Raw genomic sequence first — 72,089 nt, 5'->3', positions numbered from 1 at the left:
AAGTATAGTTATACAGGAAAAAGTATTATAATAATTTCAAGTCTAAATCGAAACACAAAATTATACATAGTGATTTCAATGACAAGCTATACATGCTATGAACAAGAACTTGAAAGAGACAACTCATACTATATTCAAAATTATGGAATATTTTTCAAATGACATTTTTAGAAGAATTATCCTGGGAAGTCAGGGTAAAAAGGAATGTATATAAGAAAAAAACATATTTAGATTATAGGCATTTTTAGGAATTTTAAACCACATTGAATTCATATGCACATACACTCAATATTCTAATGAGTTCAGTTTAAGACTCTAGTAAAGATAGCAAACAGTAGATTTCCTGAGTTATTTCAACCTCAGCGTTCCCCAGACATTTGTTATATAATGACCATCAGTGAAACTGACATTGAGCACAACAGATATAAGTAAAAGACTGTCAAAATAGATTCTTGTAAAGCATATTTAAACCAAGATACCGATGGGGTCAGAGATGAAGGGATCAGGGACCCAAAAATTAATGAACTGAACTAAGAATATTATCTTCAGGAAGGATTCTCCAATAATATGAGTGCTTAATTATAATAGGATAGTGTTTTTTAGACTTCAAAGCACATAGATAAAATGTACAAAACATGAAGTATATGTGTGTGTATGTGAGCATAAAAAAATCTTTTTTTTTTTTTAATTCTTAGGGAAACTCAGGGTAAGGTAGGGCAAGTATTTGAATCCATTTTTCATATGAAGGCTAAATTTCAAGGCAGTTAAGTCACTTGCCCAAGGAAAGTACAAATTCTGCCATGCTTAATCTTGATAGGAATCAAAATTTTTAAAAGACATTTAATTTTTATTCCTCAAATACAAAGGCTTTTATGAAATGCAGTTAATTTCTGAATCGACAGATGGATCTGGGAGAGGCTTGAACTTCTGCAGATTCACAAAATTAATAGAGGATAAAAAACAGCTGGAGGTAAGATAACATGGAACAAAAAGAAGGAATTCAGAGATCAGTCCACTGGCCTTCCCCTGATACCACTTCTTTTCTTCTCTTTGCAGATTAAACATTTTACCTGCAGTCACTAGCATGGCATTGAATAGCAGTGTGACTGAATTCATTCTGTTTGGGTTGACACAGGATGCAGGAAAGCAGAAAGCAATATTTGGGGTTTTCCTGATGTTTTACCTTGCCACACTGTTGGGGAACTTTCTCATTGTAGCGACTATTAAAACAAGCAGGACCCTTGGGAGTCCCATGTACTTCTTCCTATTGCATCTGTCCTTTGCTGATGCCTGCTTCTCTACAACTATAGCCCCCAGATTGACTGTGGATGCCCTTTCTCAGAAGAGGACCATTTCCTACAATGAATGCATGACTCAAGTGTTTGCAGCCCACTTCTTTGGGTGCATGGGAATCTTTGTGCTCATCCTCATGGATTTTGATCGCTATGTAGCCATTTGTAAGCCCTTGCGATACACAACCATCATGAGCTGCCATGTCCGCCATATGCTGGTGATTCTGGGCTGGGTGGGATCCTGTATCCACTCTTCAGCACAACTTTTCCTGGCTTTGAGATTGCCTTTCTGTGGCCCCAATGTGATTGACCACTATTTCTGTGACTTGCAGCCCTTATTGAAACTTGCCTGCATGGACACTTATGTGATAAATTTGCTAGTTGTTTCCAACAGTGGAGTCATATGCATGGTGAGTTTCATAATTCTACTTATCTCCTATGTTGTCATCTTGTACTCTCTGAGAAACCACAGTGTAGAAGGAAGGCGAAAAGCTCTTTCCACCTGCACTTCCCATTTTATTGTGGTTGTCCTATTTTTTGGTCCATGTATATTCATGTACACACGCCCAGCAACCACATTTCCAATAGATAAAATGGTAGCTGTGTTTTACACAATTGGGACACCCTTGCTTAACCCTCTGATCTATACACTGAGGAATGCGGAAGTGAAAAATGCCATGAAAAAGTTATGGTGTAGCCAGGTATGATTCTGTTGATACACAGTGTTCAGGGATTCTATTGTATATTTCCTTAACAGTTTGGTTTTGCTTCGTGGACAGGAAATATAAAATACTCTCTTTGGGGGGTGGAATTAATAAATTTTAATTAAACTAATATTTTGTATATTTGTTTTAATATCAATAAATAATTAGAAATATATGTTCCTTATTCTGAGAGGATTGCAATAGAATAGGATTACCTACAATCCATAACCATCTTGAACAATGTACAATGGCCCTTAGTTGAATGCTATTGATATCTGATCATGATTACATGATAATTTATCTTACTGTACAAATTTGTCTTCAGAAGGAAATGTACTGACTCATGACAGAATGACCGTGTGTGTGTGTGTGTGTGTGTGTGCACACCAATTCCTTTTCTAGACTTTATTCTAGTCTTTATGAATGTGGTCATAAAAGCTAACCCATATGGGTCTGGAACTTAGAGAGTGGAGGTTGCCATCTTGAGAACATGGGACTTGGAGAAGGTGCTTTGAGAAAATTCTGCTCTGGAATTTGTACATGAGCCTGCTTCACTATGGAATCTACATGGATAAACCCTCAAACTCCAATCATAGCTAGAAATCTCAGTGAAAACCTGGACTGTCATTGGAGAACCTTGAAGCATTCTGTGAATCGTGAGAGAAAGAGAGTCTCATACTTGGCAGTGATGGGTGGTATCAGCCATCAGCTGCCTTTTGGTGAGGTCCTTCCCATAGCTCTTCACAAGGGAGAGGGGAGAGACAGTGAGGGTGTTTGGCAGCAGGAATATGCAGAAGGGAGGATAAAGGGTACAAAGGAGACTAGAGAACCATGTACAGCGAAGACCAAGAAAAGGTAAAAGTGAAGTGGGAACTTTGTGCAGGTTGGGAAAAGAAGCTTTGCCTTTCTTACATTTTGAGAATCATTTCTAGGTATATCAACATTTGCAGGAAAAGAAAAAAGTTTCAGAGTATCTCTAGATTATTGACCTAGTATAGCTTAGCTTCCTTGGCTGCTATATTTGTTCAGATATCAGGAGAAAGCTTTTGTTGTTGTTGTCGTTGTTGTTCCTAATAGTTTCACAAAATCAAAATTCAGATTCCTTGGGAGAACCCAGGATTGGAAAGTCTACTTTAGAGCTTTCCAGTTTTGGTCTTTTGGTTTTATATGAGAATGTTTGAAACTATGTCTTTTCATTTTTTAATATAACCCACTTGATATGTGTAATACTTACCTACCACTACCAGGACCACATTGTAATCTCATAATCAAGCACTGTCATATGATGCTCTTTCAGTTCCTGGGTTTATAGTTCCCATCAAATTGGCACCATGAAGTTTTAGTTTAGGTGATAGAGGCTAATGAGAAAAGAATACAATGAACTTCATTAATATGTGAAAAATTTCTGCCAATGGAAGACACAGTGTTATCATGTCCCAACAAAGATTCCCAGAATTCTTAGGTAAGAAGTGGTGGTGAAATACATATTTAAGTCCCCAGGAGGACGTTTGTCAGAGAATAAATGAGAATGTTTGAGAAGCACTTGTTTACACTCACGTAAAGGATACATTTTTATGGACCAAAATTTGTCTAAGTAAACCTTATCTGTGAATGGGGACTATTTTAAAGTAAATTGGGTGGAGATTGACACTAGGAGGTAGTCATGAGAAAAGGGGAAAAGGAATCACTCTAAGCACTGGAAAAGGAGAAAGGAAAAGAAGTCTGAAAATCAATCTTTGACTAGTCAGGGGAAAATAAAAAGAAATAGGTAAAATAACCCCATAAGAGATCCAACAGAGTTCTTATAAAACCCTTTCATGATTTCAGTGGTGAGGGGAGCCACATCCAGGTCCCCTCATTTCTACATTCAGGTGGAGTCTTCTTGTGCAGCTGTGGCTGTCCTAGTGCTCACCTGATCTCTTTCCTTTCTCTAAGGGCTCCAAGTACTACATTGACAGTCATTCAATATTGAAAACAATGTTTCATGTATTTTGTGCAGCTTTTAGTTACTTACAGCAATAGGGAACTCCAGTGACTGCATTACGTCCAGAAATTTAAGACACTACATTTTCTTTAAATGAATCAGTTTTGTTTTTATTTTTTAAAATAATTATTAGTTATGGAAAATGGAAACAAGTGCATTTCCTTGCTTAAAAAAATAGGATAATATTACAAGGAAGTATTTAATTCACTTTAAATATCACTTTTCCTTACATCTTATCTGCCATGTCCCCATTCCTAGTTTAACCAGATTTAAAATGTATTTTTAGCTTATTCTGCATCCTTTTCCTCTTTGTTTTTAATGTCTCCCATACACATAAAATTCTTTTGGAATTTTTTTTTATTCACTTTGTTAGACAGGTTCTAATTATTTTTTCCAAATTGATAGTCATTTATCTTAATATAATTTATTTGCATGTAACTAACACTTTCAAACTCATCATATGTTAAATTACCAAATATATACAATTGAATATCTTTGCTTGATACTGTGTTCTATTAACATATTTGTTTATTCTATGGGAATACACTATTTAAAAATATTGCTAAAGGTTTATGATATATTTGCTGTTTTTTCTTCTCCCCTGTTCCCCTCACCCCCACACACAAAAAACCTTTGACAATTGTCAACTATATACTTAACAATGTGGAGTTTAGAATCATTTTCGGTTTCCATAAAAATCTCCTCCAGAGATTTTGATTAGGAATTCACTCTATGTGTCAATTACTTGGGAAAAATTAACAACTTTAAAATGGGAGTTCTTCTCATTATGAATTGTATAACCTACTTGATTCAGTTGCACATCTTTTGTGAAAATGTTTGGTGTTTTTCATGAAGATTGTTCATGTTTTTGTTATGTCTCTTAGTCTTATTGTTTTTGTGAAGGAGATTTATTTCTTTTTATAATTGTTTTATTCTTACATTTGGAAGTATGTGGATTTTTGATTATGCTGATTTTTGACTAAACTCTTTTAATAAACACTATAATCTGTCAGCTGGTTGTTTTGGTTTGGTGAACTAGATGAACACACCAGCCAGTAATGAGTTGTGTTGTTTGATGTTTGGTTCTGGTTGTTTTATTTCCTTCTACTCTTATCTCATTAGTTGACACAGAATGTCCAAAGTGACAGGCTGTTGGACTGAATTTACCTGAAAATTTGTAAATTTGTTTAATCCAATAATCGTTGAACATAAAGTTTTATAAACATAATCAGTTATCATTATATTGAAGTCATTAAGACTTACATAAAATATGAATGCCTGATTTCTCTTGAAAATCTGAGTATGGGACAGATTTGGATATATGCTCCTCATAAGGCAACAACACACCAGAGATGAGTCTTCACAGACTCTTAAAACGGACAAGATTTACTCCCTTTCTACAGGGAACAAATGTCTTAAAATTTTTCTTAAATGTCTTTGCGTAGTTTTGGCTCTATTCAATTTTTAAAATCTCCTTGAACTCTGTAAGCATGTGAGTTTGAGAACTTGGCCTTAAAGCTCTTAGTAAAATATATAATGATAGCAGCTATAAAAGGTGGCCTCTCTTATTCCTGAATTTAATGGATCTCTCTTAGAATTGAGTGTGACATTCCTTTAGGTTTCTGGAATATACCTCTGATCAAATTAAAGAAACTCATTTTACTTTTAGTTTAGTCTGTTTTATTGTAATTGGATGAAATTTTATCAAATCCCATTTTGGCATCTCAGAAATAGCCCTTCTATTTAACAATGTAATTTGTTTATCAGAAAATCTTGGTAACAGGAATCAACAAACTAAGGTTTGTGTTGGAAAGCGGAATATGTAAAAAATTTCCAAGCCTTATCTGCTAAAATGTATTTAATGGGAAATAGAGGTAAGCTATTACCTGAGATCTAATGTAATCCTCTATGAAAAGATTTGAACAAACTGGCAGTTGACCTTATATTCTAGGATGGCACAGTCACAAAAAGCTCTCAATAATAGAATGAGAAATATGAAGCTAAAGCTAGCATCACACTATTCCTTTGAAGGACTTTTATCAAGTTCTAAAATCTTACATATTACACAGATATAAAGACATGGACCTCATTTTGAGGTCCTTCCCAGTTCAGGAATCCAGTGTTTATATTATGTGATAAAATAAAGATTGTCCCAAGGGTTGTCAAAAAACCCAAGTCATCATACTGTTATTAATTTTTTCTTCTGTATTGATACATGGAAAAAAAAATTTAAAATATAAAAAGAAGTATTTTACTGTGAAATATTTTCCAATGCTGTTGTAAATTTCCTTCTACAATCAAAAATTAAAGGACAAATAGAAGCTAGCTGCAAACGCTTTTCCCCTATTCCCCCAACTCCCTTATACACAAAAGTTAGTGTCAGTCAGCATTTATGAAGACTCCTTGAGGCTTGGTCATTTTTAAGAGACAATAACAACATTCACGCTCTTTGTGGTTTCAGGGAGTGTTGGTGGTCTTGGCACTACATAAGCCGACACTGTGTGCATTTCTGATCTTGCTTCTTGCCACTCTCTTCTTGGACCATTATGTTCCCGGTCTTCCACAGTTCCTTGAAAATACCACAGTAGTCCTGCTTTAGAGTGTCCCTTTCCAGAATATAGACTCCACTAATCCTCATACGGCTGTTTCCTCCTGATCACATTTGGTTTTTTATTGGTGCTCATCATCATTAAATATATTGATTACTATGTTTCAGCACTTTTCCTCAGGTAATCTCAACAGAATTCAAAATCAGCTGAAGTGGTACCTGATAATAGAATCTTCTTCTGCCTATCCAACATGAAGTACCCTCCATAAAATAATCAGAGCCCTCCACTTCCACCGATGCTGTTCTAATGATTGCTCTCTGCCTTTTGTTTATTTAGTTTTTATTTAAATTCAATTAGCCCACATATATTACATCACTTGTTTCAGATGTAGAGTTCAGTAATTCATCATTTGTCTGTAACTCCCAGTGCTCATCACATCACATGCCCTCCTTAATGCCATCATCCATTTATCCCATTCCTACCCCCACCTCACCTCCAGCAACCCTCAGTTTCTTCCCCGTAGTTAAGAGTCTTTCAGGATTTGTCTCCCTCTCTGATTTCTTCCCATTCCATTTTCTCTCTCTTCCCCTATGGTCCTCTGTGATGGTTTTTACATTCGTCTTATGAATGAAACCATATGATAATTGTTTTTCTCTGACTGACTTGTTTCACTCAGCCTAATACCCTCCAATTCCATCTAAGTTGATATAAATGGTAAGATTCTATCTTTTTGATGGCTTAGTAATATTCCATTATTTATATATACCACACCTTCTTTATCCATTCATCTGTTGATTGATGCCTCAGGTCTTTTCATAGTTTGGCTATTGTGGACATTGCAGCTATAAATATTGGGGTCAGGTGCTGCTTTGGATCACTACGTTTGTAACTTTGGTGAAAATACCTAGTAACACAATATTTGGGTCATAGGGTAGCTCTATTTTTAACTTCTTGAGGAACCTCCAAACTATTTTCCAGAGTGGCTGCATCAGCTTCCATCCCACCAACAGTGTAAGAGGGTTGCCCTATCTCTGCATCCTTACCAACATTTGTTGTTTCTTGAATTGTTATTTTAAGCCATTATGAGTGGTGTGAGGTGGTATCTCATTGTGTTTTTGAGTTGCATTTCCCTGATGCTAAGTGATGGAGCATTTTTTATGTGTCTGTTGGCCATTTGTATGTCTTCTCTGTAGAAATGTCGGTTCATATCTCTGCCCATCTCTTGACTGGATTGCTTGTTTTTGGGTGTTGAGTTTGAGAAGTTCTTTATAGATTTTGGCTACTAGCCTTTTATCTGATAAGACATTTACAAATATCTTCTCCCATTCTGTAGGTTGCTTTTTAGTTTTGTTGATTCCTTTGCTGTGGAGAAGCTTTTATCTTGATGAAGTCAGAATAGTTCATTTTCCCCTTTATTTCCCTTGCCTTCAGAGAATGGATGCTGAAATTCTCCACAGGATACTAGCCAATAGGATTGAATGGTATGTTAAAAGGATTATTCACCAGGACCAAGTAGGGTTTACTCTTGTGCTGCAGGGTGACTCAACATCCATGACTCAATCAATGTGATACATCACATTAATAAAAGAATGGACAATAATGATATGATCCTCTCAATTGATGCAGAGAAAGCATTTAACAAAATTCAGCATCTTTTCATGGTAGTTGGTTTTTTAATATTTATTACTGTCTCCTTTTTTCATCCAACCATCTAAATTAGGCTATCTCCAGGGACAAGTTTCTTGCATTCTATAATCATTTAACAGAACTTTATGGAAACTTAATAGATGCCAATCATAAATAGACAAAAGTCTTTCTGTCAAGATGTTTGGTATATTAGAGAGATGGCAAGTAGCAAAAGTCAAATGATAAAGATGTAAAAGTAATTATACATTTGATCATTTTTACAATGAAAATAATGAGGTCACTTGCTTACAAAAGTCCTTCATTTCCCCAGTTTCCTCATGGCATTTTTCACCTCAGCATTCCTCAGGGTATAGATCAAGGGATTCAACATGGGTGTGATGATGGAATCAGACACAGCCATTGCTTTGTCTATGGGGTAAGTGGCCACAGGCCACACATACAGGAAAATGCATGGTACAAAGAACAAGATGACCACAGTGAGATGGGAACCACAGGTGGAGAGGGCTTTGCGCCGCCCTTCAGAGTTGCAAGACCTCAGGGAGCAGAGGATGACCACGTAGGAGGCGATGAGGATAAGGAAGATGGTCACACACATCACCCCACTGTTGAAGATGACTAAGAGACCCAGGGTGTGGGTGTCCATGCAGGCCAGTTTCAACAAGGGAAACAAATCACATATAAAGTGGTCAGTGACATTAGGGCCACAGAAGGGTATTTGATACATGAAGAGAAGCTGTATTATCGCATGGATAAACCCTCCCACCCAGGTCCCTCCCAGCAACAGGCAGCATACCTGAGGGCTCATAATAATTGTGTAGTGCAGGGGCTTACAGATGGCCACGTAGCAGTCATAGGCCATAACAATGAGAAGGATGATCCCCACAACACCAAAGAAATGTTCCTTTTTTTATTTTTTTTTTAAGATTTTATTTATTGGGGCGCCTGGGTGGCTCAGTGGGTTAAGCCACTGCATTCGGCTCAGGTCATGATCTCAGGGTACTGGGATTAAGTCCCGCATGGGGCTCTCTGCTCAGCAGGGAGCCTGCTCCCCCCCCCCCCGCCTGCCTCTCCATCTACTTGTGATCTCTCTCTGTCAAAATAAATAAATAAAATCTTAAAAAAAAGATTTTATTTATTTATTTGACACAGGGAGAGAGAGATCCCAAGTAGTCAGAGAGGCAGGCGGCGGGGGGGAAGTAGGCTCCCTGCTGAGCAGAGAGCCTAATGTGGGGCTCAATCCCAGGACCCCAAGATCATGACCTGAGCTGAAGGCAGAAGTTTAATCCACTGAGGCACCCAGGTGCCCTGAGCCACATGCGTCTTAACAGGCATTTTTCCTCCCTTCAACAAATCACTTTTTAAGACTCAAGAAATTATTCAGTGCCTATTGGTATCCCTGAGTAGCTCCACCACAGAAATGGAAAGCAACAATTGGTTCTTTAAAATAATTCCTAAACTGACAAGATTCTCTACCCTGCCATAGTCAAACTGACTTACAACAGTTCCTAGAGTTTCCTATTAGTTTCTTATTTGCTGTTGCCAATTTTTAATTTTTGTGTCTCATTCATAATCATTTTAGCACCTCCCTCACTGAGCTCTTGGTGTCCTTCAGACAGCCTCTCATTCCTTTATTTTGGTATTACCTCACTACTATGCCCTGGGTGAAATTCTAATTTTTTAGTACTTTTCCAGTGCTGAGCCTCAACTTATCCTTTTTTGTATTCCAGCCTCCCAGGCAGGACATGACTATCAGATGACAGAAGGAAACCAGCAGTCTTTTATTCTTACTTGAATTTCCACTACTTCTAATTTTTAGAAACCTTGACAACTTCTGTCGTTTTTAGTAGTTAAATATTGTGTGTAATATTCCCCAGGAATTAGACTTTATGGAAGCAAGTGTAGTAGTTCAAAAATCAAAGTAGCAAAGGGATTCTTAGAAGTGCAGTTTTCCAGCATTGGGAAGGTCAAATTTTAGAGTTAACAGATTTTCAACAGATTCAAAGAAGGTGTGTGGTTGAGAGATACACAACTGTTTTACAAACAGAAAAGTATTGTGAACCTTTAACACAAATTATCATATTCAGAGAATCTTTACACGTTTCTCTGTCAAGTATGTATTTTGCGTTTTCTTGGAGGATTTTTTTTAAAGATTTTATTTATTTATTTGACAGAGATCACAAGTAGGCAGAGAAGCAGGCAGAGAGAGGAGAAAGCAGGTTCCTGCTGAGCAGAGAACCTGATGTGTAGCTCGATCCCAGGACCCTGGGATCATGACCTGAGCTGAAGGCAGAGGCTTTAGCCCACTGAGCCACCCAGGAGCCCCATTGGAGGATCTTTATTACTAAAAGTTACAGGTGATGAAGTATGGTGACAACTTTGTCATAATTTTCCCAATAGTCAAATCAATCTTTCTTTCTTTCTTTTCATTCTTTCTTTCTTTTTTTTTTTCATGCACATGTTTGTGTTAGAAAGAGAGAGAAAGAAAATGTGTGATAGAGTGAGAATGAGTGGGGATTAGGGAGAACGCTGGGTGAATGAGAGACAGAGAATCTTAAACAGGCTCCAACACTAGTGGGGAGTATGTGGGGCTTAATCTTATGACCTGAGATCACGACCTGACCTGTAATCAAGAGTTGGATTCTTATCCAAATGGGTCACTTAGGTGTCCTATGAGTCAATTTATTTTTCAATGACTGAAGGTGGAATTGAAATTTAATTAACAAAAATTAAATTTAAAAAATAAACAAAAATTAAATTCATCTATAGGAATTTACACACCAAATAAAGCTATATTTTAGTACATAGAACTTTGAACTAGCAAAATTCTGTGTCAGGTTGGATAGTTAGGCAGTTAGGTAACATATAAAGCTATGGGATTGGATGTATTTACTGTAGCAGTGTGTATTAACAGAGGAAAAGAGGACCTACGGCATACGACCTTAGTAGTCAAAGAGAAAAAGTAGAATAGACAGGAGAATAAAGAGTGACCTGCAAAGCAAAAGGAAAACCAAGAACCAAGGTAAATAGGGATCTGAGTGGACAAAGTACAGAATCCTCTAGGACTAGGTGAAACTTGGATCCAGGATTTAGCCTACTTCTTGACTTGATTGCCACCTGTGGAAAGATCTCTTAAGGGTCAAGTTAACCAAAGGGTTGTAGAAGCCACAGAAATTACCATTAAGCAACCAGGTCACCCTCACCTGAGCAGGATGTGAGGTGTGGCTTTTTCCTTTATCTGTTTAAGAAATTGTCTTTCGAATTGGTCTTTATCCAAGCTCTGGATTATATTATTTTAGTTTATCTGTCCACATGTGTGACAAATCTCTCCTTAAAAAATATATTGTCAATTCTTTTTAAAGAAGCCTTTCCCTTTTCCTCTTGGTTTAGAATGTTGTCTCTATTTTTTTCTCCGAAAGATCTCAACAATGCTGTACTTTAATTAAGAGTCCTATAAATGGTCTATCTGGCACCTTCTCCAAATAGATTTCAAAACACCTCAAATCTGGCAGCAAGCCCAACGTGAACCCTGCTATTGATACCCACCAGTAATCTGGAGAGTGTTGTCTACTGCTCATTTTATCTCAAATACATGTTCCTACCTCTTCCAGGAATTAACGAGATTCTTCCATTTCATTATACTTATTATTGTAAATGTTCAAATCAGTTTTCATGAGTTAGATTATTAAAGTCACTTTACTTTCACAATTTCATTTACTACTAGAGCATGTAATTCCAGGACACAATGGCTGGTTCATTTAGCTTCTGTTCATTGGATGACTATTTCCAATCTCAGAGGGTAGGAGGTTATCTAAGTTGATAGATACCTGACAAAGAAGTATAGATCCATTCTTTTCTTTTCTTTTTTTTAAATTTTATTAATTTATTTGACAGACAGAGAGAGAGGGAACACAAGAAAGGGTAGTGGGAGAGTGAGAAGCAGGCTACCCGCTGAGGAGGGAGCCCAATGTGGGCCTCAATCCCAGGACCCTGGGATCATGACCTGAGCTAAAGGCAGGCACTTAACAACTGAGCCATCCAGGTACCCTGAGCCATTCTTTAAAATCTCCTGGTTCAGGGGAGGAGTCAAGATGGTGGAGAAGTAGCAGGCTGAGATGACATCAGGTAGCAGGGGATCAGCTAGATAGCTTATCAAACCATTCTGAACACTTACAAATCCAAAGGAGACTGAAGAGAAGAAGAGCAACAATTCTAGAAACAGAAAATCAACCACTTTCTGAAAGGTAGAACCTGTGGAGAAGTGAATCCAAAGCGATGGGAAGATAGCCCATGGAGGGAGTGGCTGGTCCCAGTAAGTGGCGGAGCAATGGAGCACAAAATCAGAACTTTTAAAAGTCTGCACCCCTGAGGGACATTGCTCCAGAGGCTAAATGGGGGTGAAGCCCATGTGGGGACAGTGTGACCTCAGGTCCCGCAGGGTCACAGGATTGGGGGTGTCAGAGGGCTGCAGAGCTCGCAGGTATTAGAGCAGAGAAGCCGGCTACAGAGACAGAGCCGAGGAGTGAGCTCTCAACTCGGGGTTACCTTGAACCATAATCCATGGCACAGGCCACAGCTCTGTGAGTGGGGACCCACAAGATCCGGGGAGAACCCCCTGGAACAGCTCTGGGATCTGCAGGGTTCTGAGACTCCAGGCGGAGCTGTGTGCCAGAGACAGAGACGCTTGGTCACAGCCTGGGTGAGTTCGGAATGCAACTGGAGGCCAGGGAGATGGGAGTGACTGAGTGCTTTTTTCTGAGGGCGCACTGAGGAGTGGGGCCCTGAGCTCTAGGCTCCTCTGGGCTGGAGATTGGGAGGCCGCCATTTTCATTCCCATCCTCTAGGACCCTACAGAAAGCGTTCAGGGAACAAAAGCTCCAGAAAATGTACCCAAGCAGATTATTAGCCTGGCCCCTGGTAAGGGTGATGCAATTCTGCCTCAGGCAAAGAAACTTGAGAGTCACTATGAGAGGCCCCTCCCCAAGATCAACAAGAAATCCAGCCAAGACCAAGTTCACTTACCAAGAAAAACAACAGAATTCCAGAGGAGAAGAAAGCAAAGGATGGAATGCATGGCTTACTCCCCGTGATGCTTTAGGCTTACAAAATTAATTCATTTGTTAATTTTATTTTTTTCCTTCTGCTAAAGTTTTAACCTTTAAACTTTCCTTTTTTTTTTATCATTTTTAAAATTTATTTTCAGCATAACAGTATTCATTGTTTTTGTACCACACCCAGTGCTCCATGCAATCCGTGCCCTCTCTAATACCCACCACCTGGTTCCCCCAACCTCCCACCCCCCACCTCTTCAAACCCTTCAGATTGTTTTTCAGAGTCCATAGTCTCTCATTGTTCACCTCCCCTTCCAATTTCCCCCAACTCCCTTCCCCTAACTCCCCATGTCTTCCATGCTATTTGTTATGCTCCACAAATAAGTGAAACCATATGATAATTGACTCTCTCTGCTTACTTATTTCACTCAGCATAATCTCTTCCAGTCCCGTCCATGTTGCTACAAAAGTTGGGTATTCATCCTTTCTGATGGAGGCATAATACTCCATAGTGTATATGGACCACATCTTCCTTATCCATTTGTACATTGAAGGGCATCTTGGTTCTTTCCACAGTTTGGCAACCATGGCCATTGCTGTTATAAACATTGGGGTACAGATGGCCCTTCTTTTCACTACATCTGTATCTTGGAAAAAAGACAGTCTCTTCAATAAATGGTGCTGGGAAAACTGGGCAGCTATATGTAGAAGAATGAAACTCGACCATTCTCTTACACCGTACACAAAGATAAACTCAAAATGGGTAAAAGACCTCAACGTGAGACAGGAATCCATCAGAAGCCTAGAGGAGAACATAGGCAGTAACTTCTTCAATATCAGCCACAGCAACTTCTTTCAAGATATGTCTCCAAAGGCAAAGGAAACAAAAACGAAAATAAACTTTTGGGACTTCATCAAAATCAAAAGCAAAGGAAAATCAAAATCTGCACAGCAAAGGAAACAGTCAAGAAAACAAAGAGGCAACCCACGGAATGGGAGAAGATATTTGCAAATTACGGTACAGACAAAAGGTTGATATCCAGGATCTATAAAGAACTCCTCAAACTCAACACACACAAAACAGATAATCATATCAAAAAATGGGCAGAAGATATGAACAGACACTTCTCCAATGAAGACATACAAATGGCTATCAGATACATGAAAAAATGTTCATCATCACTAGCCATCAGGGAGATTCAAATTAAAACCACATTGAGATATCACCTTACACCAGTTAGAATGGCCAAAATTAGCAAGACAGGAAACAACATGTGTTGGAGGGGATGTGGAGAAAGGGGAACCCTCTTACACTGTTGGTGGGAATGCAAGTTGGTGCAGCCACTTTGGAGAAGAGTGTGGAGATTCCTCAAGAAATTAAAAATAGAACTTCCCTATGACCCTGCAATTGCACTACTGGGTATTTACCCTTTCCTTTTTTAACGTTTTTTTAAACTATTTTATCATAACAATACTTTTCATTAAAAAAAAATCTTTTTTGAACCTTCATTCTTATAGTCATATTTTATCCTTCATTGTATCTAACTTTATTTTTTATATAATCATAGGGTTTTTTCTGCTAAAAAATTTGGGGTACAACTTCTTCTAATCAATCAAAATACACCCTAATCTAGCACCAGGTTTTTTCCAGTCTCCAGCCCGTGCAAATTATCTCCACTTTCTTTTTCTTTATTCTCCCAACCAACTTATCTTATCAAATCCTTTTTTAGAAAAAAAAAAGTCGTCTTTATAGTCATATTCCACCCTTTCATTGTGTTTACCCTTATATATGTTTTTCATTCTTTAAAACTTTGGGAGGTAGTTTCTTTGAAGAGACCAAAATACTCCTAAGATTAAGTGGGTGACCTGTTCTAGTCACCAGTCATATATATATATATATATATATATATATATATATGTTCTTTTTTATATTTTTATATTTATATTTTTTATATTTTTATATTTATATTTTTTCTTTATTTGTTTTCTTTTTCTATTTATTTATTTTCTTTTCTGAACTTCTTTTTACCCCCTATCTCACCCCCAAGATTTGGGGTTTCTTCTGATTTGGTTAAAGCACATTTTCCTGGGATCTTTGCCACCCTTCTAGCATTTTATTCACTCCTTCATATATTCTTATCTGGAAAAAAATGACAAGGCAGAAAAACTCACCACATAAAAAAGAACAAGAGGCAGTACTGAAGGCTAGGGACCTAAGCAATATGGATATTGGTCATATGTCAGATCTAGAGTTCAGGATGATGATTCTCAAGGTGCTAACCTGGCTCAAAAAATGCATGGAAGATATTAGAGAAACACTGTCTAGAGAAATAAAAGCCCTTCTGGAAAAATAAAAGAACTAAAATCTAACCAAGTTGAAATTAAAAAAGCTATTAATGAGGTGCAATAAAAAATGGAGGCTCTTCCTGTTAGGATAAATGAGGCAGAAGAAAGAATTAGTGATATAGAAGACCAAATGACAGAGAATAAAGAAGTTGAGGAAAAGAGAGACAAACAACCACTGGACCATGAGGGGAGAATTCGAGAAATAAGTGACAGCATAAGATGAAACAACATTAGAATAATTGAGATTCCAGAAGAGGAAGAAAGAGAGAAGGGAGCAGAAGGTATATTGGAGAGAATTATTGTAGAGAATTTCCCCAATATGGCAAAGGGAACAAGCATCAAAATCCAGGAGGTGCAGAGAAACCCCCTCAAAATCAGTAAGAATACGTCCACACCCCATCACCTAACAGTAAAATCTAAAAGTCTTAGCGACAAAGAGAAAATCCTGAAGGCAGCCCAAGACAAGAAGTCTGTAACATACAATGGTAAAAATACTAGACTGGCAGTGGACTTACCCACAGAGAATTGGCAGGCCAGAAAGAACTGGCATGATATATTCAGAGCACTAAACAAGAAAATCATGCAGCCAGGAACACTATATCCAGCTAGGCTATCATTGAAAATAGAAGGAGAGATAAAAAGCTTCCAGGACAAACAAAAACTGAAAGAATTTGCAAACACCAAACCAGCTCTACAGGAAATATTGAAAGGGGTCCTCTAAGCAAAGAGAGAGCCTAAAAGTAGTAGACCAGGAAGGAACAGAGACAATATACAGTAATAGCCACCTTACAGGCAATATAATGATACTAAATTCATATCTCTCAATAGTTATGCTGAATGTAAATGGGCTAAATGCCCCAATCAAAAGACACAGGGTATCAGAATGGATAAAAAACAAAACCCATCAATATGCTGTCTACAAGAAACTCATTTTAGACCCAAAGACACCTCCAGATTTAAAGTGAGGGGGGTGGAAAAAATTTACCATGCTAATGGACATCAGAAGAAAGCTGGGGTGGCAATCCTTATATCAGATCAATTGAATTTTAAGAGAAAGACTATAATAAGAGATGAGGAAGGACACTATATCATACTCAAAGGGTCTGTCCAATAAGGAGATCTAACAATTTTAAATATCTATACCCCTAAAATAGGAGCAACCAACTACATAAACCAATTAATAACAAAATCAAAGAAACACATCAACAATAATACAATAATAGTAGGGGACTTTAACACTCCCCTCACTGAAATGGACAGATCATCCAAGCAAAAGATCAACAAGGAAATCAAGGCCTTAAATGACACACTGGACCAGATGGACATCACAGATATATTCAGAACATTCCATCCCAAAGCAACAGAATACACATTCTTCTCTAGTGCACACAGAACATTCTCCAGAATAGATCACATCCTGGGTCAGAAGTCAGGTCTCAAACGGTATCAAAAGATTGGGATCATTCCCTGCATATTTTCAGATAACAATGCTCTGAAGCTAGAACTCAAGCACAAGAGAAAATTTGGAAAGAACCCAAATACATGGAGACTAAACAGCATCCTTCTAAAGAATGAATGGGTCAACCAGGAAATTAAAGAAGAATTGAAAAAATTCATGGAAACAAATGATAATGAAAACACAATGGTTCAAAATCTGTGGGACACAACAAAGGCAGTCCTGAGAGGAAAATATATAGCACTACAAGCCTTTCTCAAGAAACAAGGAAGGTTTCAAATATACAACCTAACCCTACAGCTAAAGGAGCTGGAGAAAGAACAACAAAGAAAGCCTAAACCCAGCAGGTGAAGAGAAATCATAAAGATCAGAGCAGAAATCAATGAAATAGAAACCAAAAAACAAAAAACAAAAACAAAACAAACAAAAAAAAACAATAGAATAAATCAACAAAACTAGGAGCTGGTTCTTTGAAAGAATTAATAAGATTGATAAACTCCTGGCCAGACTTACCAAAAAGAAAAGAGAAAGGACCCAAATAAATAAAATCAGGAATGAAAGAGGAGAGATTACAACCAAAACCAAAGAAATACAAACAATTATAAGAACATATTATGAACAACTACACAACAGCAAATTTGACAATCTGGAAGAAATGGATGCATTCCTAGAGACATATAAAATACCACAACAGAACCAGAAAGAAATAGAATACCTGAACAGACCCATAACCAGTAAGGAGATTGAAATAGTCATCAAAAATCTCCAAACAAACAAAAGCCCAGGGCCGGATGCCTTCCCAGGGAAATTCTACAAAACATTTAAAGAAGAATTAATTCCTATTCTCCTGAAACTGTTCCAAAAAATAGAAATGGAAGGAAAACTTCCAAACTCATTTTATGAGGCCAGCATCACTTTGAACCCAAAACCAGACAAGGATCCCATCAAAAAAGAGAATTACAGATCAATATCCTTGATGAACACAGATGCCAAAATTCTCACCAAAATACTAGCCAGTAGAATCCAGCAGTACATTAAAAGGATTATTCTCCACGGCCAAGTGGGATTTATTCCAGGGCTGCAAGTTTGGTTCAACATCCGCAAATCAATCAATGTGATAAAATACATTAATAAAAGAAATAACAAGAACCATATGATACTCTCAATAGATGCTGAAAAGCATTTGACAAAGTACAGCATCCCTTCCTGATCAAAACTCTTCAAAGTATAGGGATGGAGGGGACATACCTCAATATTATCAAAGCCATCTATGAAAAACCCACTGCAAATATCATTCTCAATGGAGAAAAACTGACAGCTTTTCTGCTAAGGTCAGGAACATGGGATGTCCATTATCACCACTGCTATTCAATATAGTACTAGAAGTCCTAGCCTCAGCAATCAGACAACAAAAAGAAATTAAAGAAGAAGTCAAACTATCTCTCTTTTCAGATGATATGATACTATATGTGGAAAACCCAAAAGACTCCACTCCAAATCTTCTAGACCTTTTAGAGGAATTTAGTAAAGTGTTGGGATATAAAGTCAATGCACAGAAATCAGTTGCATTTCTTTACACCAACAACAAGAGAGAAGAAAGAGAAATTAAGGAGTCAGTTCCATTTATAATTGCACCCAAAACCGTAAGATACCTAGGAATAAATCTAACCCAAGAGGCAAAGAATATATACTCAGAAAACTATAATGTATCCATTAAAGAAATTGAGAAAACACAAAGAATTGGAAAATAGTCCCATGCTCATGGATTAGAAGAACAAATATTGTGAAAATGTCTATGCTACCTAAAGCAATCTACACATTTAATGCAATCCCTATCAAAATCGCATCCATTTTTTTCAAAGAAATGGAACAAGTAATCCTAAAATTTTTATGAAAACAGAAAAGACCTCGAATAGCCAGAGGAATACTGAAAAAGAAAGCCAAAGTTGGCCGCATAACAATTCCAGACTTCAAGCTCTATTACAAAGTTGTCATCATCAAGACAGTATGGTACTGGCACAAAAACAGACACATAGATCAGTCGAACAGAATAGAGAGCCCAGACATAGACCCTCAAATCTATGGTCAACTAATCTTCGACAAAGCAGGAAAGAATGTCCAATGGGAAAAAGACAGCCTCTTCAACAAATGATGTTGGGAAAATTGGACAGTCACATGCAGAAAAATGAAATTGGACCATTTCCTTACACCACACATGAAAACAGACTCAAAATGGATGAAGGACCTCAATGTGAGAAAGGAATCCATCAAAATCCTTGAGGAGAATACAGGCAGCGACCTCTTTGACCTCAGCCACAGCAACTTCTTCCTAGGAACATCGCCAAAGGCAAGGGAAGCAAGGGCAAAAATGATCTATTGGGACTTCATCCAGATCAGAAGCTTTTGCACAGCAAAGGAAATAGTCAACAGAACCAAAAGACAACTGACAGAATGGGAGAAGATATTTGCAAACGATATATCAGAGAAAGGGCTAGTATCCAAAATCTATAAAGAGCTTAGCAAACTGAATACCCAAAGAACAAATAATCCAATCAAGAAATGGGCAGAGTACATGAACAGACATTTCTGCAAGAAGGACATCCAGATGGCCAACAGGCACAGGAAAAAGTGCTCCACATCACTTGGCATCAAGGAAATACAAATCAAAACCACAGTGAGATGCCACCTCACACCAATCAGAATGGCTAATATTAACAAGTCAGGAAATGATAATGCTGGTGAGGATGCAGAGAAAGGGGAACCCTTCTACACTGTTGGTGGGAATGCAAGCTGGTGCAACCACTCTGGAAAACAGGATGGAGGTTCCTCAAAAAGTTGAAAATAGAGCTACCCTACAACCCAGCAATTGCACTACTGGGTATTTACCCTAAAGATACAAACGTAGTGATCTGAAGGGGCACTTGGACCTGAATGTTTATAGCAGCAATGTCCACAATAGCCAAACTATGGAAAGAACCTAGATGTCCATCAACAGATGAATGGATAAGGAAGAAGTGGTATATATACACAATGGAATACTATGCAGTCATCAAAAGAAATGAAATCTTGCCATTTGCAATGACATGGATGGAAATAGAGGGTATTATGTTTAGCAAAATAAGTCAATCAATGAAAGACAATCATAATATGATCTACCTGATATGAGGAAGTGGAGATGCAATGTGCGGGGTTTGGGGGTAGGAAAAGAATAAATGAAACAAGATGGGATTGGGAGGGAGACAAACTATAAGAGACTCTTAAAATCACAAAACAAACTGAGGGTTGCCGAGGGGAGGGGGGTGGATAGAGGGTGCTGGGTTATGGACATATGTGTAAGTGCTGTGAAGTGTGTAAACCTGGTGATTCACAGACCCTTACCCCTGGGGCTAATAATACATTATATGTTTATAAAAAATAAAAAAATAATAATAATAATAAAAAAATAATGAAAAAAATTTTAAAAATCTCCTGGTTCTCTCCTGAAGATGAGAACATTTTTTGATACATTTATGGTATTTCTTAGTCTACAAGTCTTTAAAAATTGTACCACATTCATCTTTTAGCCTGGCTTACAGCTGTTTTAGGGGATGCTAGCATAGTTTCAGGGATTTAGGAGGAAGGTGGTGACTATATCAAGAGGACATTTTAATTAGGTTTTTAATATTTGGTACCTGGATGGGAAAGTATTAAAATGGAAATTCTCTTATTTGTGACAATATACACATTCTAGAGTAAGAAAATGAGTTAATGTGGGCTTTTGCTGATATAGCGATCATATGAGTTATATTTGCACATATATTTGCCACTTCTGTTGGTCTTGATTTCTTTCAGATCTGGATTCCCAGTTGGTAGGATTTACCTGCTCTAAAGGATTTCCTTAACACTCCTTGTAGTGATTGATGACTGGTACTGATGAATTCCTTGAATTTTGTATGTCTGAAATTCTTTACTTCAGCTTTGTTTTTAAAGATATTTTTGGTGAGTATTGAATTTGAGGTAAACTTTTTTTTTTTTCAGATTTTAAAGATGTTGCTCCATTTTTTTTCTTCTCCACTGGTTTGCAATGTTTCTGATAGAAAGTTTGCCATGATTTTTATCTTTATTCTGGTGTATATAGAGTGTCTTTTCCCTTGGAGGGTTTTCAGCATTTTCATTTATCACTGTTTTTGATCCAGTGTATTATGATGTATCTCTTAGTGTGTGTACATCATGATTTTGTGCCTTCTTTGAGTCTTGGCTTTGTGGATTTACAGTTTTCATTAAATTTGGAAATAATTTGGCCATTGTTTCCATTTTCTGTCCTTTCTCATATCCTATTTTTTGAAGATTCCAATTGTTCATCCATAAGGCTGTTTGAAGTGTTTTCTTAGCTCATGGATGCTCTGTACATTTGTTTTTAAGTCCTTTTATTTATTTATTTTTTCTTTGCTTTCATTTTGATGGGTTCAATTGTAGTATCTTCAAGTTTACTAATCTTTGCTGCTACAGTGGATAATCTGTTCATCTGCTATTCTCATCTAAGTTATCATATTTTTAATAACTAGAATTTTAACTTTGGCTCTTTTTCTGTGTGTTTTCCATGTCTCTACTTACCACATTCAATCCTTTCTCTACTTTTTAAAAGATATTTAATGCAATGATAATAAAAATTTTAATGTATTCATTTACTAATTATATTATCATTTTCATTTTGTATGCATGGGAGCTGGGAGCTGGGTGGATTGTTTTTTCCCCTATACATTGGATATATATTCCTGCTTCTTTACATGCTTGTTAATTTTTGATTGGCTGTTAGACATTACAACTTTTATCTTGGTTGCTGGATATTTTGCATTTCTATTATTCTTCTTGAACTTTGTTGAATGGGACTAGAACAGTGTTCAGATTATGTTTAATGTTTCCTCCCTATTGAAGCAATGCACTTTTGAATATTTTACCTGGTGCTCTGTGAATTATGGGGTTCTCTATTCTGATTGGTTGGAAACCCAAACTTTTCCAGGTCCTGTGTGAGTGCCAGGGATTGCTTCCTCTAATTCTTCCTGATATATGAGATATACACAATATCCAAAGATCTCAACTCTCCACAAGTTGACCTACACATTAAAGAGTTCCCCAGTAAAATCGTTAATAATATATATTTTAAGAAGAAAAATTGTTTCCTCCTGAAAAATAAATATGCAAAACACGGTCAGGTAATTTGGACAAAAAGTGAGGGGAAGGTCTATCAGATAAAATAAAGCAGTTGGCTACAAATGATTACAAACGTGTGGTATTAACAATGGGATAGACATATCACTGTAGCTGAACACAAATTTATGAAATAGAACATAATAGGTATAAGATTTTGGAATAAGATTAATGTGATATTTAAATTATTAGGAAGTAATGATTAGAAAAAGTTTCTAAGACAGTGTGTATGTGGCTATCTGGAAAAATATTCTTTACACCATGGGAAATAAAAATAGTTAAAAATTTAAATAGAAAATACTTATCAGTGTAATAAAGAAAACTATGGCAAAAGGGTATGTCAGCTTTGTGGTGGAGAAGGGTTTTCTAATAACGATGCAAGGGCAGCTGGAAGTGAGAAGCTTCCCTAACAAGATTAAACAGGGGGGAAAGTTAAGGATTGAGGAGAAGCAAAAAGGAAAACAAGGAGAATAAAAGTGGTAATTTTCTTAAAATTAAAGGGAAGAGAAGGAGCTGTGCATTATATGCTGGGAACCTCTTCTAGTTTTAGGAGTATTTGTGGAAAGACATTAATGATTGAGAAAGTCTGACCTCATGTCAGAAGACTCAGCTTCCCATGGTCCAATGTGTTTGAGAATTTAATTGTTCATTATACTTTTCATGTTCCAAGTTTATCAAAACACAGCAAGAATAGAAATTTTAGCATTTGTTAATTCTTCAGTCTTCTTTCAGTATTTGGGATCTACAGGTCAATTCTGTGGTGGCATGCTCTATGGGGAAGCAAGGCAGAGAGATCATTTTGGAGGTCTTTGTGGGTATCAGAGGTGGTACCTTGACCATTTACCATTCCCAGATGGTTTCCCAAAAAGCTGATTTTCTTTCCTTTCAAAGACTGTGTTTCTAACTTAACCCAGTATCCTGCATCTTAATATTTCTTTCTTTTCTTCGTCCTTTCTGCCCTATGCTGAAAACTTCCCTCAATGTCTCATTGCAGGAATTCAACAAGATCCTTTTCAGTGGTCATCATTCTGTACAAATATCCAAACCAAACAAAAAGAAAAAATATTTTTAAAAGATAAATTTCATTCCTCAAGAGATTTAAACATTTCAGAATTAAATATTATAATTTAAATATAGTACTATGCTAGTCCTAGTAGATAATTTGGTGATTAATTTGAAACAAGAATAAAAAATAGGATTCCTTTCTTTATCAATAAGTTGTTAGAGTAAAAAAAAAAAAAATGGAAAAAGAACTTATGCAATTTCATTTGCTTTGTGATCCAATTTGTGCCTGTTCCTGAAGTGATTTGCTGTCGGTTGCAACTGTGGCTATCATGTGTGTGTTCACATTTTGGGAAAGAGGCTAGTATTCTAATTATTGGTATTAAGAGAATGATGATCCAAATCCTACCCAAAGTATTTTAAATCCACGAGAAAATCAAAATGAAAAAAAAAAAGAACAAAACTAAATAAGGAGGTATTTTCTCCAGGTCACACTTAGAATGTTCATTAGTACTTGAAAGTAAATATTCATACATCAGCAGTGAATCTGAATGCCATGACTAATCTGTAATTGTACCTTTAAGCAGACTGGAAACAGAAGTAACCTATGATGTCATGTCCCTAAAGAGCAGAGACAACCAGAAATGACACTGATGTAAGCCTTTGTCTCTTCAATCTTTCAAATGTTGAGGTCTAAACCGATAAGTTATTTTGGCTGAATACCAAGGCTGAAGTTAAGCTTCAGAGCATCCCTATTTAAAGTCTTTTGCAAATTTGCGGAACAATAATCTACGCATTATCAAGGTACACTTAGGTGCCATGTGTATAAAGAGTGGACACTTCAATGGATCACACAAGACTTGAATGTGTAGATGGCTCTGTGCCCATGCTCTGAGTGACAGAAAGCAGAAGAGTGATCTCAGGAATATGTTCCATGCAAAGGCAGGGAGTTGGCATTAGCTCATGGATAGGGAGACAGACAGGAGGCCTTAGTCGCAGTTCATGACTGGGCAAGGCACTGGAGACAGAGACACCATTCAAGGTGGCTGATGTAATGTCTTCAGAGAATCTTTCATTAAGTTGGGGGAATTAGGGTGTGCTTGTAGGAACCCTTTCAGTAGTTCAAGAGTAGGATTTTGCTCTGAAGCTTCTTGCCAAGAACCTTGGCTGCTGGAAGAAATTGTCACTAGGGAGTTGATAAACAAAAGCACCTGTTAGTGTGGAAGTGGTTTTGGCATCACATATTCTGATAATTAAAGGATTGCATCAGCCTTGGAGACCAAGAGACCATGTTGGAAGGAGTTATTGACCACAGTTTGCTGTGTACCTCAGGGAATCCTCTTTTTCCTTCCCTGCATCATGAGCCAAAAGGTCATGGAGTTCCAAGGCATCTGACCCAAGGCTGACCCAAAAAACACGTCATTGTCCTAGCTTCAGGATAGATCACGACCCCAAGAAATTATACCTCAGAAACAAACCTGGCATATGTGTGTAAAAGTCTATACATCAGCTAGTAAATCATTTTATTAAAGACTTTATTTTTTATAGCACTGTTATGTTCACAGAGAAATTGAGAGAAAGGCATAGAAATTCCCCTGTCTGCCCCCACACATGCACAGACTCCTCATTATCAACATCCACTACTAGACTCATATTTGTTGCAATTGAACTTGCACTGACATGTCATAATCACCCATGGTCCATAGTTGTACATTCTATGCTGTTGTACATTCTATGGTTTGGACAAATGTATAATAATGACATGCGTCCATCATTCTATTGTCATACGGCTTATTTTTACTGCCCTAAAGATCCTCCATGCTTCGATTCATCTCCCTCCATTACCTCTTCAAATTGGGTTTTTAAATTATGAAATCGAATGAAGGTAATTTTTTTCTATCATTTTGACGTCTTCAGTTTTAAGAAGTTCTTTATAGGCTATAGTACTGGCAGGCAGTCTATTAGAAGGTACCAGGTCCACTTAACACTCAAGGTTCTGGAAGTTCATCTACTTATAGAGCTCTGTATCCTATCAATAAGACAGTAAAGATCATATGTTTCATTATCATTTTCCAAACAGATCTTATTCTCCTTGACGAGGCTTTTGAGCCCAGGTATATATTCTAGGGAACAAAGAACTTTATGCAATCATACAATTCTCTATTCATTACCATGCTTCTCCTAACCTCTGCAAGTCATCTTCAATTAATATAGGTATGTAGGAGTAGATGGAAATATTCATATACATATGCTTCTTGTTAATAGAAGTACAATCATATACCTCAAATCTAACTTTCCAGATCATATATTCTAATAATATTAATAACATGTAATAAGTAGTGGGAAGTTTTTCTGCTTCACAGAAACTCTCTTCCATTCACTCTCTTCCATTCTATTTTAGTGATCAAAAATTTTATTCTAGGGACGCCTGGGTGGCTCAGTTGGTTAAGCAGCTGCCTTCGGCTCAGGTCATGATCCCGGCGTCCTGGGATCGAGTCCCGCATCGGGCTCCTTGCTCATCAGGGAGCCTGCTTCTCCCTCTGCCTCTGCCTGCCATTCTGTCTGCCTGTGCTTGCTCTCTCTCCCTCTCTCTCTCTGACAAAATAATTAAATAAAATCTTTAAAAAAAAAAAAAAAATTTTATTCTAAATATGACACAGATAAAGTGGCTAAGAACTGGCAACTTTAAATTTGAGTATAATTGACACACAATGTTAATTTCAGGTGTACAACTTAGTGATTTGACATTTTTATACATTATGCTGTGTTCACCAAAAGTATAGCTACTATCTGTTCCATTATATTGTTAACAAGTGATATTTTTTAATTGACAGTGAAAAATATAAACCTAGAAGGTCTGTGGATTACAAATTTATGTTTTTAATTAAAATAATAGTGAAATATAAAATATCTTCATTCATCAAGTAGAATTATTAGATCTGTTCATAAGTATTCTAGTCTCTTCTTTTTTGGAACATAATTCATTGCATTTCCTGGGCCCCTTGTGGAAATTTTTATATTATCTTGTAAAGCTGAATATTGCCATATCCTGCTACCCACCAATTACATTTGTAGGAGACATGCTTATAAATGTTAATTGTTATTGTTCATACTAGACAAGTATTTATTGGCAGGATAACGGGTAAACACATTTTAGAATAATCATACACTAGAATACGTTATGACAGTAAAAATGAATCTAAAACTATATTTAAAAACTGATGTAAAATTTGGTAACATATATAATGTTGAATGAAAAAATTAAAGCCATTCCTAGGAATTCACATACAGTTGGCTACATTCTTTAAAATTCAAAGCTAGGAAAAATCAACCATATCTATCTATCTGTCAATCTATCTATGATAAAGATATTCTATTTTCAGGAAGCAGGGTAGTTATACATTCATAAGCAGTGGACAAGATAGGGAAGAGCTAAAATAGATTTAATTATTGGTAATATTTTAGTTCTTGGGATAGAGTTAAGTTTACAAGTATTGATTATGTTATTTAAATGAATGCAAAAATAGTAATATAAAATGAATAATATACAAATGGTAAAATAGTTGGAAATGTGTGGATTCTACAGTTAAAGTTTTATGATAAGAAAGAGTTTCTTCTACTTTGCTTGCTCTGCTTCCTTTTGTGTTGGCTCTCTTTTAGATAAGGCTCTCTCTACTTATGCCAAGATCACAGGCAAGAGTTCTGGGTCTTTACTCCAGAAACTCTATTAGAAAAAAAATAATAACTTTTTTTCAAGAGTCTAAACAAACATTTTGAGTTTGCATCTCATTTTCTAATAGATCTCTGACCTGATCATTACAATTGGGGGGGGGGAATGCTCTCTGATTGGCCACACAGGAGTCATAGTCCCACACTTAGGGCATAACACTACTCATAACTCATACTGAAAATGGAGAATTTGTGTGTCCTCAGAGGAAAATCAAGGTTCATTTGAAGAAGGAAGACAAACTCATCTCAGGCAAAATCAATCAAGGCTCACTAAGACAGTTTTTATAGCTCATCTTTAGCATCTTCATGAGGTAGGCACGGTGTATCTGCTGAAGCATTAGAGATGTTTCATCAAAACAACAAATGTCCACAAAAGGTTCTCCTTATTGATGATACATCCTATAGTCCCTCATGAAAAATATCACACTGTATTATGAGGACAACCTGATATCTTCAAGGTCTTATTTGATGTTTAGTGGGATTCAGTGTTTCAGTGCTATTGACCCTAGATGCAATTGAGGCCCATCACTGAAGGGACTCCTAGAGGACTATTAGTTGTCTCTCCAGACCAGACCTCACTTCAATCTGCTCTTTCTAAATTAGTAGTTTTAGATTAGTTCAGAAATAATCTCTTCAACTTACTACATCTACCATCATGTGGGTAATTATTCAGAAGTAATTATAGGGGTGTCTGCGTGGCTCAGTGGGTTAAAGCCTCTGCCTTCGGCTCAGGTCATGATCCCGGGGTCCTGGGATCCAGCCCTGCATCGCACTCTCTGCTCAGCGAGGAGCCTGCTTCCCCCTTTCTCTCTCTACCTGCCTCTCCGCCTACTTGTGTTCTCTGTCTGTCAAATAAATAAAATCTTAAAAAAAAAGAAAATATATAAGATATAAAGTGATAAAATAGTATATAAAAGGCATTTAATAAATATTTGGTGAGGTAAAATTATTTCAGTAAGAGGAATTCCTTAACAAGTGTATTTTTACTAATATTAGTTAATGAAACAAATGGAAATGAGTTTGAAATAATACGAGGTATCTATTCAGTATATGTACTAATCCTCAGATCAATTGCTACAAATCTGTGGTTCTTTGGTGGGGCTTGGCTGTAGCACACAGAACAGAACCTCTGGTTTTAGGACACTCTACTGTTTTCCTTGGACTGTACTTGTGAATAAATTACAAAAACTAGAGAAGCTTGTCTCCTAAAGCACAGAAAATGAACTTAGGGCACTGGATGGGATCAGAGTAGTTTTTTGGAGTAGTTTTTGGGATCAGAGACAGTTTTTCTTGCCAACACACTGTTTTTTCTTATTCTTGTTCTCTAGCACCATACATTTGTATTTTCCTTTTTTCCCCTGTATCTTTGGTTAGTCTGAGGCACCTAAGACCACCAAACCCTTGTTTGTATTTGATCTTGAGTCTGAGGGGGGGTTAACTTATTGTACTGTAGGCTGAATGGATGAACCAAAAGTTAAATGTATTACAACATCTAGGATGTTTTTGAGTAACAAAGAAGGGACAACTTTAGGGAATAGTATTCTCTAGGGTGCTAATATTTTACATCATTATATTTAAAATATTCCCTCAGGGATACAGAGAGGACTTTTCTTTTTTTAGTGTTCTATGGGAAGGCTGCTTTCAAAAAGGGATGGAAATATGTATCATTAATTTACAGTGTTCTAGCAGGTAAGTGACAGATTGCTTACACCTTTGCACTCAGAGAGGCATCATTATAGAATAATTCAACATATTTAAACAATACATTTTCATAGGTCTTGTGACTGTTGCTTCCCCTTCCTCTGAGAAGGGAACAGGAAAAAAAAATTTTGCCAAAGTTTACTGTTAATATAGTAAAGAGATAAAATGAAATGTAAGTTTCAGAACAAAATGATTTTTGAACTCGGCAAATATTTTATGAGTACCAAATATGTGAAAGTCTTTGTGTGGCTTTCCATTGTTGTGTGGGGATGGAAGGATAGATTTCATACTGCAAGGGTTCTTTTTTCACTTGTTTTTTTTTTAAGATTTTATTTATTTATTTGACAGACAGAGATCACAAGTTGGCAGAAACGCAGGCAGAGAGAGAGAGAGAGAGGAGGAAGCAGGCTCCCTGCAGAGCAGAGAGCCTCATGTGGGGCTCGATCCCAGGACCCTGGGATCATGACCTGAGCTGAAGGCAGAGGCTTAACCCACTGAGCCACCCAGGTGCCCCTTTTGTTTTTCTTAGTAGTTTCTTGAGGTAGCAGAATGCAGAAAGGTTCACAAATACTTCTCATGTAAGGTAGCTGAGGTGAATACATCCTCAATATGGATATTAAAGGTTAGAAGAGCTTATGCCTGGTGAGAAATTAGAGAAAAGGTCAACTGAGGCAGTGACCTTGACAGCGTTAGGAGAATGCCAGCTTTCCCATCTCCAAGTGACATTCGTAAACAGAAAGTTGTGGTGTGCTTAGGTGGCTCAGCCATTTGAGCAGCTGACTCTTGATTTCAGCTCTGGTCATAATCTCAGGGTCCTGGATTGAGCACCACATCCAGCTCTATGCTCAGTGGGGAGTCTGAGTTTCTCTCTTTCTTTCACTCTGCCCCTCCTCCTCCTGCTTTCTCTTTCTTTCTCACTCTAAAATTAAAACAAATAAACAAACAAAAAGCCTCTAAAAACATAGAAAGTTGTACATAACAGTATGGAATTATTACTCTTTATATGTTTCAAAATAATATTTTAAGAACTTAATTTGCAGTTGATACACACATTTGAGATTTAATCTCAGAGCTGAATAACAACTTCTCATGGGAAGTTTGGAGGAATCATGATGATGTGGAGGCAACAGGATATCATGAAAATGAAAGGTAATGTGCCAGGTAGGTGGGAGGGTTTCATTTTTTTTTTTATTATATTCAATCAGCCAACATATAGTACGTCATTAGCTTTTGATGTAGTGTTCAGTGATTCATTAGTTGGGTATAACACCCAGTGCTCATAACTACCTATGCCTTCCTTAATACCCATCCTGCAGTTACCCCATCCTCCCACACCTCTCCTTTCTGTAACCCTCAGTTTGTCCCCTAAGGGATAAAGAATCTGGGGACAGCCTGTTAACCTTCCACAGAGAATGTGGATTTTGCATAGAAATGAGTATAGTGGTTCTTCCAGAGGTGGAAGTCTAGTGTAACCAAATTAGGGAGGGTTAGGTAGTTGAAGAAAGCCCTTAAGGAAACCAGTGGTACTCACCATGGCTGCTGCAGAAAAACAGATTTATGGGATAGAATGATCCACCTGACAGTCTATATTCCACCCTCATCTATTCTCCAATTTTTTTCCTGTGTGCTTTTCTTTCAGCTCTTCTCTGTTACTTCTAAGCCCAACACATAGTTTGCTACTGTGCTGACAGATTTAGCCATTCCAAAGTTGGCTACACTTGTTTGAAAAGTTGAGGTAAGTGCAATACTTATTAAAAGATGTGTTATTATAATAGGGTTATTTGACCCTAGGTCATTGCAACTCATTTGTATGTCATATTTCTTGGAGAACTGGATGAAAGTGTTAACATGTCCTTGGAAAAAATGGACATGTGGTCATCCACAGAGACTTGTACAAAAACATGCCTCGGTTGCAAGAAGATGTGAGAAATGTCAAGGCACTCCTTGAATTCTTTATGGGTTAAAGATTCATGTAGAAAATGCTAATATGTAAGAAGATCATTTTTTGGATATCAATGTCCCAGAATCTTACATGGTTATGTGATGCTCTTCAGAATACAACATGTTCTGCTTCATGTTTATTACAATGTTTAAAATTGTTCTCAGCCTACTTCCTGGATTTATAAGTTAGGAGAATGTTTGTCTGTCTGCCACACATAATAGATAGAGAGCCACAAGGCATTAATGATGTGAATGTGTTTTGTAATCAGAATACTACTAAAACCATCAGATAAATATATTTTAAGAGGTAATTGAGAAAATTAAAAAAAACATTAATACTTACATGGTACAAGGCATTGGGGCTTGAACTATGGAAAATAAAATCCTGAGAATAAGTACTTTTCAAAGATTCTTATTCCAAGAAAGAAGCTAAAGAAAGCACTCACATGAGTGAATTTAAGCATGATATGTAATGTTATAAGAAGAACTATAAAGGATGCCATTGGAGAACAGGAGTGAGAATTTTTTTTTTTTAATTGTGTTATGTTAGCATAAAATACACCATTAGTTTTTGGTGCAGTGTTCCAAGATTCATTGATTATGCTCCACAGCCAGTGCTCCATGCAATATGTGCCCTTCTTAATACCCACTACCAGTCTCACCCCCCCATCCCTTTCCCCTCTAAAACCCTCAGTTTGTTTCTCATAGTCCACAGTCTCTCATGGTTTGTTTTCCCCTCCAATTTCCCCCATTCACTTCTCTTCATCTCCCAATGAACTCTGTGTTATTCCTTATGCTCCATAAGTAAGTTAAACCATATGATAATTGACTTTCTCTGCTTGACTTATTTGACTCGGCACAATCTCCTCCAGTTCCATCCATGTTCATGCAGAAGTTGGGTATTCATCCTTTCTGATGGCTGATCAAAGTGTAATTACTGAAGACCTCCAGAAAAGAGTTCTTGGAATTTGGGTCCTGAAGTTTTGAGATAACTGAAGTAGGTAGAAATGACATTCCAGGATGGAAAGATACTATTGATAAAATGTTGATTAAATATCTGGTAAGTCTTCTAAATTATACTTTAGTTTGTATTTTTACTTGCACGTAGTATCCCTTTCAACACCATTTTGACAAGAAAGATTTAGAGAAAAGATTTTATTCCTGGAAGTGAAGTCTGCAGTAATCTTTTTTTCCAAATTTGAATTTGAAAGGAGTGAAATTTCAAAGATGAATGATCACTGACTTTACCAGGATAGAAAACAAATTGAATGAAGCCAGTTCTGATTATTTACTATTCTTGTCTAAAACAATATCTAACTCACTCTTCTGAATCTTTGTTCTGTTATAAGGATGTGGAATTTTCACTACCTGACTAATAGAACTCTGGTGGAGATTACAGTCTTGATTTGGTCCTACGTGAACTATCTGGTGACATCTCCCTAAATAACCTCAGATCCAAAGTGCTTAAGCTAAAATTTGGGTTACTAAAAACATGAACTATTGCATAACAATACCCCCTTTCATTTAAATGCAACCTCAGGGATTTTGTGTCCATTAAGGAGTGTTTTCTAGAAATGGGAAGGAGAAAAAAATGCAGATATTTGAGATATTATCAACTATCAAAGAACATTCATGCTCTTATCTGCATTAGTGTATGTCAAATACTAAATATCATAAGGGTGTTTCAAGGTAAAAGTGTATTATTTAGAAGTTAGAAGTACTTCCTGTTCCTCTTTTCAAGCTCTAATAGCTGGGAGCAAATATTCAGTGACAGAGGGCATACTACATATTTATAAAAATATACATTTTCTGTAAGCGTATACAAAATATATGATGATAAATATATGCAAAAATAAGACATTCTTCTTTTTGGGGGTGTGATTTTATACATATAATGGAGTGTGATTTTATACTTGTATCATGAGCCTGCAAAGGCAGTCAAAATATCTAAAATGCCAAGTGACACACCATTGAAACCTGGGTCCAAAGATATATTACATATGCAAAAATAATGACATTAATAATAAAATGGAGTCATATCTTTTAACTTTATATTCATTGAATTGGTAAAATTAATCAGAATCATTTAAATGCTACAAGATTGTATCTGAAGTATACTCTAGGAAGATACAACTTTCACAAGTTTGTTGAGACTCATAATGGCATTATGAAGTGGCCATTATAAATGGAGGAACAAACTATTGAGGTGACATGTAGGAACTCACCCCTAAAATATTAATGATGAAGAATATTTATTTTGCTTAAATTATTCCATAAAATCACACATCACACCATGAATTAATTCTGTTATTTCTTGCAGATCAACAAATTCATACTCAAGCATCTCCTAATTGAAGAAATCATGCAGCTGAATAATAATGTTACTGAGTTCATTCTGCTTGGGTTGACCCAGGATCCTGTTAGGAAGAAAATTGTGTTTGTCATTTTTTTGCTTTTCTATCTGGGGACGTTGCTGGGTAACTTTCTGATTATTACTACTATCAAGACCAGCCAGACACTCGGGAGTCCAATGTACTTCTTCCTTTTCCATCTATCTTTATCTGACACCTGCTTCTGTACTACCATAGCTCCTAGAATGATTGTGGATGCCCTTTTGAGGAAGACCACTATCTCTTTCAATGAATGCATAATACAAGTCTTTTCATTCCATTTCTTTGGCTGCCTAGAGATTTTCATCCTTATCCTCATGGCTGCTGACCGCTATGTGGCCATCTGTAAGCCCCTACATTACACAACCATCATGAGTCGAAGGGTCTGTGCTGTGCTGATGGCTACAGCCTGGGTGGGGTCCTGTGTGCATTCTTTAGCTCAGATTGGTCTTGCCTTGAGTTTACCTTTCTGTGGTCCCAATGTGATTGATCACTATTTTTGTGACTTGCAGCCCTTGTTGAAACTTGCCTGTGCAGACACCTATGTGGTCAACTTACTCTTGGTGTCCAATAGTGGGGCCATTTGTACAGTGAGTTTTGTCATGTTGATGTGCTCCTATGTTATCATCTTGTATTCTCTGAGAAACCACAGTGCTGAAGGGAGGAGAAAAGCCTTCTCCACTTGCATCTCCCACATCATTGTGGTCCTCTTTTTCTTTGGTCCTTGCATATTTATATACACACGCCCAGCAACCACCTTCCCCATGGATAAGATGATAGCTGTGTTTTATACACTTGGAACACCTTTGATCAATCCTCTGATTTACACATTGAGGAATGCAGAGGTGAAAGATGCCATGAGGAAGTTATGGAGGAAAAAGTTGATTTCAGATGACAAAAGATGAATTGGTGCTTCAATTTTTTTCTTCATAGTTCAGATTCACCTAGAAGCCCATTGAGAATCTTATCTTTTTATTGTGGTGTAACATCATTAGAGGACAAGAGAATTCATTCCTTCGAGAATGAACATATACACTGATTAGTGTTGAGTCATTTTCATGTACAGAAGGGACAGGACCAGGTACAAACAGCCATGTCAAGACACATGCCTTAGATGTTCACTGTTGTGTCTCTGCCTCTCTTGGCTGCGTGGCATCACTGTGGTTTTGATCTAGTGTTTTCTCTTCCCTTTTTGATATTGACTTTTCATGTTCTCTGTTTACAAGTTATGTTTTATATGTTTATATCCCCAGCCTGGCAGCCTTTTCCTCCTTCAAATGACTTCCTTTTTATTACACACTTCAGACGCATCATGTCTGATTATGGATCTTCAACTTGGTTGTTCTTGGTTGACTGAGCAGAAAGCACCAGTTTCAAATGATTGTAAAATCCTCATGTTTTAAGTGACAGTCTATTAGCTAGGTAATTCCCTTTTATTTCTTGGTTCATACTTCAAATTCTTCTCATATTTATTTAGATTCTTCTAGAACAGTGTCAGAAAATAGTGTAAGTATTTACCTTTCTGAAGGAATATTTTTACCTTGGATAGGTGGATAGTTGGAGTGGTACTCTTTGCATTCTTCTTGTAAAAACTTTTTGCTCTACAATGAGCACTTCTAATTTGGGGGAAACATTAATTTTTTCTTGGGTCATACAAATTATAATAATTTATTTGCACTTTTGGGTTATTATGACTGTAGCATACATGTCCCAAATTAAGTAGATATATTCATATGGGCTATAAGTAAGGCATAGAAGCAACCAATGGTTGAGAAAGGGAATTTGAATTTAATAACTGATAAAGAATGTTAAAACTCAAAAGAGTCTTTTTTTTTTGGCCTTGAAACAAAAATAGTTACATCACATGTATGAATTATCTTAGTGAGTTTTAATAGAATCTAGAAAAGAGGGTAACTTGAGAGAGACCAAGATATTTGTATAAAGTCTGCATTTTGGCAGTGGATAGGGATATCACCTTTTGTCACCATCCATCAACATTGCAGTATTGAGTTACATGATCACTAAGAATCTTTCAGTTTTAACCTATTTTCTAATTTGTATTTTTATCCATATAGAATATTTAACATGAGTATTTTTGTTTTCTTGAACATATTTTTTATTTATAAATTACTAAATTATATCAAAATTGCTAAGTTTATATTAACTTTATTGTACTGGGAACATTAGAACGTTTTAGCTTGAGGTGCACCTGGCTAGCTCAGTTAGTAAAGCATGTGACTCTTTATCTCAGTGTCATGAGTTTGAGACTCACGTTGTGTGTGGAAGCTTCTTAAAATAAAAATTAAAAAAAAAAAAAAAGAACTTCTTAGCTTGGAAAGAAAAAAAATCATCTATTTCTCTGTGTGGGAATGGAATGCCATGATTCCACAATAAACACTAGGGACATATACACATCACTTTTTTTTGGATTCAGAATTTATCCATCTCAAGCACTTTATCATTGATCATAGTTACTGATTTTCCTCTTGCAAGGGTCACACTTCAGTAGATCTCAGTTGGCAGAGTTTTAGTTGAAGTCCTCTTCTATTTCAAGACAAGGCATGTATGAAAAGGGGAGTATGTTGGATCTCATTTAGGTACCTCCCCAGAGACACTATATTCAAAATGTCTCCTGGGTATGCTTCTGAAATGGAATTCCTGTGGTTGCCGTAACCATGTCTGTTGCCAATAGAGATTGATCTAATTTCAGATAGGGAAAGTGTAGGACTCTGATATCTAAAGTAGACATATTTGTGTGGGTAAGAGAGAGAACCATGAACTCGCAGATGAACTTGCAACCTTGTGGTTGTCATAAGTAAGTCCCTCTCCCTTGAAACAGGGCAACAACAGTCTTCCCTTGCCTAGGTACCTTGTGATTATATCATTTGAATAAGTTGTCAGACAATGATATTTGGTCTCTTCCTGAGATTCCTCCCACACCCTTCACTGCTTCTAAATATCTAACCAGGTGCAAGTCACAAGGAAGGCCAAGCAGGAAAGTCCAGCCTTGCTCTAGGAGAACATGTCATACATGAAAGAACTGTAGGATTACAGTTAGCCACAACGTGCAAGTTTGACCTGTGGGAATCCTTAATGGTAGGGGTGTTTTCAGTGTGGTAAACAAAAGTTTAGAGTTGAGGTCTACCTTGATCAACTTTTTCTGTAGACCCACATTTTTCTGCAGATGCCTCATTGAATATACTGTTTGCTTTAGTAACAGAACTATTTGTTAGATCTGTGGAAAAGTAGTATAAGAGAGTGCTGCCAAAAGTATGAAACAATTGCTAGTCAATTTTTTTTTTAATCTTAGGTATTGTCATAATCTCATAGTCTGTATTATTCTTGTATTTGCTAGTTTAGGAGTGAATGTAATTTAAAGTCAGTTCATATTCAGAGGGCTCTAAAGTAAATTGCTTGAAATAATTAAATCCCAAAGTTTCTAGGTAGAAAAGTATCCCATCAGGAAGTCATCAATATGTCCATTTTCACATAAAACGTTCAGAGAAAATAAGCTCAAATGAAGGAATCAAAACATGACATGACAACATGACATGAGGATTGAGCATAGAATATATACATATATATATGTATTATTTTTTATTTTTATGCTTCTTATAATTCTTAGAAACATCTTTAATACTAGTGTTAAACACTTCACATGAATTGCAGAATGTTATAACTTCCATTACTGATACTACATTGTTCTCAATGCATCTTGCAAGTTCTTATGTTTTTATGATAATCATACTACAATATATTAATATATCAAATCAACATGTTGTATACCATAAATTTACACATAATAATTAAAGAAAAAAAGATGTTCTTTTTAAAAGGGCTATCTTAAAGATAAATTTTGATTCAAACTTTGGAGGAACTAAGGCAACATCAGTTAATAGTGAAAAACAATAACATGGAATTTCTCTTAGTAAAAATGTACTTTAAATAATTTTGCCTACTGTTGCATGTAATAATTAAAAAAAAACCCTTTACAGTTAAAAAATCATATATCTGAATATAGAATCTTTTGATTCTAAGACTTGACATTTTATGTTAAAAGTTAATTTGTGTCCCTCAAGAAAAGAATATTTTGGAGCCCTAATCCCCAGCACCTCAAAATTTGATCCTATTTAGGCATAATGTAAGTGCCTGACAATTGGCTTCTTTTTTTTTTAATATTTTACTTATTTATGAGAGAGAGAGCTCACAAATAGGGCCACTTCTACCCTGTGAGGTAGAAGCACACTTCCCTCTGAGCAGGGAGCCTGATGGGGGACTGGATTCCAGGATTCTAGCATCACAGGAACCAAAGGCAGACACTTAATTGACTGAACCCCAGGATTCCTGGCTTTTTTTATTATAATGTAAAGTACTAACATTAACCTTTGATGGCTGGATCATCCATTTCAAAGACTTCTCAACTGCAATGAACACAATGTCAGCTACGCAACTAGGTGAGGGGTCAGGCTGCCCTACCAATGAAGTCCCCCATTTGGAAAGCCCTGGAAGACTTCTAAATGACTTTTGACCATTTGTATGATTCTGTGTTTTTCTTCCTGTACTTTATGTTTTAAATACACCAGTAGTGAACCCCCAAATCCCGGGTAACCCACTCTTGAACCTATTAGAGACAGAACCTCAGATTGGTGAGCTCTTTCTGTCTCTCCCTGTCTCTCTGTACTTGTGATCAAACTGTGTGGCCCCAGGCATGTGATGTACACTCTGTGACTTGTGAATAATAAATCTTCTTTTTTCAAAGTCCCTTCATTCAACTGGGAAAAGGAGGAGAAACTGAAAAAGAACACAGGCCTCTATTTGGGGGTCTCAGAACTGCAATTTGGAGAACATGGATTTTGGTGTAACCAGGAAAAGTGTCCTGCTCATGCGGGGTGTAAGGACCTATTTTATATTTTTATATTTTAGCAAGAGGCTTTCATTGAGGTTAAACAAAAACCTTGTTGTTTAACCCTTAAACTGTCCCTGCTCCCCTTCCCCCAAGGGATTCACTTAAAAACAAGTCCCGGAAACCAGCTTCAAATAATAAAGCCCAGATACAAGGGTGGGTCAGGCTAGGTGGAGACATCAATCAGTAGGGGTTGCATACTGTCTCCCTAGATACCAAGGAGTATGGGCACCCCCCTCCGCCCTTTGGGAGCCTTTATGGCGCCAATCTTAATCAAGGTGTAATAGGCTGGGTCAAATGTCTACTAGGTTAAATTGTAACTCAATTGGTCACCTAGCATCATTGTGGAGTTTCCTGTGTGTGTTACAATCTCATTGGTCACCTGTGCGTGGCCAGGCCCGGCCTCATGGCCTTTGTCCTCAAAAGCTAGTCTATGAAACAGAGAAGGGTCACCCTCTCTTGTAAGAGGTGCGTCCCCAAACGTTCGGTTAGATTCTTGATGCTTGGCGTGAAATAAAGCTTTGTTTGACCTTCACTTTATATCAGTCTCTCTCCTTTAATCATGGACCCATTATTGGGGCATAACACAGGGAAAGCAAGGTTTTTTGTTTGTTTGTTTGTTTTAAGAGAAAGAAGAAAGGAGAAATCACATAATTTAGATAAAGGAGAGAGAGAGAAAAAAAAAAAAACCTTCATTTGGTACTGACAGATGCAACTGCTTTTTGATTACCTTTTCATTCTCTCTTTTTTCTTCTTTCTTTCTTTCCAAGAGAGAGGGCAGGGAGATGGGGCAGATCGGAGAAAGGAGGGAGAGAGTCCCAAGCAGGCTCCACACTCAACACAAAGCTGAAATAATAACCTAAGCTGAAATCAAGAGTCTGACACCTAACCCACTGAGCCACCCAGGCACCCCACTTTTAATTTCTATTGATTATTCTACTGATGCTGTCAAACAAAACTATTCCTGGTAGGCAGTAGTTAATGTTTCTGTTCTCATGAAGTTATTAATAGTTTTATAGTCTTTATAGTCTATAGTTTTATGGTCTAAATGATAGTTGTTCTGTTGGATTTTCTGAGTAATTGCTTGTAAAAAACAATTAGTGTTCTGGCCCAGTTCAAGAGTTTATTCCTTAGAAAGGAGAATGGAACATCAAGATGGAGTCTCTTGTCTCCAGAAATTTCCTAGCTGGAAAGGGGAAGGGGTGGGGAAGGTAAGCTCTTAGTTTCCTGAGGGCTTAGCATGTGGCCCCTCTGTCTTCAAAGCCAGGAATGGTGCATTTTAGTCTAATTGTACTTTGAATCTCACTTACTCTTATGTTACCAGTCAGGAAAAATTCTTTTCTTCTAGGGAGCTGGTGGGATTAGATACGATCAAACACATAACTCAAAGTTAACATACCAATAACCTTAATTACATTGTTGAAATCCCTTTAGACATGTAATTCTACATTTAACATGTGCTATATTTTCGTATTTCCAGTTCCCAGGACTAGGGCAGGAAATCCTGAGGGACATTTTGGAATTATGTCTACCACAGTGTAAAAGGAATTTTGAAAAAATCGTAGCTCTAACCCAAAAACCAGAGAATGCATATCTCAATATGTATAAAATGAGGATAGTTCTATCCTTATTAAATATGCCACTTTTGCATCCTCTTTGAAATGTTATCCATGTGGAAAATAGGACAATCCCTTATGTGTGGAATCAAGTCTTAGAGGAAATATAAGTATCATTTTATATTAACTTAATCCTTGAATCCAACTAAATGTATGATCTTCATCAAGTAGCTTACACAATCAGTTCAGCTATAACAAACTGTCTACATTCATGAACACATCAATGTCATAGATGAGGGCCTGGAGTGTAGAATTTATATTTCAGTGTCACAGAGTTTTGTGCAGTGAGCTGTTGTCTTATTTTGTCCTTGAGCATCAATAACTTCAGTCTAAAGGTTGTGATTGAAATGCTTTGTCCTGGAGATATTTCCAAGTTTTCTTTGTAAATTGTGCCATAAAGTTTCTAATAATAATAGTGAATGATAGCAATAATACTAATTATAATATTAATATTGATTACATATTACTGATGTATGATAAAATAATTATAGTTATAGGGAAAGAATCTAAATTCCAGTGAGATAAGTGTCTTACCAAAGTCACATTGCCCATGAAAGGTACACCTGGGATTTAAAGTCAGACTCTCTGGCTTCAATGTCTGAGGTGGTAACATGAATCATCCTGGACTTCTGGCAAATGCATCTCACATAAAATTGCCTCTTCTACTAAATGCTTAAGCTGCATATCTAATTAGATTTTGACACTGTTGCATGGTGCGTCTTTCAGCCATCTTCCTGCTTCCATTCATATATACATAGTCCTCCTTGCAGTATTTCTGACATCAAAAGCACAGAAATTAAATTATTAGGCAACGAAACAGAATTATAACTGTATTATAATAAAGCATGAAAAAATAAATCTTTTAAATTTTATGTTACTTTGCCATCATCAAATAATCAAAACTATAAAAATTACCTTAGTAATTTATTTTGTTGGTGCAATTGAAGTTCTACTATGAGTGGACTATATAAGTTGGAAAATAAAAATATGTATCCTAAGTACTACAATTCAAAATTTATATGTAATTTTGAAATATGCAGCACATTATTTTATTATTTCAATAAAAATTCAGACACACTTATTAAGGCCTTACTCTGTGTAAAGTGTAGAAATACTAGTCACAATCATTGTAGGGTCAGTAAAGCATCTTAGCAAGGTTGAATTCTACTATACTAGTTGCTACCTGCCAAATCTTGTCAATTATCTCTTTGTGCCTCTGTGGAAATATTAATGTCATCTCATGGGGTCATTATGTGCATTAACTTTTAAAATCCCTTTAAAGTCCTTAGCATAATTACTAGCACATAGTAATGATTTTTCACTTACTGTTGTTATACTTGCCATGATCAAAATTTAAATTATTAAATACAGTCTGAAGAGCAATAGATCCTATTTTCATTGAGTTAACAGTCTATTGAGAAAATGAGAGAAGAACACCAATATTTAAAAAGACACACAAAACCCCCAAACCAAAATGAAAAAACCTTCAAACGACCCATGAAAGGGAAGTCAAATGATCTGGTGAAATTAGGTATTTCGATTTGGGGCATGGAATTAGGTTTCAGAAAGGTGATATAAAGAGGATAAGCTCTGTGAGAATGGGGACATTAAAGTTTGACCTTAATTATTATAAAAAAGCCAAATAACTTCAATATTAATAATTAATTAGCTTTGATAATGGAAGCAGTAGAAGACCTATAATAAATATAATGGGTGCATTAGGGCTTATTCCTTGTGTAGAGAAGAATAAGTCCACTTTAAAAATTGTATCACTGACCATGGAAATTGTATTTGATAATTAACATCATATATTTTATATCTTAAACAATCTAAAAAAATTATTTTCAAAATCACATTTGAAAAACCAAAGCAAAAACAGATTAAAATCACGAGTTTATTTTTACTAGCCTTGTCCAAGAATTCCCATATGGATTTCCATTGGCAGGTCCAGTTCTCACCTGCATCCAGTGACTTTATATACTCCTCCTGACTGTTCCCCTGTAGCTTCCCCAGGAGACCCCAACCCTGCACATTTAGGGAAGTAGACCTTGAAGCTCATTATTGCACCAAAGGGGAAAAAAGGCAAGATAGATAGGGTGAGATGCAGTTGAGACTTTCCTTCCAGTTTTATGATATACTTCTCATTCTGGTTCTGAGTATTCAGTTAGTTTTTAAGACATATTTATTTTCTTTTATTTTTATTTTTTATTTTTTGTAATTTCAAGTTTTTATTTATATTTCAGTTAGTTCACATATAGTGTAATATTAGTTTCAGGAGTAGAATTCAGTGATTCATTACATTTTAAATATAAGCATGGGAAATTTCAAATACAAAGATATGGGAATTTTTCCATTACTTTTTTTGTCCTAAGAGATATATTTATCTTTCGACTTTGAAGATTTTTTTAATTTGTTGTCATGAGTTCAAGAAGACAAGGATATCCCTTTCAATATTAATTGGATTTGGCTGATACTAAAAATGTGAGTTCTTACATATATTTTTTTCCTTTTCTATATTTTCTTTATTCTTACCTTTTCAATTCTTGCATGCTTGAGCCTATGTAATCTCTTTGAGCAGCTATACTATCATCCATCCTTATTCATTTGTTTAACAAAGTAATTTTTTGCATAAATATAATTTATGAAATATATTTCCCTGGTAACAATTTCTTTTATGACTTTTAGGCTTCTAATTCATGTAACAATCTTACATTTTAATAGTTTGCAAAACATCTTTAAAAGGACTGTTGTAATAAAAAATGAAAAAATGGGAATGCTACTTTGAATTCCTGGTCTCAAAATGGGACTCTCTAGCTGTCAGGTTATGAGGTTCAGAGATGTGGAATGCTGTGTACTCTACTTTGGAAGTAAAGGAATGATAAAAAAATAACAATAAAAGTTTGGAAAAAAATCAAATGGTTGAATAAGATAAGCAATAAGTTATAAAGAGAATAAAGATAAGAGAATGATGGGAAATTAATTGATAATTTTGATAAACTTGTAAATGAGTTACTAAATCACTTGATTTAAAAAAAATAGTTCTTTGTAAGTGAAAGGATCCATGAAAACTACAATTCCTTATTTTTCTTAAGAGGAAATACATACCAATAGATTTGAGGAGCTTTTTCCTAAATCCCCTAGTCAGGAAGTGGCAGACCAGTACAAGAACCTCCATTTCTTGCCTCACAGTGCCACAGGTCTGTAATACTGAGCAATAATTCCTGATATTTGAAATGAACATGGATTATATGGAGGAAAATTTCAGTGACCACAGGTAGAGAGTTCAAATTATATAACTGATGACTACTTTTTTAGCAAAGATAGATCTGATATATATTAAAATGTTAAAAAAAAACTGCAGAAAACTAGAAAATGACCTAAGTAACATAGAGGGATAAAATAATTATTTTGTTGAAGTGTTTCATTCACTTATTCTAAATAATGAGAGAGATTATCTTTTGTAAGGTATTGAAGGTCTTTATGAATAATTTTTTTCTTGATTTCAGTTCTTCCATCTGTAGAATGGGAAATCCCATGTCCTATTGCAAGTCTTGGTCATTAGTTTGGGATTTTCAATAGTGGTTAGTTGTCAAAATAATATTATAACTTCTGTTGAAATCTATATTCAGTGGCATGTCAAACTCATGGATTCTAAGAGCCCCCTTTGTCTGATTAACTATTAAGCATTTATAGAATATTAGACATTTTAAATTTATAAGAGTTCATAGTTAATTCCATGATGTATTATATGCACATATCTGTAGCTAAATGTTTTATATGAAAATTTTAATTCAATTCCCACCAGAATCCTATATGATAAGTACTATTAATCACTATTCTGCAAATGGAAAAAAACAAGGCTCAGAGGGTCTCCCTTTCTGGTGTAGATTTTCTTAATGAACTTGTTGCAGCAAAGATGAGGATTGCAGGTAATCAGAAATTTAAAAATGATGGCATTTCTACTGAGGCCATATATATTGGAGGTTGTTAACCTTTCGTGTAGTATATCTTAGTATTCAGCAATCTGTGTTGCTTTGTTGTTTCCTTCTGTTAAAATGAAAATAAGAGCTAGAGTTGGTTCAGCAAAACAAGGAACCATGAAAAAGAGCAAATTATGAACTTGAGTCCTCAGTAATAACAGCTAGAGATTTAACCAATCACCTTGAAATTTCTTTAAATCCTATCAGGATTATAAAAGTATGACTAGATGTGCTAAGTTTACTTAATTCCAGTAAAGGTTCACTTTTTATTCTACTTCATTTCATTTCTTATATTTTATGCTCTCCTTAAGCCATTTAATAAAATAATGAGTTTTAAGATTAACTTTAATTATAGAAGTAATAGTGATATATAATATATTTAATAAAGAAATTAAAATATTGAATAATGCTAAAATCCCCTTTGGTCTTCACCTCCTTTATTTGTGAGAAGTAAATCTTTCCTTTTGTACTTTTTTTCTATTAATTTATTAGCTTCTCATATTTAAATTTGTTTAGTTTCCATAATGAGAACATACCACCCTTTATTTCCATTCTATTTTCAGGTTTTAGATCACTTCTATTTTCCAAATTTGATTGAGTCTGTGAGGAATATCCTTTTTTATGCTTTCTGGGGTAGTTTTGCTTGGTCACTAATCAAAATTTTAAATGAAAGCATTTTAAATTTTATTTTTATGAAGTCAATGAGTGGGAGTATAGTATTTTATTGTTGTTGAATCTGTATTTCCCTGATTCTTATGAGGTTGAATATTTTGATATACACTTTAAACAGTTGTGACTTCCTTTCTGTGTATTGCCTTGTCAAATATTTTGCTTTGTAGAAAATTGGACTATTTTTCTTTATGTGATTGATTAACAGGGTTTATAAATATTTACTCCCATTTGTCACTTTTAAAAATGTTTGGTTTATGTGAAATTTTGTCATATAAAAGGTTTTAAAATAGATTTTTTAAATGGTTTTTAGAATTTACTTTTTGTGCTTTCCTTTGTTCCTACATAAGATAGAAACCCATTCTAATTATATATCAAAATTTTTTATTTTTGTTTGATACATTTGTACCTTCCCCAAACTGGATTATAATTTTTTGTGCCTTGTGAGGTATATTGTTTTCAGCAAGCGATTCAAGGTCCTAACATCAGTTACTGAAGTTCACATCAATTTGAATTCCCTGGGGGGAAATAATATATATATATATATATATATATATATATATATATATATATATAGTCTTCAAATCCAACAATCTGTCTTTACCTACAACCTTGTTTTAAAAGATTTACTTTTGAGAGAAAGAGAGAGAGAACAAGAGCAAAAGGGACTGAGGGAGAAGAGAGAAACTCAAGCTGCATCTGCACTGAGTATGAAGCCCAACACTGGGCTCACCCTCACAACCCTGAAATCATGACACGAGAGCTAAAATCAAGACTGGGATGTTTAACCTACTTAGCTACCCAAGTAACTCTACCTACAGCTTTTTAATTACTATAGCTTTATAATATACTTCAATTCTGGGAGATATGTCTATTCTCTTTGTTCTTGCTTGAAAAAGTTAGCTTAACTACTCTGCATTTTAATTCTTTTCTTAATTAACATATAATGATTTGTTTGTTTCAGGGGTATAGGTTTATGATTCATCAGTCTGACAGCATAGCATATACCCTCCCAATGTCCATCACCTAGACACCTCATCCCTCCCAACTCTTCCACTCCAGCAAACCTTAGTTTGTTTCCTGAGACCAAAAGTCTCTTAAGGTTTGTCTCCCTCTCTGGTTTCATCTTGTTTCATTTTTTTCTACCTTCCCTTATGAACCTCTGTCTTCTTTCTCAAATTCCTCAGATCAGTGAGATCATATGATAGTTGTCCCTCTCTGATTGACTTACGTCACTTAGCATAATACCCTCTAATTCCATCCACGTTGTTGTAAATGGTAAGATTTCATTTTTGATGGCTGCATAATATTCCATGGTGTGTATATGTGTGTGTGTGAATATATATATTTACAGAAAAATATATATATACACAGAAGATATATATATATATATATCTATATATACATTCTATATTCTATATATATACACAGAAGATTAACACACACACACACACATAAATATATATATATATATATATATATATATATATATATATATAATGTATATACTTACACACACACATATAATCACATCTTCTTTAGTGCTTCATCTGTTGGTGGACATCTAGGCTCTTTCCCTAGTTTGACTATTGTGGACATTGCTGCTTTATGTACTGGAGTTTTGACCCAGCATTGCATGTGCCCCTTCAGATCACTACATTTGTATTTTGGGGTAAATACCCAGCAGTGCAATTGCTGAGTCATGGGGTAGCTCTATTACAACTTTTTGAGGAACCTCCGTACTCTTTTCCAGAGTGGCTGCACCAGCCTGAATTCTCACCAGCATTAGGACTTGTTAATTTTAACCATTCTCACTAGTGTGAATGGTATCTCACTGTGGTTTTGATTTTTATTTCCCTGATGCCGAGTGATATTAAGCACCTTTTCATGTATCTGTTGGCCATTTGGATGTCTTCTTTGGAGAAATGTATGTTCATGTCTTTTGCCTATTTCTTGATTAGATTATTTGTTCTTTGGGTATTGAGTTTGATAAGTTCTTTATAGATTTTGGATGCTAGCCCTTTATCTGATATGCCATTTGCAAATATCTTCCCCCATTCTGTTGGTTGCATCTTTTTTTTTTTTTCTTGACCATTTCCTTTGCTGTGCAGAAGTTTTGATCTTGATGAAGTCTTGATAGCTCATTTTTGCCCTTGCTTCCCTTGCCTTTGGCAATATGTCAAGAAGAACTTGCTGTGGCTAAGGTCGAAGAGGTTGCTGCCTGTGATCTCAAGGATTTTGATGGATTCCTCTTTCACATTTAGGTCTTTCATCCATTTTAAGTCTATTCTTGTGCATGGTATAAGAAAATGATCCAGTTTAATTCTTCTGCATGCAGCTGTCCAATTTTCCCAACATCATTTGTTGAAGAGGCTGTCATTTTCCATTGGAGATTTTTTTCCTGCTTTGTTGAAGATTAGTTGACCATAGAGTTGAGGGTCCGTTTCTGAGTTCTCTATTCTGTTCCATTGATCTCTGTGTCTGTTTTTCTGCTGGTACCATACTGTCCTGATGATTACAGTTTTGCAATAGAGCTTGAAGTCTGGAATTGTGATGCTGCCAGCTTTTTTTTTTTTTTCCTCTTTTTCAACATTCCTCTGGATATTCAGGGTCTTTTCTGGTTCCATACAAATTTTAGGATTATTTGTTCCATTTCTTTGGAAAAAAAAAGTTGATGGTGTTTGAATAGGGATTGCATTAAATGTGTAGATAGCTTTAGGTAGCATAGAGATTTTCACAATATTTGTTCTTCCAGTCCATGAGCATGGAATGTTTATCCATTTTTTTGTGTCTTTCACAATATCTTTCATGAGTATTCTGCAGCTTTCTGAGTATACATTCTTTGCCTCTTTGGTTAGGTTTATTCCTAGGTATCTTATGGTTTTGGGTACAATTGTAAATGGGATCAACTCTTTAATTTCTCTTTCTTCTATCTTGTTGGTGTAGAGAAATGCAACTGATTTCTGTGCATTAATTTTATGTCTTGACACTTTACTGTATTCCTGTATGAGTTCTAGCAGTTTTGGGGTGGAGTCTTTTGGGTATGCCACATAAACTATCATATCATCTGCAAAGAGTGAGAGTTTGACTTCTTTGCTAATTTGGATACCTTTTATTTATTTTTGTTGTCTGATTGCTGAGGCTAGGACTTTTAGTACTGTGTTGAATAATAGTGGTGATAGTGGACATCCCTGCCATGTTACTGACCTTAGGGGAAAAGCTCTCAGTTTTTCCCCATTGAGAATGATATTCACTGTGGGTTTTCATGGATGGCTTTTATGATATTGAGGCATATACTATCTATCCCTACACTGTGAAGAGTTTCGATCAAGAAAAGATGTTGTTCTTTGTCAAATGCTTTTTCAGCATCTATTGAAAGTATCATATGGTTTTTGTTCTTTCCTTTATTAATGTATTGTATCACATTGATTGATTTGCAGATGTTGAACCAATCTTGCAGCACAGGAATAAATCCAACTTGGTCATGGTGAATAATCCTTTTAATGTACTGTTGGATACTATTGGCCAATATTTTGGTGAGAATATTTGCATCCATGGTCATCAGAGATATTGGTCTGTAATTTTCCTTTTTGATGGGGTCTTTGTCTGGTTTTTGGATCAAGGTAATTTTGCCCTCATAAGTTTGGAAGTTTTCCTTCCATTTCTTTTCTTTTCTTTTCTTTCTTTCTCTCTCTCTCTTTTTTTTTTTTTTTTTTTTTTTGAACAGTTTCAGGAGAGTAGGTATTAATTCTTCTTTAAATGTTTGGTAGAATTCCCCTGGGAAGTGGTCTGGCCCTGGGCTCTTTTTCTTTGGAGGGTTTTGATGAGTGCTTCAATCTCCTTACTAGTTATGGGTCTGTTCAGGTTTTCTCTTTCTTCTTGGTTCAGTTTTGGTAGTTTATACATTACTAGGAACACATCAGTTTCTTCCAGATTGTCTAATTTGCTGACGTATGGTTGTTCATATGTTCTTATAATTGTTTGTATTTCTATGGTGTTGGTTGTGATCTCTCCTCTTTCATTCATGATTTTATTTATTTGGGTCCTTTCTCTTTTCTGTTTGATAAGTCTGGCCAGGGGCTTATCAATCTTATTAATTCTTTCAAAAACCAGCCTCTAGTTTTGTTGATCTGTTCTACTGTTCTTTTGGGTTCTATTTCATTGATTTCTACTCTGACCTTTATTATTTCTCTTCTGCTGGGTTTAGAGTTTATTTGCTCTTCTTTATCTAGCTCCTTTAGATGTAAGTTAGGCTTTATATTTGAGACCTTTCTTGTTTCTTGAGAAAGTCTTTCTATATTTGAGACCTTTCTTGTTTCTTGAGAAAGTCTTTTTTTTTTTTTAGTTTAAACAAAAGATTTTATTAGTATGCACATCTTTAAATTACACAAGGTAGAGTTAGGAATAGGATATAGCTGAATTTAGAGGCTTGACATTAATACCATAATTCCTCTTTGAGAAAGTCTTTTATTGCCATATACTTTCCTCTTAGGACTGCCCTTGCTGCATCCCAAAGATTTTTTGAATAGTTGTGTTTTCATTTTCATTTGTTTCCATAATCTTATTTAACTCTTCTTTAATTTCTTGGTTGACCCATTCATTCTTTAGTACAATTCTCTTTAGCCTCCTTTTATTTGAGTTCTTTCCAACTTTCCTCTTGTGATTGAGTTCAAGTTTCAAAGCATTTTGGTCTGAAAATATGCAAGGAATGATCCAAATCTTTTGGTACAGGTTGAAAACTGATTTGTGACCAGGATGTGATCTATTCTGGAAAATGTTCCATGTGCACTAGAGAAGAATGTGTATTCTGTTGCTTTGGGATGGAATGTTCTGAATATATCTCTTCTGTCCATCTGGTCCAGGGTGTCATTTAAGGCCTTTATTTCCTTGTTGATCTTTTGCTTAGATGATCTGTCCATTTCAGTGTGGGGGTGTTAAAGTCCCTACTATTATTGTATTATTGTTGATTTGTTTCTTTGATTTTGTTATTAATTGGCTTATATAATTGGTTGATCCTATGTTGGGGCATAGATATTTTAAATTGTTAGATCTTGTTGAACAGACCCTTTAAGTATGATATAGTGTCCTTCCTCATTTCTTATTATATTCTTTGGCTTAAAATCTAATTTGTCTGATATAAGGATTGCTATCCCAGCTTTCTTTTGGTGTCCATTAGAATGGTAAATTATTTTCCACTCCCTCACTTTAAATCTGGAGGTGTCTTTGGGTCTAAAATGAGTCTCTTGCAGACAGCATATTGATGGGTCTTGTTTCTTTGTCCATTCTGATACCCGTGACTTTTGATTGGAGCATTTAGCCCATTTACATTCAGGGTAACTATTGGAAAATATGAATTTAGTGCCATTGTATTGCTTGTAAGGTGACTGTTACTTTATACTGTCTTTGTTTCTTTCTGGTCTATGTTACTTTTAGGCTGTCTCTTTCCTTAGAGGACCCCTTTCAATATTTCCTGTAGGTCCGGTTTGATGTTTGCAAATTATTTAAGCTTTTGTTTGTCCTGGAAGCTTTTTATTTCTCCTTGTATTTTCAATGGCAGCCTAGTGATATAGTATTATTGGCTGCATATCTTTCTCGTTTAGTGCTCTGAATATAACATGCCAGTCCTTTCTGGTCTTCCAGGTCACTGTGGATATGTCTGCTGTCAATCTAATATTTTTACCATAGTAGGTAACAGACCTCTTGTCCCAAGCTGCTTTCATGATTTTGTCTTTGTCTCTGAGACTTGTAAGTTTTATTATTAGATGATGGGGTGTTGACCTATTTTTATTGATTTTGAGGGGAATTCTCTGTCCCTCTTGTATTTTGATGCCTTTTTCCTTCCCCAAATTAGGTAAGTTCTCCACTATAATTTGCTCCAATACACCTTCTGACCCTCTCTCTCTTTCTTCTTCTTTTGGGATCCCAATTATTCTAATTCTGCCTTATGGTATCACTTATCTTTTGAATTCTCCCCTCATGATCCACTAATAGTTTATCTATCTTTTTTCCAGCTTCTTTATTCTTCATCATTGGGTCTTCTATATCACTAATTTTCTCTTCTGCCTCATTTATCTTAGTATTGACTACCTCCACTTTTTATTACACCTCATTAATAGTCTTTTTTATTTCAACTTGGTAGATTTTAGTTTTTTTTTTTTTTTTTTTCCAGAATTTTACCACCCTTGCCAGGTGCCAGGCTAAATAATTTTCTTGGCTTTGCTCTCAGTAGCTTTTGTTCCCTGAAATGTTTCCATAGCTTTAGAGGATGAGAATGAAAATGGTGTCTTCCAAATCTCTGGCCTGGAGGAGCTGAGAGCTCAGGTCCTAACTCCACCATGAGCCCTCAGAGAAAAGCAATCAATCACTCCTGTCTCCCTGGTCTGTGCCTGCTCTCCTTCCTCACCTGGCCTGTGACTGAGCGTTTCTATCTCTGGTATATGGCCCTGTTTGGAGTCTCCAAACCCAGCAGATTCCTGCAGTGCACTCTGTGCTGCTCCTCCGGGGATGTCTCCTCAGATCTGCCCCTTTTTTGGTCCCTGCTCAAAGAACAGCGGCCTGACTGTGCTGGGGATCATGGTTTAAGGTAACCCTGAGCTGAAAGCCCACTCCTTGTCTCTGTCTTTGCAGCCAACTTCCCTGCTCTGATCCCTGGGAGCTCTGTTAACTCAGGTACTCTCAGTCTTTCGGTGACCTGAGGGTCCTGAGACCACACTGTTCCAGTGAGGGCTCCACCCGTGCCCCACTTAGCCACTAAAGTGACATCCCTTAGCAGAGCCCACTTCTAAAAGTTCTGATTTTGTACTGCACTGCTCTGTCGTTTGCTGGGATCCGTCTGACAGGGGCTCCCTCTCCCCACAATCTGTCTTCCCATATATCTCCTCATATTTACTTCTCTGCATGGCCTAACTTCCCGAAAGTGATAAATTTTCTGTTCTTAGAACTGCTGCTATTCTTTCCTTCAATCTTCTGTTGAGTTTGTAGGTATTCAGAATGGTTTGATAACTATCTAGCTGAATTCCTGGGACTGGACAAAATTTAGGTCTCCTACTCCTCCACTGTCTTGCTCCTCCCACTCTGCATTTTAATTCTTTCTGAATTTTGGAATCAGCTTTTCACGAAAAAGTTTGTCAGAATTTTTGTTCTAATTATTAAATGTATTGATTAATTTTGGAATAATCGACATCTTTCTTATACATTGATCCTCCCTAACCATAAATATGGTATATTCTTTTAACTTGTTACAATATTTTTATGTCAGTTAATAAAATTCTATATTCAATGAGGGGATTCTATTTTTAAGGACAGAATAGATAACTCACAGATAAAATAATCCTGAACCATTTATTTTAAACAAATCACCATAGCCCAGAATCATTACTACTGGTTTTGCTTATGTAGCAGTGATAATTTCAGAGATTTTTGCAGGAAATTAGGCGACAGGTTGTTAATCTGGGGCTCATGGATGGAATTCAACCCCAAAGCCCACAAACTCCCCAAAGTCCTATTAATAATCTTTTTGTATGCCCATTGTACATTTTTCCAAAATAATCTCATAGAAAATCACATTATAAAAGTAAAAGTAAAAAACATTATTCAGGTGCTGTTATAACCCTTCAAAATAGGCTGCCACTTTATCAGTGTGTAGAATTTATGTTTTATCCACCTGGGCACTGAGTTTAACAATTTTGTGACACATTTTTTGCCAAAATGAAGTAAGAGGTATAGTTTAATATTTTGCACCAGAGCAGTATGTCCTTTTTAATTAAAATATTTCAGGACTGGGACCCATAAACCTGTAGTGAGACTGTTAAGGAGAGAAAGTGGTTCAATTCAAAGAAATAAAAGGTAGGTAAAGCAGATCTAGTGAAAAAGAATCTTTGGGTGCAATTTGCCCCTCCGAGGATGCTGTCCTACTGGGAAGCACTAAAAAGTGGGATGAAGGGATGAAAACTCCTGGGTTAGGCTGGAAAGTGAACTGGGAAATTAGGTCAATTACGAGAAGCCACAAATATATTACAATCCAATACAACGGAGCACCCCTTTTCCCTAAGATCTCATCATTGCTCAATGTTGGTGGAAAGGTGCTAAAGGCATTTTCTGAAATTGTCACCTAGAGATCTGATATTTAAAATTACGAGCTCACTGATGTCTAAAGACTTAACTGAACTTTCAGGATTCAGCACAAATTTAGTCACTGGGAAGGATGTAAATAATGAGACTGTTCTTGAAGAACAGATAACCTCAATGCTGTTGATACATACCAGACATTTAAAAATTACTCTTAAAGTATACTACTGAAATTGCATTTCAAAATTGACCTAAAAAAGATCATTCCATCTTCTAATTATTCATCCTCTTGCTCATAGTAAGTGTGAAGCTGGGAATTATTATAATTTATTTAATTATTTGTGCAATTATTGTTAGTATATATCTACTCTAATGAACTTTATCTACTTCTGGGTAAGACTTTATGTATTTTGCATACTGCTTTCTGTACCCTTAGCACTAATTATGGTGTTTGTATCATAATGAACAATCAATATGTCTTATTGAATAATTTAATGACTTTTAAAATAAATCAATAGTTTTAAAAGTTGACTGTTTCCAGGACATTAATTTTCTCCTTTACATGATCACACCCACAGAAACAATGGGATATCAAAATATCACAGAATTTATCCTCTTAGGACTTTTTAGTGATGAGGATGAAAGGATTGCCTGCTTTGTGGTGTTCTCACTTTGCTACATTGCAATTCTCTCAGGAAACCTCCTAATTCTCCTCACCATCAGTGGCAGCTGCCTACGTGAGCAACCCATGTACTTTTTCCTGAGCTACCTGTCTTTCATGGATGTCTGCTTCACTTCCACAGTGGCCCCCAAACTGATCACAGATCTACTGGCCCAGCAGAAGACCATCTCCTACAACAGCTGCATGGCCCAGATGTTTTATGCCCACTTCTTTGGTGCCACTGAGATCTTTATCTTGGTGGCTATGGCCTATGACCGTTATGCAGCCATCTGTAGACCCCTACACTATATGGTCATCATGAGCAGACAAGTGTGCTATGTCCTTTTGATGGCCTCTATTCTTGGAGCATTTCTACATTCAATCCTGCAGGTATTGATTATTATTGAACTTCCCTTCTGTGGACCCAATCAGATAGACCATTATTTCTGTGATGTTTTCCCCTTGCTGAAGCTGGCCTGCATGGACACTAGCCTGTTGGTTATTGTGATCATTAGCACCACAGGAGTCCTGTCAATTTTGACCTTTGTTGCCTTGGTAATTTCTTACATCATCATCCTGTCCACCCTGAGAACACACTCATCCCAGAGTAGCCGCAAAGCTCTCTCCACCTGCGGCTCACACATCACTGTTGTGTTCATGTTCTTCTTGCCCCTCATCTTCACATATGTCCCCATGGCTGATTCTGTCAGTAATGACAAGGTTTTTGCCCTATTTTACACCATGATTGCCCCCATGTTCAACCCTCTCATCTACACACTGAGAAACACAGACATGAAGAATGCCATGAAGAAAATGTGGTGCCGAGACACACAGCTTGAAGAAAAATGAAGTCTCTGGAGTTCAAATACTTGCCTGGATGTTTTTCTATCCACAGAACCCTAATGTCAACAAATACAGCATGTACAGGGAGGTTTTGTGATTTCATCAAGAACTGCAAGACTTGGGGCACCTGGTTTGCTCATTTGGTTGGGCAACTGCCTTTGGCTCGGCATGATCCCAGAGTCCTAGGATAGAGTCCTACATCAGACACCCTGCTCAGTAGGAAGTCTGTGTCTCCCTCTCACCCTCTGCCATCACATGGTCTCTCTCTTTCTCTTCTTCTCTCACTCTGTATCTCAGATAAATAAATAAATAAATAAATAAAGTATTTTTAACAAATTGCAAGACTTAAAGTTCGAAGGCCCCTCAACTACCCTCTTGCTGTTACTTTACTTTTTTGAAGTTGAATAAGGGGAACAAATCACATGACCTCCAGTTCCCTTTCAGCTTTGACATTTTGGAACTTAAGTCTGGTATTCTGGAACATTCTCTCCTTCATGATCTTAGAGATACTGGACATTATATCACTCTTATCAAGGCACACTGTAAGTTTACATTGTTTGACAGTTATGTCCTGCTTTAAGAAAGAGATTTTTGACTGAAAAATATCTCACACACAGAGAGAAGTCCTAAGCACTCCCTCTTTTGGTGGTATCCATTGCAATCAAAGAAAAAGCAATGCCAAAAAATTTACTAATGTTATTATATATTTTAACTCTTTACATAAATAATGCTTTTAAAATAATGTAATGCAATGTAATTACACTATTCACACTGTCCTTGTAGATGTTATTATAATTAATTCTTAGTACCCTATTGATGGTGTATTCCAGGCATTAAAATTTCAAATTAGATAATGAACATCACTTTTCAATCCTTTAAGTGTAATTCCATGGTGTATTTATAACCTCATTTAAAAATCCCTTATGAGTATACAAATTGATGCTTATTATAAATGTGGAAAATCTCCCATTCTGTAAAGGGCCCTCAGTTTAAGAAGCCACATAGCTAAGGTATACCTGGGTTGCTCAGTTGGTTAAGTGGTTAAGCATCTGACTTTGGCTTTGGTCCTAATCTCAGGGTCCTGGGATTGAGCCTGTGATTTACTCCCTGTTCAGTGGGAGGATGCTTGTCATTCTTCCTCTCCCCTTCCCCATGCTCCTGCTCTCTCTTTCTCTTTGTCTCTCTCAAATTAATAAATAAAATTTTAACAGGAAAAAAAAAAGAAGCCAAATAGCTGATGAGTTGGATATCCCTGCAGTGCATTTGTTAATCCTCACTGCTCTTTACACAAAAACAGCATATTTTGACATTTTTTCCCCCACCATTCATGCTATGCAAAACTCTCTTGGTTCTACTCAGAAAGGCTCTCATACTAGAGAGAAACAAAGAAGGTTAGACTGAGAAGCAGATGTAGTCAACTGAAAACTGGGTCATAGGCCAAGAACCACTTCGGTGCATTGAGGTGCTCCCTTAATTTATACAAGAATACTCAAACTTTGTGAAGTGGGCCTCTGACATCATCCATGGTCATCCACTAGCATGATATGAGGAGTTAAGTCCCAGAGAATGGGTTCACCACATTTTCAAATATGAGAGGAACAGACTTATTATTTTCTGGTGTTCTATTCTCTTCAACACAATCCCCAGGAAGAAATTGAATTGTATTTACTTGAAGTATTATTTTCCTTTGTGCAACAGAAATCTGTTTTCTTATTTTTTTTTGTTTGTTTGTTTTTGTTTTTTAGTATAGTCAATACACAATGTTGCATTAGTTTCAAGTGTACAGCCTAGTGATTCCACAAATCTCCAGGTTTTGCTGTGCTCATCACAAGTGTAGCTACCATCTGTACTCATGCACTGCTACCATGATAACAAAGACTATATTCACTACCTTATGACTTTTATTGCTGTGACTTATTCATTCCATAACTGGAAGCCTGTTTCTTCTACTTCTTTTCACCCAATGTGCCCACCTTCCCTCTGGGGAGCATCGGTTTGTTCTCTGTATTTATGAGTCTGCAGGAATCTGGGTTTTAAGATGAGGAGTGCATTTATAGAAAATAGCCACAGTTGATGATGATTCAGCAATAGATTTTCTCTTTCCAAAAGACCCTGACATATGTACTGCCTGCAAGTTTGGAAACTTAGTACATAAAGGGGGGCCAAAAAATAATGGAGTGCATTGAGAAGGAGATAAGAAAGACAATAGCAGATTAAATCAGGATTTTGTTTTAATGTTGATCTGGTGGCAATTACGTCCTGGTGGGATTCTCCAATTCAGAGATGTGAGGGTGAACAGAAATGTCTATAGATGCATGGGCTGGTGCCTAATTCTGGTGGTTTTGTTTTTGTTTGTTTGTTTTTAATTAGTCTATTATTGATGCATATGTAGGCTGCATTCTCTGGTAATGGATTAAATTTGTTTATTGTAACAAATTTCCTGTTTGTTTTTTCCCCAGGAAAACAGGTCTTTCAGAGCCCATGTGAACCTGGCTCTTATGTATCTTTTGTTAACACTCTTCTTATGATTTATCACTAAAGGAGAGGTGGAAAGGAAACTTACCCATGAATAATAAATAGGTCCTTCTTTTCTGGTGTGTTATCCATGGATGAAATAGTGAAGAGGGAGGTTGGCTGCGTGCTTAGGTATTTAGAATTTGTCCTTTATGTATATATCCAAGGTTAGGTGCTGTCCCTCATGCCCATTATCTCTTGCTTGGCCTTTTATACTACTCCTTTCAAGATATCTTACACTAAACATATTGGAGGTTTTATTGACTCAAGAGTATGCTTCAGTCCCCACTTCTACAGTTTGAGCATGCTATTCTTGGATCAGTCAGCTCAACAATGCTGTGTAACAAGCCACTTCTGTATGTGTAGCTTATACAACAAGCATTACATTTTTGCTCATTTGTGTCTCTTCAAAAGGTGGGGTTTAGCTGATCTAGGGCAGGTTCAGGTATGCTTCAGGCAGCTCATTGTTTCTCAGACATAAAACAGAAATGTTATCCTAGTCTTTGATGAAATTGAAAGTTTATCTTCTGGACATGTGATATTTGTCATTACCATTGGCTGTTTTGAAAGTTTAGCATTGCCTGTCTCTCTTTATACTCTGGTGCACTTGAGTGGTGGATTGTTTAAACACTGAAATGTAAAATAAAGAATATTTTGAAGATTTGAATAAAGTAATGAGGTTACATTATACCTCAAAACAAAAAATGTCACTATGAAAGATATGGCTATATTAAAACTGTCAAAATGAGGTGTTCCTGCTGAGTTATTATAAACATGGTGAAATTCTAGAGACTCTGACATGTGACAAATGTTTTCCTCCTTGATATGTTTAAATGAAAAAGTCAGTGACATACAGAGGAACTGAAAACTATTCTTACATATTAAACGGAGCAGTGCAAGAAAACATGTTTAAAAATGATTTTGCTCCTCCCTGGAACAGGAATATAACCACTGTTAGGAAGACAGTGGGAGACACATTTTTATTGTTTTCCACTTGATGTAAACTAATTTATCCATCTGGAAAATGAGAAGGTAGCCATTTATTTTTGTTAATGAGGGCTCTAATCAAAGTCCTATCTGTCATCTTATAACAGCAAGGTTGTAAAATTACAAAAACTATAAAACTCCACTGGATGACAGTCAGTGCTGTGATCATACGTCTATGAAATAAAATTGTATAAACCACACTCACCCCTACTGTAACTGGGGAGAGTCTAGGTTCTGATGAAATAAATGATCTCTTTCCAGGTAACCAAGAGTAGACTCTCTGAGCTCCTCTGATTGGTATTGGCCGTGAGGACTTTGATGAACAGGAATAAATGTATGAAGTCATTGGTAGACACATGAATACTATTCCATATGTCCAGCTTCTTGGTCTTTGAGAGTAATAAATCCCTCAACTTTCACCTTTTTAAGGAAGTCAGAACTTCAGTAGAACTAATGTCTCTTAGTAGTTAAGATTTAAGTGCAAAGACATAGAAGAAAGAGTATTGTGGAGAAAAGTTACAAATGGCTAATATTTATTAATTCTTGTTTACTCAAAAGTGTAGATTGGGGGCGCCTGGGTGGCTCAGTGGGTTAAGCCACTGCCTTCAGCTCAGGTCATGATCTCAGGGTCCTGGGATCGAGCCCCGCATCGGGCTCTCTGCTCAGTGGGGAGCCTGCTTCCTCCTCTCTCTCTGCCTGCCTCTCTGCCTGCTTGTGATCTCTGTCTGTCAAATAAATAAATAAAATCTTTAAAAAAAAAAAGAGTGTAGATTGGGCTTAACAGGTTGTTTTAATGCAGTGGTTGTTTCTCAAAAACAAAAGCTTCAAGACCCCTCAAACCAAACTTTAGGGATTATACAAGATCACTTTTACCACCTTCTGTTCATGTGGTTAAAGGTTACATGAGCAATGTATCACAAGTTTAGCCCAGATAAAAGCATGGAGAGATATTTATTTTACTGAGATATGATTGGCATATAACATTATTAATAGTTTCAGTTGTATAGCCTCATGATTTGAATCTGTATATATTTCCACACCACACATAGTTATAACTTTTCTTGGGGTGAAAACTTTTAACAGCTACTGACTGTAATTTTCAAATAAAGATTATAGTGTCATTAACTATAGACACAACATTGTATTTTAATCAAAATAGAGATCCAAAGTCACTGTTATGAACTAATTTTAATATATATTTACAAATCTTTCATTCATGGGAAATCAATTTTTAATAATAGTATTTATTTATTAATTGATTGTGTTATGTTAGGCACCATATAATACATTATTAGTTTTTTATGTATTTTTCCAAGACTCATTGTTTACATATAATACCTGGTGCTCCATGCAACAAGTGCCCTCCATAATACCCATCACCATGGTTCAATCACCCCTTTACCCCTGTCTGCTCTAAAACCCTCAGCCTGTTTCTTGGAGTCTACAGTCTCTCATGGTTCATCTTCCCCTCTGTCTTCCCCCAGTTCATTTTACCCTTCCTTCTCCTAATGTCCTCCGTGTTATTCCTTATGCTCCATTAGTAAGTGAAACCATATAATTGACTTTCTCTGCTTGACTTACTTCACTCAGCATAATCTCCTCCAGTCCCACCCAGATTGTACTAATAATCACAAAATTTAACATTTATGTTTTTAAAAGATTTATTGAGATATAATCCACATACTAAAAATTCACTTAAAGTATATAATGCAATAGTTTTTAGTATAGAATTCTGTGAAACAATCAAGACTATCTAATTTTAAACATTTTGCCACCCTAAAAAGAAATTCCATACCCATTTTCAGTCAGTTATTCCTCCCCACCATCATCATTAGAAGTCCTAGGTGAAAATTAATTTACTTTCTTTTTTTCTTTTTTGAGAGAGATAGTGAGAGTATGCAAGTGAGCCAGGGGAGGAGAGGTGGAATGGGGTGTGTATGGGATGGTGGTTGGGGAGGGGCAGATGGAGAGAGGGAATCTCAAGCTGACTCCATGCTGAGCACAGAGCCTGATATGGGGCTCAATATCATGACAGTGAGTTAATGATGAGAGCCAAAATCAAGAGTTGCACACTTGGGGCGCCTGGGTGGCTCAGTGGGTTAAAGTCTCTGCCTTCAGCTCAGGTCATGATCTCGGGGTCCTGGGATCGAGCCCCGCATCGGGCTCTCTGCTCGGCGGGGAGCCTGCTTCCCCCTCTCTCTGTGCCTGCCTCTCAGCCTACCTGTGATCTCTCTATCTCTGTCAAATAAATCTTTAAAAAAAAAAAAAAGAGTTGCGCACTTAACAAACTGAGCCATTCAGGCACCCCATAATCTACTTTCTTTCACTGTAGATTATTATTTCTAGGCATTTCATATAAAAAGGAATTATACAGTATGTTATCTTTTTAACCTGTTGCTTTCATTTAGCATAATGTTCTTGTTTAATTTTTAGCCATGTTGTGGCAAATATCAGTATTTCTTTCCTTTATGTTGATGAATAAAATTCCATTTTATGAATATATGTTACTCATTCATCAGTTGATTGACATGTAGATTGTTCCCCCATTTATCTAGTATGGATAATGATGCTATGTACATTGACATACAAGTTTTTGTGAGAATATATACTAAATTACCTTGGGTAGAGCCTAAGATTAGAATTGCTAGATCTCTGTTAATTACATGTTCAACATTTTGAGGAGCTGCCATGTGGTTTTTCCAAAGCCATTGCATCAGGGATATCTGGGTGGCTCAGTAGGTTGAGCAACTGCCTTCAGTTCAGGTTATGATCCCAGGTCCTGGAAATGAGTCCCATATCAGGATATTTTCTCAGTGAGGAGTCTGCATTTCCCTCTGCCTGTTGCTTCCCCTGCTTATGCTCTCTCTCCAACAGTAAATAAATAAATAAATAAATAAAACCTTAAAAAAAAAGTCGTTGCACTATCCTACATTATCACCAGTAATTTATGAGAACTCCAATTTCTGCATCTCCTCACTAAAACTTATTATTGCCTGTCTTTTTTGATTCTAGACATCCTAGTGGGTGGAAAGCAGTATCTCATTATGGCTAAGGTGTGCATTTCCTATTATCTAAAGGTGTTAAACATCTTTTCATGTTCTTTTGGCCACTTGCATATTTTTGGGAGATATGTTTATTGAGATATTTTGCCAAATTTTAAATTGGGTTATTGTCTTTTTATTATTAAATGATAGGAGTTCTTTATAGAGTCTGAAGTCAAGTTCCTTTTCAGATGCATGATTTGCAAGTATTTTCTCCCAATCTGTGGGTGGGCTTTTCACTTTGGAATGAAATAATTTGCAGTAAAAGTTTTCATTTTGGTGAAGTCTAAGGCAACTATTCATAGTCAGTATAATATACTTATTTCCAATAAAATATTTGTACATCTTCTATTCATAGGATTGAAATTTTTAATGACAGTCAAGGTTCTGCTTTTTTCCTCTGGAAATGATCACTAAATTTGATAAGCATTTTTCTTGGGAGTGGGTGCTTAGAGATACTGGCAAGTTTTTTTGTTTGTTTGTTTGTTTTGTTTTGTTTTGTTTTTGTGTGTGTGGTTTTTTTTGGGGGGGTAACAGAACTCTTTTTCTGAGATAAATTTTACATATGATGAAATGCAGAACTTTTTAGTATATAGTTTGATGAGTTTGATTAATGTGTATACTCACATATCCATTAAAAAGTCAAGATCTAGAATACTTTCATTAACCCAGAAAGTTCTGTCATGCTCCCTTTCAGTTAACTCCATCAGATGCAATTATTGTCCAATTTCTATCACTCTGTTTTAGCATTGTCTGTTGTGTAACTTCATGTTAATTGAATCATGGCATTTATTCATAGTGCATGGTAACTGTTCTGGGATTTATCATAATGATGAATGTAGCATTAGTCCATTACTTTTCTTTGCTGAAGATTACTCTGTCAATCCTGACAACTTCTATCTTTCAAGTGCTGTGTATTTGCATTTAATGTAATGCAAACGTTGAATTATTCTAGACATCCTAGTGGGTGGAAAGTTTATCTCATTATGGGTGAGGTTTGTGTTTCCTGTTATCTAAAGGTATTAAACATCTTTTCATGCTCTTTAGTTATTTGTATATTTTTGTGGAGATATGGTTTTTGGCATTTATTGCCAGTTAGAAGTTTTTTTAAAATAATTAATTGGTATTATTAAGTTCTTTACACAACTTAATATATCTGAAAACAAGTTTCTTCTCAGATACATGATTTGCAAGTATTTTCGCCCAGTATGTGGGTTGGCTTAACACACTGTTGATGACAAAATTTTCAATACATAAGTTTTTCATTTCGGTGAAATCTAAGGCACTATTCTGCCTTTTTTCACTAGACTTGATATGGATTTTTTTTTTTTACATATATTGGAAAGCTTTTGTTTAATTTTTGTTTGTGTTTTTAGTAATACAATTTTTTTTTCTCTGAGACAAATAATACATATAATGAATTGCAGACCTTTTAAGTATATGGTTTGATGCATTTTAATAAATGTATATAGTCCCATAGCCAATAACAAATTCAAGATCTAGAATACTTTCATTAACTTAGAAAATTCTGTCATGCTCCTTTCCAGTTAAGTCCCTCAGATGCAACTATAGTCCTCATTTCTGTCACACTCTCTTAGTATTGTCTATTCTATAGCTTCACGCAAATTCATCCATGAATCTACTACTCAGAGTGTATAGTCTCTTTTTTAAAGAATTAATCATACTGACATGTATATCATTAGTCCATTGCATTTCCTGGCTGAATATTATTCTGTCTATTCTGTCAACTTCTTTCTTTCTAGTGCAGTGTATTTGCCTTTAATGTGATTATTCAATTTGGTGGAATAAGTTCATATTATTCTAGTTTACTTTTCTTTCCCCTTTATAACTTGTTTTATTTCTTTTCTATATTTTTCTGAGCTAACAGAATAGATGTAGTTTGCCTAATATTAAATTTTTGTCTTCTTCTTAACATCTCTTTAATAATAGGCTATTTTTTAGAGCAGTTTCAGTTTCACAGGAAAATTGAGCAGAAGAAATGGAGATCTCCTTCATCTCTTCTGATTACCAAATAGGCAGAGGGACTGAGTAGACCTTTTCCCAAAGATACACAAATGGCCAACAAGTACAACAAAAGGTGCTCAACAACTCATTCTCAGGGAAATGTATATCAAAATCATAATGTCATATCACTTCACATCTGTTAGACTGACTATTATCGAGAACACAAGAGATACAAAATGTTAAGGAGGATGTAGAGTAAACAGATCCCGTGTATATTATTGAATGGTATGTAAATTTATACAGTCATTATGGAAAAGAATATAAAGGTTCCTCCAAGAAGTAAAAGGAGGACGACCATCCTTCAATCCTAGCGTTGGGTAGATATCCAAAGGATCAGAAATCATGATTGTGAAGGGCTGTCTGAGTTCCCAGGTTCATTGCATCATTATTCACAGTAGCCAAGGTGTGGGTACAACCTCATCCCTGACTGATGAATCAATATAGGAAATGTGAGACATATATTATTCAGACTTTAAATACAGGAAAATTCTGCCATTTGCCATAACATAGATGGAGCTGAAGGACTTGATGTAAAGTGAAACAATGGGACACAGAAAGAGAAATACTGCATGAACTCACTTAAATGTGGAAATGATATAGTTCAATTCACAGAGGCAGAGAGTATAATGGTGGTTATCAGGGGCCAGGGATTGGGGGAAATGGAGAGATGTTGGCCCAAGGGTGCAAGGACTCAGCTACATAGAACGAATAAGTTCCAGACATCTAATACATAGCATGGTCACTATTGCTAACAACATCATAACACATACTTGAAATTGCAGAAAGGATTGATGTTAAATGAAATATTCTTACACACACACACACACACACACACACACACACACACACACACTGCTAACTATATAGAAAAGTCAGACGTGCTAATAGGTTGTGGTGATCTTTACATAATCTATGTATATGAAAAACCAAGTTGTACAACTGAAATATGTATATAATTTTTGTATGTTAACATGTCAAGTTTAGGACACTAGTGCAGTCACTAAGCTTTGTAATATTCTCAAAAGCAAAAAGTAATGAGAACACTGAAAACATGATATTTTAATGTATTTATTTTAAAACAATCTTTGACAGGAGGAAACTATGGGTATTGAAAAGGTTTCCCAAGTAAATAATGGGGAACGACATTAAAATTGAAATGGAATCTTAAAGCAGTTGCTAAGGATCAGGTACACTTGAATACACTGATATAAATGAATTTTATTTATTTATTATGTATATATATATATATATACATATATATATATATATATATATGTATGATGCATGTATTTAAGTTTCTGTTTAAATGCCAGTTTGGTAATATATGGTGTAACAGGTGATACAAGTGTACAATTCAGTGAGTGTACTATTATATGCCCATCACATATCTAACCTGTCCTCCTACCCACCTACCCTTGTAACCATCAGTTTGTTCTCTATATTTAAGAATCTGTTTGTTGATTTGACACCCTCATTCTGTTTTCTCCTATACTCATTTGTTTTGTTTCTTAATTTTCAGATGAGTGAAATCATATGGTATTTATCTTTCTCTGACTGACTGTTTTCACTTTGCATACTACTTTCTAGCTCCATCCTTTTCATGGGAAATGGCAAGATCTCACTTCCCATTCTTGTTGATAATTGAGTCACATCCCATTATATCTATCTATCTATCTAGCTATCATCTATCTCTATATAGATATATATAAAAACTCACCATATACCTAAATATAGAATATATTTTCCAATTAGTCATTTGATGGACACTGCAGCTATTTCCACAATTTGGTTATTGGAGATGATGCTGCTGTAACCTTTGGCATTCATGTATCCCTTTGAGTTAGTTTTTTGTATTCTCTGAAATGAATGAATTTTAGAAATTCATGATATAACCCCTGGTATGCATCTATTCAAGGCATGGCTGTGAATCTGCTCTGCTCACTATGAGCATCAAATACTATTGGCAATTCTAACTTGATGATGCACACTACCCCTTCAGTAATGAAGCACCAACAGAGAAGGAAAATGGCTTCTTGCTGCAAAAGTAGGTTCTCTCACACTCCATTAACTAGATACAAGGATACTGAGTATTTCTGAATGCTTCTCAAACTTTCTTTTATTCCATTGATACAACCCAATTGTAGATGGAATTATATTCACTTTTTTCCTTTAAGTTTGTTCCTACCTTTCTGTACTTCAGTCTTGGAAAATATGTTGTATCTATGGTGTATTGTAAATTCTTATTTAGTCTTGACAGCATAAATAGTTTTACTTCTTTCCCTCTTAGAGTTGTAGAAGTCTCTTGCTGTAGCCCTTATTTAACAATCATAGAAATTATCTGAATATCATGAGGTCTTTGTAATACTACATTTAGAAAATCCCATACATAATGCCTCTGTTATCCTAATAGTCAAAGGGAACATTAAAGCAATTATATAAGAAAAAATTACATATATTCATATGTATATATTATATATATATATATATGAATATACATATAAAAGCCTTTGGCATTTGGTCCATTAAGATGAAACTTTTTTCAAGAAAAAGTAATGATATAATGAAAAGAACTTCTTGACTCACAGTTAGCTCCTTTGTTCTGAATGTGCTCAAGGGAAAGCAGGATTCCTTAACTGAAATGTGCTTCAAGAGAATTACAAGCCATAGAGAACAAGTTTGTTCTTTCTTTCTTCTTTCTTTATTTTTCTTTCTGGCTGTTCATTGTTTCAAAAGTTGTGATTGTATAAATATCTTTCTCTTTACAAAACCAGAGTGTAGACTGAGATTTGAGAAGTATTTCATAATCCATAGTGTCAGAGTTGAGCTCTCAGATAAAGTAAGAACCAGGCTGGCATTATGAGGAAGTTTGAGGACAGAAGTACAGAAAAAGTATGGAAATCAGTTGTCTTTTTAGAGTGCATCCAGCAAGTCAAGATATACACTATCATATTTGATATGTGTACAGGTTAAGTAATCAACAAAAGTCCTCAATTCATCTTTTGCTTTCTGAGGCAATTTTGATATGCCAGAGCTTTCTCATGGCATTTTTCATTTCTGCATTCCTCAGCGTGTAGATGATTGGGTTGAGAAAAGGGGTCCCAATAGTATAAAATACAGCCACCATCTTGTCCATGGGGAAAGTGGTTGGGGGCCGTGTATATATGAATATACATGGACCAAAGGTTAAGATTACTACTGTGATGTGAGAAGTGCAAGTCGAGAGAGCTTTTTTCCTCCCTTCTGCACTGTGATTTCTCAAGGAATGCAAGATGACAATGTATGAGATCATCAGAATCACAAAACTACTGGAGCAAATGGCTCCACTGTTAGACACCAGCAGTAGGTTGATCCTATAGGTGTCCATGCAAGCAAGTTTCAGCAAGGGTTGCAAATCACAGCAGTAATGATCAATCAAATTGGGTCCACAGAAAGGCAGTCTCAAGGCCAGGATAATCTGGGCTATAGAATGGATAAAAGACCCTATCCATGCAAGAATAATAAGGATGATGCAGACCTGTCGTCTCATGATGGTTGGGTAATGTAAGGGCTTGCAGATGGCCACGTAACGATCAGCGGCCATGAATATGAGCACAAAGATATCCATACAGCCAAATAAATGTAGGGCAAAGACTTGAGTCATGCAATCATTGTACGTTATGATTTTTTTTGCGGAGAATGAATCCACAAGTAGCCTTGGGGCTGTGGACGTTGAGAAACAGGAATCAGCAAGGGACAAATAAAATAGGAAAAAGTACATGGGGCTCCCAAGTGTAGGGCTGTACTTGATGGTCACAATAATAAGCAAATTCCCTACCACGGTTCCCACATAAAAAATGAAGAAGATTACAAATACCATTTTCTGTCTCATGGGATTTTGGGTCAATCCTAACAGTATGAACTCAGTTACGCTGTTATTTTGTTGCATGATTTCAGGCAAAGCAGAGAAATAAGGTTAGAAATAATCTACAGATAAAAAGTATTATAATGACTACTCCATTTGGAGATCAAACCATTTGATCACGGATGTGTCAATTACCAGTATTGAATCCCTTACCTTCAGTGTTGTTTTCTTCTGAATAAGGTGGGAATCATAATATTTACTCACAATCTGTTCACCCGAGTGCTTATGGAAACAATGAAATATATTAATAATAAAAGAGTATGCGATTTTTCAGGCACAATAAACATTAATTTAGGGGATTGGAATGAGATGGTATCTTTTTGTAGTGAATGTCTTTATTTAGTTTACAACAAGGACCTATTAGGACAGGATGTTGCCAAATGGAGAAAACTCATGCATGATTTACATAATGCTCTTTCAGAATATTTGAGCCTGGTAGTTCAGTTCTGAAGTATCTTCTAGTAAGTATTCTGAACTATCAAGGAATGATGTAGAAACTTTTGATAGTGTTTCTCATAAGGACAACTAAAAGAGAGAGAGAGATGAGAGAGAGAGAGAGAGCAAGAGAGAAACAAATAATATTTTAAATGTGAACATTTGGTCATTTGGTCCAGTCCATTATGAAATTTATTTTAATCTGTTATCTTGACTGTTTATTTTCTGTACTTTAACTCGCAATATTTTCTAGTTGTTTAGAGTCTTAAATTCAGTTTCTATCATAAATATTTTACTCTTTTTTATATTATACTATATAAAGGATAACTTACCATTTAAAAATATCCTCTATGGTTGTTGAAAAAACATCATAACGATGCTGCATTAAAAATAAACGTTTTAAATACCTTCTCTTATTAATCACCTTGGTATATTAGTGGTTCATAACAACTGTCTTCTGACATAGGCTGCAGGGACAGCAAAATTACTAGGACCAGCATAAGATTTAAATGTCTGTGTCATAGGGTGAGTCACCTTAGAGACAGTTCTGGACTCATGGCTCCTAACCACATCATGCCCCAACCACACTGCCAATCAGTATGATTTCCCTGCACTCTTAGGAGTTTGCCAGATATACTCTTTGTCCAACTCTTTGGCAAACAGGAATGAAAACTTGTCTGTGGTTACTAACAGTTAAATATTTTAAAAAGATATCTATCTTTCTATCCACCCAACTACTTATTGATATATGATGTATTGATCATTTATCTATCCATCTATCAACCATCTATCATCATCTATCTATCAAACTCTATCCATCCAGACCTATTGATCTATCTATATAACAGAGATACAAATTGAGACATTTGTATAGTTCACGTAACAGATATAAGAAAGGCTTACATTCAAAGGGAGCAACATAAGAGAGACAATTTTATTCTGTTTACTGCTAAATTTACCATCTAGGAAAAAAGTACATATTTTTAAGTACATATTAATAAGGACTAATAAAAAGTACATATTAATAAGGATTAATAAAGCAAAAGAAATATTTATGAGAGTTTCCTATTGAGACCATCCCAACAGTTTTCAGTCCAATCCAATACTCACTTACCACTGAAAAGGGAAGCCTGCTCCATCCCAAGTAAAATCATTATTTCCATGGAACACTTCCTTGGACACTGAAGTAGATATTATTACTATTTGTTTATCTCTCCACCAGGAGCTGCTGGGCATTTCTATCATTCGGTCTTCTCAGTTTCCATTGCAATCTATGTCTAGAAAAACTCCTAAACTTTCTATTCTCCCACAAATGGCTTTTTTGTGTTAGTTGCACACTGTGGCATTGATCTGATTAATTTTCTGTGAGTTAGATACACAATTATGTTAATTCCTAACACTAATCTTAGCAGCGTTGGTAAGAGTTTATGAGGTTAGGATGTGCAGTTCTCCTCCTTTCTTCTCAAGGAAATCTGGCTACTCTTTGCTCAAATGAGAATTAGAAAAAAAAAAAGTGTTTCTAAAATTCTGTCTGATCTCATTTGATGTCACTGAAGCTCAGGTTCTCAACTTGCATGCCTGAAGAAGCTGGTCCTGGATGCATCCCACACTTTCTGAAATCAAATCTCACATGCAATGTTGACTGAGGAATGCTTTCCTTTTGCCTTTCCTGCAGTAGTATTTAAATATGAATGATACAAAATATAGGAGTCTGGGGAAGGTAATTCCCTGAAATCTCCCTTTTTTTTTTCTTTTTTTTTTTCACCCTTCCTTTTTAATTAAGAATCCTGAACTAGAAGTGGTAAAGAACTCAATCCTAAATATGTATTAACAGGTTATGGGAAAAAGGTGATCTCTTCTTGAAATTAAAGGTGAATATTTGGGCCATAAAGGACATCTTTTGGCTAGAATAAAAAATAATAATAATAAAAAACAGTGATTATCTAGTGATCTAGTGGCTAGGACATGGTTCTTGATACCATTATCCAAGAAAATGAACAGAATTTCTTAAGTAAATGGCTGATTCTAGGTCTGGGGCAGGGAATGTACAAGATGAACTGGAGCATCTTGGAGTGATGGAAGGTAAGGAAGTGCTAACGCACACACACACACACACACACACACACACACACTGCGATAAGAATATGGCAAAGGGACACAAGAGCAATGGGAAGAGCCCCTGGTGACAAAAGCTGGAAAAAACTGAGGAACAAAATAAATGACACTGAATTGAAATGTAACTCATAGTTTAAATAATCCACAAGTTCATAATGATATTAAAAGCTTAAGTAAATAAGTAATCAATAGGGGAAACTAGACAAATCTCCCATAATAAAAGATTCCCTAATGATACTGGTGTTACTCTGCTCTCAAAGGAATGTAGAGTGCACACAAATGAGTTCCTTCCAAAAGACTCACTGTGGAGTGGGATGGAAGGAGTCATGTTAGAGATCAACAATGATGAGTCACATTGAAAGTATGTACCCACTGGCATGATCTGATGCGAATGGAACTTGGCCTCTGTGATCTTTCTCCTAATAACCCATAACCCAGTCTGATCTTGAGTAAAATATCAAACAAGGGGCGCCTAGGTGGCTCAGTGGGTTAAGCCTCTGTCTTCGGCTCAGGTCATGATCCCAGGGGTCTGGGATCGGGTCCCGCATCGGGCTCTCTGCTCAGCGGGGAGCCTGCTTCTCCTCATCTCTCTCTGTCTGTCTCTCTGCCTACTTGTGATCTCTCTCTCTGTCAAATAAATAAATAAAATCTTTAAAAAATATATCAAACAAATCCCAAGTGAAGGCTTTTATATAAAATGTCTCACTAGTTCTGCTCAAAACAGTCAAGTTCATCAAAAACAAGAACAGTGGAGCAGAATTCTTATGATGTGCACTGCATTAGCTATAGCAATGTCACATCATTATTGTACATACATCAAAGTATTAAAATGCTGTATGTTAATTGTACTTGAAATAAATAAGAGACTATCTAGAGAAACTCACTGTCTGGAGGTGCCGAAGAAGATATGTCAACTGAATTTAATGTGGTATGCTGGATGGGATTCTGGAGAAGAAAAATGCCATTAATGAAAGTAATCTGAATAAAATATGGTTGTTGGTTAAAAAAAATGGATTCCCATGAAGTTAATTACTTGTGAACTAATATACTCTTCTATGTATGATGGTAACAGAGGAAACTAAGCACAGAGTATGTGGGAAATCTCTTTTTCACCATTTCCCTGTTAATATAAACCGGTTATAAAATATGAATTTTTTAAACATAAATGGCTTATATCACATAATATGTCATCAAAATGTATCTCTGCTGTACCATGGCTAAGGAACCATCCTTTTCTATGCTGAATTCATAGAATTCACATTTTTTTTTGTTCGTATGTTGATGGACACCTGGGTGACTTACCTATTTTTGTTAATATGACTATTGCTGATACGGACAAGAGGGTACACATATCTCTTCCAATCCCCACTTGCAATGCTTTAGTTATATACCTGGAGGTGGAAATTAGAGATCACTTTCTCATTGTATTGTTAGCTTTCTGGAATGTCATACTGTCTTTCACAGTGGCAGCACCATTTTTATATTCTTATGAATAGTATGCACATACGTGTTTAGTGACGTTGGGTATTTTCTCATCTGCTCTTTACCCATATGTATGTATATTTTTTGATAAAGTCTTATTCAGAAGTTTTGTTGATATTGAGTTTTAGGAATTCCATGAGTTGCCTTTTCACTCTATTGATTATGGCCTTTGATAAATAGAAATTTTTAACTTTGATCTTATTCAATTTATTCATTTATTTCTTCTGTAAGCTTTTTTGTGTGTCATATTCAGGAAATTATTTCCTAATGTAATGTCTTGAAACTTTTTTTCATTTTTATTTTCTTCTAAATATTTTAGAGTTTTAGCTCTTATACTTAAGTCTTTGATCCATTTTGCATTTATTTTGCATATGGTGTAAGTTAAGACCCACCTTTATTCTTTTGTACATGAATCTTTATTTTTTTCCAAACTATTTGTTGAAAAACTATTCTTTTTCTATTGCATAATGTTGAAACCCATGTAGATAGTCAGGTGACCATATAGGTGATGTTGTGTTTCTGGGCTCTTCAATGTATTCCATTTGTCTGTGTACCTGTCTTAATGCTATTAACACACTGTTTTCATTACTATAGCATTATGATAAACTTTAAATTCAGGAGATGTGAGACCCACAACTTTTTCTCTTCAATATATTTTTTTTTTTGACTAAAGATCCCTTGAGATTCCATATGGAAGTGTCAGCTGATTTTTCTAGATCCTCAAAAATTGCCATTGGATTTTTGATATGGGTTTTATTTAAAGTGTATTGTTTCAGATATTATTGTCTTCTAAACAATATTTTGTCTCCTGATCCATGAAAATTTTTAATCATTCAGAGTACACACACACACACACACACACACACACAAAGAGATTTATTGAAAATAATTGACTTTCATGTATATGGAAGATGGCAAGTGCAAAATCTGCACAGTCTATGTCCCATTTTGAGTAAAGACCACAAACTGCTATAAACCATTAAAATCCAATGTCCTAGTACAGGTCCATAGGCAGGAAGCTCCTTAAAACTGGAAGAGTTAATGTTTCAGAGGGCAAGTCATCAGACAGGGAGAGCTAATGGTTAGTTGGAAGGCTCTCAGGGAGGAGACTTCCCTCTTATTCAGGGGAGGTTAGCCTTCTGTAATTGTCATTTAGTTAGATGAGGACTACACATTAGTGAAAGCAATCTACTTTATTCAGTCTACAAATTCAAAATTAATATCATCCAGAAAAAGCTTATAGTAACAACCCAAAACAATAGTTGAACAAGTATTTGAACATGATGTGATTGAGTCATGTTAACACATAGAATTAACTAGTTCATTGTTTATCCACTATCAGCTAGACACATCTCCTTAAACCATACTTAATCTCTAGATAAAATAAACAAACAAACAAACAAACAAAAAATAAAAACACAAGGTCATAATTCCATCTAATGTCATAGTCCTGTATACAACTGAAAATGCTCTAAAAGTTCCAGAGGAAAAGAAGGTAAAATATTGGGTGATTTTTACTTTCCCTTTGATATTCAGTAAGACAAATACTACAGTGGCAAATAAGAATATTAAAATGCTGTGACAGGGGATGCCTGGGTAGCTCAGTTGGTTAAGCGGCTGCCTTCGGCTCAGGTCATGATCCCAGCATCCTGGGATCGAGTCCCACATTGGGCTCCTTGCTCGGCAGGGAGCCTGCTTCTCTCTCTGTCTCTGCCTGCCACTCTGTCTGCCTGTGCTTGCTCTAGCGCTCTCTCTCTCTCTCTGACAAATAAATAAATAAAATATTTAAAATGCTATGACAGAAATTCAATATATCTTCAGTTTCATGATAAGGTAATAAAAAAGGGAAGAAAACAAAGCTTTTGCTGTGTATA

At 36.0% G+C, this 72,089-nt stretch overlaps 5 protein-coding genes across 5 annotated transcripts; 3 read left to right on the top strand and 2 right to left on the bottom strand.

Moving 5' to 3' along the window:
- The first annotated feature begins 1,084 nt into the window (after positions 1-1,084).
- On the top strand, positions 1,085-1,999 carry LOC111149794 (olfactory receptor 4C11-like). Its single transcript, XM_022507064.1, has one exon. The coding sequence runs from the start codon at positions 1,085-1,087 to the stop codon at positions 1,997-1,999; it is 915 nt and encodes a 304-aa protein (XP_022362772.1).
- Positions 2,000-8,202: 6,203 nt separating this feature from the next.
- On the bottom strand, positions 8,203-24,638 carry LOC111149901 (olfactory receptor 4C6-like). Its single transcript, XM_022507197.1, has 3 exons — positions 24,612-24,638; positions 8,485-9,077; positions 8,203-8,236 (listed from the first exon to the last, which is right to left on the bottom strand). The coding sequence occupies exons 1-3, from the start codon at positions 24,636-24,638 to the stop codon at positions 8,203-8,205; spliced, it is 654 nt and encodes a 217-aa protein (XP_022362905.1).
- An 8,310-nt stretch (positions 24,639-32,948) lies between these two features.
- Positions 32,949-33,881, top strand: LOC111149773 (olfactory receptor 4C16-like). The gene has a single exon (XM_022507039.1). It carries the CDS (start codon positions 32,949-32,951, stop codon positions 33,879-33,881), a length of 933 nt encoding a protein of 310 aa, XP_022362747.1.
- Positions 33,882-52,794: 18,913 nt separating this feature from the next.
- Positions 52,795-53,721, top strand: LOC111149388 (olfactory receptor 4P4-like). Its single transcript, XM_022506410.1, has one exon. The coding sequence runs from the start codon at positions 52,795-52,797 to the stop codon at positions 53,719-53,721; it is 927 nt and encodes a 308-aa protein (XP_022362118.1).
- Positions 53,722-65,274: 11,553 nt separating this feature from the next.
- On the bottom strand, positions 65,275-66,207 carry LOC111149758 (olfactory receptor 4C11). The gene has a single exon (XM_022507008.1). It carries the CDS (start codon positions 66,205-66,207, stop codon positions 65,275-65,277), a length of 933 nt encoding a protein of 310 aa, XP_022362716.1.
- Positions 66,208-72,089: the final 5,882 nt, after the last annotated feature.

This window comes from Enhydra lutris, unplaced genomic scaffold (assembly GCF_002288905.1).
Source record: "Enhydra lutris kenyoni isolate GAN:26980312 unplaced genomic scaffold, ASM228890v2 scaffoldscaffold22, whole genome shotgun sequence".
In the NCBI taxonomy this organism is placed as follows: Eukaryota; Metazoa; Chordata; class Mammalia; order Carnivora; family Mustelidae; genus Enhydra; species Enhydra lutris.
This window is presented reverse-complemented; position numbering and strand designations above follow the sequence as displayed.

Coding starts and splice junctions, on each gene's coding strand:
- LOC111149794 (XM_022507064.1), top strand. CDS start 1,085: ATGGCATTGAATAGCAGTGTGACTGAATTCATTCTGTTTGGGTTGACA.
- LOC111149901 (XM_022507197.1), bottom strand. CDS start 24,638: ATGACGTGTTTTTTGGGTCAGCCTTGG. Junction 9,078..24,611: donor GTTTTTTGGGTCAGCCTTGG/GTCAGATGCCTT, acceptor AAATAAAAAAAG/GAACATTTCTTTGGTGTTGT. Junction 8,237..8,484: donor AAAAATGCCATGAGGAAACT/GGGGAAATGAAG, acceptor TAATTTAGATGG/TTGGATGAAAAAAGGAGACA.
- LOC111149773 (XM_022507039.1), top strand. CDS start 32,949: ATGCAGCTGAATAATAATGTTACTGAGTTCATTCTGCTTGGGTTGACC.
- LOC111149388 (XM_022506410.1), top strand. CDS start 52,795: ATGGGATATCAAAATATCACAGAATTTATCCTCTTAGGACTTTTTAGT.
- LOC111149758 (XM_022507008.1), bottom strand. CDS start 66,207: ATGCAACAAAATAACAGCGTAACTGAGTTCATACTGTTAGGATTGACC.